The sequence below is a fragment of the Lynx canadensis genome, chromosome A2 (genome assembly GCF_007474595.2).
Source record: "Lynx canadensis isolate LIC74 chromosome A2, mLynCan4.pri.v2, whole genome shotgun sequence".
In the NCBI taxonomy this organism is placed as follows: Eukaryota; Metazoa; Chordata; class Mammalia; order Carnivora; family Felidae; genus Lynx; species Lynx canadensis.
This window is the reverse complement of record NC_044304.2, coordinates 96,717,975-96,790,063: the sequence shown is the minus strand read 5'-3', so window position 1 is coordinate 96,790,063 and position 72,089 is coordinate 96,717,975. Positions and strand designations below refer to the sequence as shown.

Sequence of the window (72,089 nt, the reverse complement as noted above, 5' to 3'; positions counted from 1 at the left end):
GGGTACAGTGCCTGTGAAGAAGAAAATGAGAGACTCACTGAAAGTCTGAGAAGCAAAGTAACTGCTATAAAATCTGTAAGTACGTAACAGATGATATACTTTCCAATTTGTGTCTTTATGTATACATATGTACTTATAAACTATTTGTTGGTATCATATGGAGGAATTCAGTTACCCAAGTTGTGTATAGTTCAGTGAGGTCAAAGTACACTCAAAATTTAAACATGATTTGAATAGAAGATTAAAAGTGTGGCCAAATCAAAACATAATGGTACATTTATTTTTTTTAGCTGTGTGTGTGTGTGTGCGTGTGTGTGTGTGTGTAAATCTACAGTACTATATGTTGTCTGTAGTAATGTCTCAGAGCGGTACATCTTCCACCCCCAAGCAGTTCTTCTCCTGACTTTTGTTCTTCTAGTATACTAAGCTACACATCTCAGTGTTTCTATCTTTGTACATCACGTTAGTCACTGAGTTTTGTGCTTCCTTCTTTCTGTTTCTACTTTTCTCTTCCTGATACTATCCCCTGGTTTTCGTAGGCAAAGTATGGAGAGAGCCTCGTAACCTATTTGTTCCTCATTTTTTGCATGTTCCGCCATCTTTTTGGAGTGTTTGTAAAATTGCATCCTTTGCTCCCAGAAGTCTTCAGTGCCTTCCCATGATGTAAGAATAAAATCCATACTCTGTAGCTTGGTTAAATGGCTCCTTTAGAGATTATCCACAGCTTATCAGACCTTATCTCCTACACTTCTGGAATGTGTATATGTTTTCTGCCAGACAAATTAGAGAATCTCTCATCCTGTGCATGGTGTCACTTGCACTCCCACATCTTTGATCATACTCTCCCTTTACTGGGGAGGTGTCCTTTCCCTCCTTACATTGGCCAAAGCCTTTAATAGTAAAGGCTCCACTTCTCTGCACTCCTTCCTGCAAGCTTTACCTAATTACCACATCAAAAGTAACTCTTTTCCTTGTGAACATAAGACAGTTTGCACCATTTCTACAGCATGTATTGCATAGGAATCTGCATTGGGATTATTTGTATGTAAAAGAAATTTACCAGAATGTAGAGTTTTCTGGTTTTATTTTTATCTTTAACACAGCACCTAAGCATAATTCGTTATCAGTGGTATTGAGTTTAACATGTGTTAAGTAAAAGAATTACAAAAATATGATTTTAACAGTGTATGTAATTGATTCTGTATTACAGTAAACATGCTATAAACTCATAGAGCCTTCAGTAGAAACTCATGTTGCTAAAACTTAATTGGTATTTCATTAGTCTTTGGAAAATACAATTGTGTTCAGCCTGGATACTAATAACATTCTGAAAAGAGTGTTGTTTTCAAAGTCATATTAGATCAAAAAGAGTTGATCTACGAACTAAGTAATACTGTATAATGTTAACAGTTTAGAAAATCAACATTGATAGAGAATTAAGAATTATTTATTTTTAACTCTGACATTGATAATTTAGCTCCTTATTGGAATAAAGCTTTCCCCCCACCCCCCCGGGAAATTTCTTTCCTTGTCATGAATGACAGTTGTAGAAAGTAGTTAGGTGATTTGGGCTATTTGGCTTTATAGTTGCTTTATTATCTCTGGATTGTTAAATTTGGGGAAAAAGCTCATGTTCTGATCTATAGAATTCTAGTGTGATTTTGTGTATCACCCCATATACTTTCCACACAAGAGAAGTTGAGAACAATATTTGCAATGGTTTGCCAAGATTTTCATTTGTTGCTTGTAATTTATCCAAATATCTTGGAAGTGAAGCCTTTAATGAATTTGTCATATAAAGTATTGAATAGGCTTTGGTCTGAATAACAGCCATAATCACTTAAATTGTATTTTTTTAAGGCTCGGCTGAGCCTTAACAATAACTTGTCAATCTTTTTCCAGTTTATTGTCATACTTTAAAGGAAAACTTTTAGAATCTAAATAGGGCACCCCATGACTTAGTTAAGCCTCCTATTCTTGATTTTGGCTCAATTATGATGTCATGGTTCATGAGACCGAGCCCTTCATTGAGACCGAGCCCTGCATTGGGCTTTATGCTGACAGCGCAGAACCTGCTTAGGATTCTCTTTCTCTCTCTCTCTCTCTCTGTCCCTCCCCTGCTCATTCTCTTTCTCTCAAATGAACATTTTTAAAAAAGAATCTGAATAAATAACTAGTTTAGGCATATATTCAAGGTAATGTCCCATGTAGATTTGAATTGATAATATAGGTACTTATATATATATCTCTTAAAATGTAAAGAAGAAAATATACATATAAATGCTGTTGTATGAATAATATAAAGAGAGGAAGAAAAAAGCATGCAAGGATAAGAGAACCAGAGAGAAGTGTGTACCAAAATTAAAAGATGGAATTGAATATTAAAATGAAATCAAAATGAAGAGCAGGGAGACAATATCCATAGTTGGGAAACAGTAGAAATTCTAAATTTATTTTCCTTTAATGTCAGTGGAAAAATTATCAGAAAAAACTATATGTAGTTTATAGTTTTAAAAGACAGTTTTGAGAAAATGTGTATGCTTAGAATGGCATTTTACTCTATAACACTTAAATGCCATTATGTGAGTAATAATGCATGTGTCTTTTTTTTTTTTTAATAGCTTTCCATTGAAATAGGCCATGAGGTTAAACATCAAAATAAATTATTAGCTGAAATGGTAAGTGGTTGTGACTTTAAATGTAAGAAAGTTGATCTAATATTCTCAAATTTAGTCTGTTAATCAGGAATAATATCATTTTAACTCTTACCCATTTTGAAATTAATCTAGAGATCATAAGTTCTGGATTCCGGCCTATTTGTATCTCATTGCTTTGAAATAACTAATAGGTTTATTCATTCTTGCATTTTTCATCTTCCCTAACACACTGTGAGTAGGAGGAGGAGGTGGAAGCCATTGTATTTTTAATCTTATGTTTAAAACACTGTTAAAGACTCAGGAAAAATGACTGTTTTGAGTGTTCTTGGAGATCTCAATGGATACTGACTACCAAGTAATCAAAAAGCACTTCATATCCATCCAATTGATTGTCTTTCATGTAATGTGAGCCTATTTCTATTTGATCTCCTAAGGATCACTTCTGAACAAATCAATAAGATTTGAACATAGTAACATCCCAGAGCCTTTTATCTCTCCAGTCTAAGGGAGCTCAGCAACATATACCTTTCTTTGTAGAACCTCTTTCCGTTCTTTAATATTTATTTCGAATGTCAAATTTCTCTAGACCTTCCCTAGTTTCTCCACTTGCTTCTAAAATTGTGTTATTCCGAAATGAATATGTCATTGAAAGCAATGTTCTTATGGAGGTTGCACATTCAAATCACTGGGGAACTTTCTGTAAGTGTTTATGCTAGTTCTCAACCTAAATAGAATTTTAGGGGGAGGGACCTACATATATGTATTTTGGAAAAAGAAGTGCCCCAGGTGATTGTGATACATAACCCTGGTGAAGAGCTATAGATCTAAAGTGCTTGAACTACATAGAGCCCGAACTGTGCAAATGCTGTCATTCTGCTGGGGCCTTTACATCTTAGGATACTGAGATTTCTGTGAAAGTGCAGTATTTCTAATCTACACCTAGTCCTCTCATCTTTAGGACTTTTCCAGTTTCCAACTATGTTTTAATATGGTAGTTTTCCCCATCCATATTTGGAGTCTTAACCACAATTTCCTGCCTTTACATGATATTCTCTTAACTTTTAATAAACTCTGCTGTACTTCAAAGTCAGCTATCTGAATTAAAGAATCTTAAAAGTAAAGTACCTTTAACTGCTAACCATATTAAACTTTAGATGAATTATCGTACTGAATTACTGAAAGCAACCAACCATTTGCCCTTTGAGAGCAATGCCCCAACAAAAACTGAGAATCAAACACCTGTATGATAGTAGACAAACTACTTACCTTTATTATTAGTGTCTTAATTCACACAATTGGAAAAAGACCTAAATAGTTTGGGATTTTGAATTACTCTGATGCTGAAAGAAATGTTTATTCAGTGAAAGAGCTTTTTATTCATTGAGAGAATTACTCTATTTTGCACAGAGTAATCAGGCTTGATTACCCAAGTTATAAACAGGCTCCTGAATTGATTAAACACTAAAAATTTCATTAAAAATGTATTCTAAGGACAGTATATTCAATTACTTAAATGTGCATATGTACAATATTAGAATCTAACTATTTTGTTTTCCCTTTCTCCTCATAGGATTCACAGTTTGATTCTACAACTGGATTTCTAGGTAAAACTATGGGAAAACTGAAGATTTTATCTAGAGGGAGCCAGACAAAGCTGTTGTGCTATATGATGCTGTTTTCATTGTTTGTCTTTTTTGTCATTTATTGGATTATTAAACTGAGGTGATGCAAGTAAGTGTGAGTTTGGGATTTGTTCCAACTTAACTGTTTGGAGTACCATTTTGGTAAAAAATCAGCATCAAAACATTCCTAATTTTCAAATATTAAGACTTTTTCCATTGACGATTACAGAATTGTGCTTGTTTTATAAATCACATTAGGTAATACAGTACTCTTTGAATACTGTTTCTTAATGATTAATTTTTTGCCCCTATTTTCAGGGGTACTGAGATGGGCTGAAGTCAGTCTGGCCCTAAGAATTTTTTTTCCTGTTGTTTGCCATCAGATTAAATAGCCGTATAATACTCTGTTGTTAGCATAAATGTGGGTTTATGTTCCCGTGAAGAAACTTAGTGGGAGAATAACAGAATGCCTGGAGAGCCTGATGTTGAGCTCTTGAGGTAGTGAACAAGTTTGTGATTGAATGCTATATGTCTTTTCCCAAGTTGTCATCAACCCTGATAATGTATTCCCCTTTCTTCCTTCATTTGGTTAAAAGTATAGGCTGATTTCCTCTTACCTAAGTTTTCCTCAAAATTTTTGATGATACGACTTCTTGTTCTCCTCTGCCCAAGGACCTCATCTTTTACTAAAGCTTGTTATTTTGGCATATTTCTTGTAGGGCCCAAAACAAATGTATACTAGTCTAGTTGTTTTTTGTTAACTTTATACATACCATTGACTTGGCTTATAATAATTTTATGATTTTAGCTGCTTAGGTAGGCCATTTGGTTATAATTTGTGATAGAATAATGTGAAGCTAAAGTAATTGCTAAGCTCCGAGTGGAAATAAAATTAACTGCCTCTGCTTTATTATGTGTTCAAAATAGATATTGAAAGTACTCAGGCATTGAATTTGGGGTTAAGAGTATTGCTTTAATCCAGTATGTTTGTTTGTGGAAAGGAAAACAAAGATGGATAGAAAGAAATATTAAAATGTTCTTAAATACTCTATTGCTACTGTTTGGGATTTGCCCATTGATGGGCTCTAAAAATAAAATTTTTAATGAAATATATTGTCTTTGTTGCCTCTTTGTTCAAGTGTTTTTGTTTTTTTGTTGTTGTTGTTGTTGTTGTTTTTACATAGAATCTGAGACATGGTCCTGAAAACAGATCCCAAACAAAATCAGGAAAAGTTAATATATTTGTATTATTTCAGAATTTGCTTCAAACAAATGACATAAATCATGACTTCGGTTTGAAAAATCTTTCTTTGTATTTTCAGTTGTAAGTCTATTATCTTTGATTTTGCTGAGTGTGCAATCCTTTTTGCTCATCCTTAATCACCTATCAATTCAGGTCCTGTCTTTGGCTGTGTTTATCATCAGGCCTCTACTGGACAGGTGGAAACACCAGAACTGAGAGGGGTTAAGTGACTTTTCATATAAGAGGCCGGAGGACTTATGATGTGATATATAAGGGACTCTGGTTTGAGTTAGATGACCTGAGTTCAGATCACCATTCCTTAACTTGCTCAGTCCCTGTTTGGGACTGTTTCTTCATTCTTCATTCACCTATTTCCTAGGATTGTTGTGAGAGGTAAATAATTTATTGAAAATACATGACACATAATAAATGTTAGTTCTCCCTATTGTTAACAGACACATCAGATATTTTACAAGACAACATGTTGGTGTCAGGCTTTGAGATGATGCTGTGACTTCCAAGTGGACATCCCTATCAGAGATTGATTCAGTTTTGAAGAATTATTTAACTGTGTACTCTGTGCCAACTGTGTGACATCAGAGCTCAGAGAAGACTCAAAAATCATTGTCAATAATTAAAATTGCAAAAGGAAGAACAGAAGGCCAAAGAAAAATGACTAGAAGATGGAAACAAGAGAACCAACAATGGGAATAAATGAAATATCAAAGCCTTGGGAAAACCAGTGATGGCAACTGGGGGATGGATTTCAAGATTAAGGTTTGGCTGTTATATGACAGTATTTGTAAAGTATTAAAACACTATTTAAATGTTAGATATTATCAAGGAGGTGGGGATTTCAGGAAATGGGGTTTGGGGGCGATGTAAAAGTGATTCTCATCACTGCACTGTCCATTTCTTATCTTACAATTCTTTCTAAAAACTGCCTAAAACAGGTTGGCTGAGATTCCTGGCAGGCAGCAGACTTCTCTGGAAGGGCCTGTCCCTGCCCCCTCAGAGATTCTTCTGGCAGCACCATTTCTTCCTTTTGTTTGGAAACCCCTAGCAAAAAGTACTCCCAGAAATAAAATTGGGGGAACACCTCAAATATGGAAAAGTTTTAGCCCTTCATAATCCTTCACAAGCCCATTGCTAACTCTATAGTACTTTATTGCTATAGGTGTCTGGGAAGTTGATAACAATTCAGGCAAAATATTCACATAGTTTTTATTCAGACAGTGTAAGACTTTCAGATATTTGGGTGGTGGGTGACACACTATATATTCTATATTTTAAAGGGTGGAGAAAATTGAGGAAGCAATTTATAAAAATCCCAAATGTCCACATTTTTCTGCCAAGTATCTAGTCACCTCATTTCAGTATGAGTTGGTCCTCGGAAATATGTTAACACATTTGCACAGAAAAGAAAGTACTACTTACCTGCACCATCCCCTTTGGATACAAGGTGTAGGTCTCTACAATGAGGAGAGGGAGAATTACACATATTATTGATAGAATTTAAATTGGCATGCAAATTCTTGGATACTACTGGAACAGAGAATAGTCGTTAAATCTAAAATATGCACCATCTTAAACATCAGAATTCTGGAGAAAACCCAGCACCTGCATCCATAGAAACCTGGTTCTATAAAATAAACTAGTTGTCCTATTTTTTCAATGCTCTTAAATTTCAAATTATATGTACTGAATTTGCTTCCTTGTAGAGAAAGTGGGAAAGGCGCTTGATAATTTAGGTTCATTCAGTTAGTAAATAACTTCATCAGGCTATACTGATGAATAACCTTTGACTAAATATTTACTGGGAAGCAGAATAGCACCAGAGCTAAGACTGAGAGCTATGAGGTCACACTGGCTGAACATAAATCCTGGTTCCCACTCATAAGTTTGGGTGGATGACCTCTCCACCTCAGGTACTCTCTTTGTAAAACAGGAAGAAAAATTGTATATAGGTAGTGGTAACACAGCATTACTGTGCTAATTAAGTGATATTACTTGTAAAGAAATTAGAATGGGTTCCTGGGACTCAGTGGTAGATGTTGCCTTTGTGGTCGGACGCTTAGAAATCTAATCGGTCACACTCACCCACATGTTGCTGAAAAAATTTCTCCCCGCTGCCTGGCCTCCCCGCCCCGCCATCCTGCTACAGAAGGAAGCCGCTGTCTTTCCTCTTCTAGTGAGGGGTCCCCACTTTCTGGAAGTTAGTTCAATTAGGTTTCTTTGCAGCCTCAGCAATCTGATGGAATTAAAAAAAAAAATTTAACGTTCATTCATTTTTTGATAGAGACAGAGTGTGAGTGGGGGAGGGACAGAGAGAGAGGGAGACGCATTATCTGAAGAAGGCTCCAGGCTCTGAACTATCAGCACAGAGCCCGACGCAGGGCTCGAACCCACGGACCGTGAGATCATGACCTGAGCCAAAGTTGGACGCTTAGCCCACTGAGCCACCTAGACACCCCTGATGGAATTAAAAAAAAAAAATCTATGATATTTTAGTGTATCTATCTTATTTACATTATTAGAATGAAAGCAACAGGGTTCAGCTTTGGAAGCAGAAGTCTGAAGAGAGAAACTTAGAAAGTTGTCTACCTGGAGAGGTTTGATGAAACAATTGATAAACATTCTATTTCCTTTTACTTTCTCTACAGTTATATTTTTTAATTCTATTTTGAAACTTACTTAACTGTATGAGGTACAGGGCACAAATGATTTTCTTTTTTTTTTTTTTTAATTTTTTTTAAATGTTTATTTTTGAGAGAGACAGAGTGTGAGCAGGGGAGGGGCAGAGAGAGGGAGACACAGAATCCGAAGCCTCAGCAGAGAGCCTGATGTGGGGCTCGAACTCACAAACCTCAAGATCATGACCTGGGCCAAAGTCAGACACTTAACAGACTGAGCCCCACAAATGATTTTCTTTTTCATTTACAAAGTGCCAACTAGTTATTCTCACAGTAAATATTGGATAACATTTTCTTGCTCTTACATATAGGGTCTTTTGCTGGGGTATTTATTTTGTTCTATTCAGTTTTCTATTCTTGTACCAGTAACACTATTTTAATTATTGGACTTTCGTAGTATTTTCATAGTTAATAGATACCTATTCATTCTTTCTGATGAACTTCATTATACTTTGATGATATTTTAATAAAGCAGAGTGGATTTTTATGAGAACCACGTTAATCTTTTATAATATTCTCTGAAGAAAATCTCCAAAATGTTTCCCTAACTGGAAAGTTGGATTCTGACTCCAAGCAAATTTCTCATTTCATTTCATTACATATTAATATTTAATGGTATAGCCCCAGAAACCAGCTTTCTGGGGCTGGGAAGGGTAGGAGGGTGATTTATAGTAATTTTTTATTTCTTTGGTGTAAATATTCCCACCACACTTGATTTCAGTCTACCAATGTGACATCACTGAACACAGTTGTGAAAATATCTGCACAATTGGCTCTCATGAGCTGGTACAAGGTACTGTAGCATACCACTGGCTATATTGATGACAAATATTCTTTTAAAAGATGTATAAGTTACTTGTTTTTTAGATGAGGACATCTCACTTAAATTTTAATAGAAAACAAAATTAGGCAACATAAAGTTAAATTGATAAATTAACTTGAGAATAGTATTTTTCAAAGACAGTGGACTCTTAGAAGATCATTTGTGCATTTTGCATGTCAACATTTTCTTAATTGGTATGCGTAAATTCATGCTACATTTATGGACCTTCCATCCTTTGATAGTTCAAGTTCTGTATATGAATCGTATACAAAAAGGGTAGGTGATTATTGTCATTCTCCATGCTTTTCCCTGCAATTCGATATTCAAACAGAGTGCAAGGGTCGCTCTGTATATTTAAAAAAGGTTTTTCTCTTTAGAAAAGTATTGGCTTCTGGGGCGCCTGGGTGGCTCAGTTGGTTGAGCGACCAACTTCGGCTCTGGTCATGCTCTCACAGCTCGTGGGTTCAAGCCCCGTGTCAGGATCTGTGCTGACAGCTCAGAGCCTGGAGCCTACTTCAGATTCTATGTCTCCCTCTGTCTCTACCCCTCCCCTGCTCACACTCTGTGTCTCTCTGTCTCTCAATAATAAATAAACGTTAAACAAAATTTTCTTTAAATAAAAAAAAAGAAAAGTATTGGCTTCTAAAGTTTATCTTAGCTGAAGAGTTCAACTCACTGGGTCTCACCTTTTTGGAAGAATTTTTCACAAGCCTTTGAAGGACTACCATATAAACTGAAGAGACTTGCAAAGTGCCAGGACCAGGTCTTAAAATAATCTTTCCTTACTTTTCAAGATGAACAGAAAGATAGAAAAACACAATATGTTTTAATAAAAACATTATCCACAAACTACATGTGAGATTCTAAAATTCACATAAGCTTAATAATTTATAACTTTAATAGCTACAAATATAACCATATTACCCATTGTAAATGTAAGTATTCTACAAAGTTTCTATGATGTTTATAAAGAAAAATAAATGTTTATTGGTTTTTTTTTTAGTAATTAAGTCAACTTTGCTAAATTCAACAAGGGTCTAATATTATGTAATTCTATAAAAAATTGTTCCTACCATGCTTTTTCAAAGATCCACAATCATGGTGTGATTCACATTAAAGCAGACAGCTGAATCTGACTTTCTCAGTACTTAATAGCTTCTCTCATGACCACAGTGAATTTGGAAATAACAAAAAAAACCCATACCTGGAAAAAAAAAAGGCTCACATAAAGCAGATTTTAATAAACAGTGAAAAACTTTGTTAGGTCATCAATTTATATTTTAAAAGAATATTTATAATTATTCCTTTCTCAACTTTCTTATTAATGAATAGTCCTAAAAACCAATAACTTATTAAGCTTTCTGCATTATTCAATAATGCATTGGCTTTAAACGTATATTCTTTACTTTCAAGGAAACTGGAGCATAAGTGTTATGTGAGATAAACTGTACGCAGAAAAGTTATTGGAATAAAATGCTTTAGTCTGCTTATAGACAGATTTAATGTTTAGCATTTTAAAGCCTCCTTTTAAAGTATTGTAATTTCACATTTATGTATATTTATTTAATATATTACTTAAACATTATTTAAACAAAATTAAAGGTAAGTTGGGTTTGTGCAGGCGCGTGCGCGCACGCACACACACACACACACACACACGCACACCCGTTTTCCAGGGAGAATAAATATGTTCCAGTGATTTTTGTTAAAGATGTCCATACTACCAGATTAAAATTCCTTCAGTGATTAATGGATTATCTTCCAGGTTATTGCTCAAAAGACAAGAAAATTTCTTTTTTTTATCTTTAAGACAAGAAAATTTCTGGGGTTGCTTGGGTGACTTAGTCGGTTAAGCGGCCAACTTTGGGCATAATCTCACAGTTCGTGGGTTCGAACCCTGCCTCGGGTTCTGTGCTGACAGTTCAGAGTCTGGAGCCTGCTTCAGATTCTGTGTCTCCCTCTCTCTCTGCCCCTCCCCTGCTCTCGCTCTCTCTCAAATAATTAAACATTAAAAATAATTTTAAAGACAAGAAAATTTCCGAATGGTGTGTGCTAGTCGGCTCCCTTGGATTCTCTTTACTTTTTCTGGATTTACTTCTCACGATTAAATAATTTAAATTTAATTTTAAGCTATTTCTCAGATAGTTTCTAGAATTCATAGAGAGAGCTATTTAAGTGGGATCAATGCGGATAGAGAACATTCTTATTGATTACACACTGTTTCATCTTCAAAACTTCCACAAAATTACTTTTGAAGGCTCAGCAGAAACAGCATGAGGGCATTGGCATATTTAAGACTCTGGCAGAAAACTAGAAAAGCACAAAAATTTTCTTTGCACTCCCAATCAGGGTCACACAGAGCAAGTGGCAACACCAGACTCCTTACTGTGAACTTCTTTGCAGGTGAGATAAGACAACTTGCTTAACACAAAATTGTTTAATGCAAAGTTTAATTTATCTGCTTTCGTACATGTAGTATATCTGCATCTGCCTGTTGGGCTAATGGTTAGCCAACTGCCTTCAAGGGAGTTGCTTAAGTCCTTTGTACTTTCATACATCCAAGATTAACCACTAGGAAATTCTCATGTAATAGGGCTTAATATAAGCTAAATATTTGTAAACAAGTGAGAAGGAAAGAAGAATATATATTTTCTCTCTCTACATAAAATTTATTCTATATATATTTATTTTATATACATATTTATGCATGACTGTCAATTTTTGTTCTAGTACTTACTTAGAGCTATTGTAAATACATTGCTCTGGTACCACCTAGTATTTAAAACTCATTTCTTCCTTACCAATGAGAAACTTTTTAACAACTGTTACCTCTTCAAAAACTATCTGTGGCATCTGGTGACTATATATCCCATATACCCAGTTTTACTACATTTTTTAGAGATATGAATTTCTCATAATAAAAGAACATGAAAATTATTCATGGAAAAGGACATTTTAACTATCAAAACTAAGGTATTTTTGTTGTATTAAGAAATATTTGGTATCTACCAATATAAGAGATCTTATATTAAACACCTGTGCCTTCCCTAGACCCCATGGCACAAGAGTAAATTCCAAGAAGCATTTGATGAATAAATTAACCAGAGAACATATCCTTCTTATTATCTCTCACTAAAATTCCAGTGCCGATACCATAGAAAATCCTTAATAAAAATGTGTGACTTGGGACACCTGGGTGGTTCGGTCAGTTGAGCAACCGCCTCTTGGCTCTGGCTCATGTCATGATCTCATGGTTTGCGGGATCCAGCTCTGTGATGGGCTGTACACTGAGAGAGCACGGAGCCTGCTTGGGATTCCGTCTCCCCCCTCTCTCTGCCCCTCCTCTTCTCACACTCTTTCTCTCAAAATAAATAAATAAACAAAAAATTTTTGTGGCTTGATTAATACTATGCCAAGTTCAGTTACTAGCTGAGCTTCATTGAATATTGGAGCCACAATAGTATACCCATTAAGTTAATTAGGGGCCAAAAAATGTTGCTAATTTCACATTTTTCTCATGGCTTTCCCTTTTATAAAGTTGAGGGAGCATGAGTTAAAATCAGATGCTCCCCTACAGGGTCAAGAACAGATGCCACTTTATCAGGCACAAGTGGCACAAGAGTGGAGGAAAGCTATTTCATATTCCTCCTCTCCTATAACTATTCATACTTTAAAACATAAGAGGTTTATGAGCATATTGGACCCAAGTTGATCAGGTTAGCAGGGCCTTCCATTCCCAAAAAAACCTAGAGTAAAAAAAATGTTTATTTTGAGAGAGAGAGAGAGAGAAAGAGAACAAGCATGCATGCAGGCATGCATGAGTAGGGAAGGGGCAGAGAGAGAGAGAGAGGGAGGGAGGGAGGGAGGGAGTGAGAGAGAGAGAGAGAGAGAGGGAGAGAGAGAGAGAGAGAGAGAGGGAGGGAGAGAGGGAGGGGGGGGGGGAGAGAGAGAGAGAGAGAGAGAGAATCCCAAGCAGCCCTCACGTTGTCAGCTCAGAGCCCAGTGTGGGGCTCAATCCCATGAACCATGAGACCATGACCTGAGCTGAAATCAAGAGTTGGAGACTTAACTGACTAAGCCACTCAGGTACCCCATAACCTAGACTTTTTTTCCTTCTGTTTCTATTCCTAAGTAATTGGAACTGACTCCTGTCCTTAGTGAAAAAGTCTGCATTTTGTACAAAGTCCTAACAAGATGTGTAACACATTTAGTCAGCAATGTAAGTGGCAGCTTCTCACTAGGAGTTGTCATTGGCACACAGACCAAGGACTTATTCAGGTCAAGGAGTGGGACAGTACATCACCACTGCAGGCAGATAGGCCCATCCAGTCAGTCTAACATTCCTGGTGGTCCACGTTTTGCTGCCATGGATGATACACTGTATAGTCATCACATTTTTTTTAAGTAGGCTTCATGTCCAATGCAGAGCCCAACGTGGGGCTCCAACTCATGACCTTGAGATCAATGCCTAAGCTGAGATCAAGAGCTGGACACTTAACCTACTGAGCCACTTAGGCATTCCTAGTCATCACCTTTCTTTACATGTCACCTTGATACCTACTGAAAAGGGGAATCAGAGGAAATACAAGTTTTATTTTATATCTTTCAGATCAGACAGTCCATTCTCATTCATGAAAGGCAAGTGATAAATATTAGCAACTTAGAAACTCAGCTCTTTAGGTCTACCATGGATTTTCAGACCTATAATTTTCTGGCAGGTTCACAGTACTATATAATTTTGAACTGGAAATGAGACACTATCTAATTCCAACACATCATTTCATAAATGCAAGGTTCTGGTCAGCATATTTTCACAGGTAAAACTGAAAGAAAACTGAGGATCGATTGAGACAAGAGTGTACATGTAGGTAGAATAACAAAGACAAACAGATTTGTCTTGCTGGTCTGGCTACTTATTTCTCATTATCAAATTTCTGATCATTAGCTTAGCCAACAAAATAGCAGAATTGGTAAGAATATTGGTGTTAGGGGAACAGAAGAAAGATAAATCATTAAATTCACACATCACAGGAGTACCACTGTGGTTCATCACAAACAGCACGATCACCAGCTCTAAAACGTTCTAGGTCCTGGATATATAAGGAGAAAAGAGAAAAAAAAAAGGGAAATCTGCAGATGGCCGAACGTGATTGAACAGACTATTTAGAATGCAGCACAGAAAGACAACAAGTAGAAACTGAAAGTGAAATAAAGATACGCAAAATGAGAACTCCAGTTTGTATCGAATATTCCCAAGGGAAAAAAATGGAAGAAAAGGAAATGGGGAAAAGTTTTAAGAGATAATGAATGAAATTCTCTGATATGCCACCCTATGATGCAAGCAGACTCATAAAGGAAAGAGAAGAACAAGAAATCCCACAGCTATGTGTACCACATTAAAAATGCAAAACATGGGGCACCTGGGTGGCTCAATGGGTTGAGCTGCTGCAGACTTTAGCTCAGGTCATGAGGTCGCGGTTCATGAGTTCGAGCCCTGCCTCAGGCTCTGTGCTGACAGCTGGAAGCCTGGAGCCTGCTTTGGATTCGGTGTCTCCCTCTCTCTCTGCCCCTCCCCCTCTCGCACTCTGTCTCCAGCTCAAAAATAAATAAAAATATTTTTAAGAAATTAAAATGCAAAACACTAAAGATGAGGAAAAGCCATCTTAAATGTATTTCTTCAATAAGAGGAATAATGAACATAGAAGCAAAGAGATGAACATAAGAGTGACACTTGAAAGGTAACAAGAGTACCCGATTTATTTGGTCATATTCTTTCAAATGTGAACTGTCCCTTGCCTTATTTTCAGGGCTTTGAGACCAATAAAAATGGGGGAACAATGGCTTATGAAATGAAACCACTCTAATCGACAGAACTCCATAATAGAGCCTAAAGTAGCAGCACTCCAGACTTAAAGGTTAGGACTAATGGGAATGAGGGGAGTGGTCAGAGAGGAACTTAAATTTATTCCCCAAACTCATATAATTATGTCACACCTGCTAATGCATGAGGAGATGGTATGGCCTCAAATGTGCTGTTCCTTTTAAAAGCCTTGTGCCCACTGGTATAAGAAAAAGTATCCTTACAGACAGTGATAAACACAGCCGGAGAGTCAAATCTGGGAAAACACATAGGATGATGGTAGTTTAAGAAGACTTATTCCACTCACTTGTAACATCAGATCGTATACCAGCTTCACTAAGACCAAGAGAAGTGGTGAAACCCTCTGGCAACAGAGGGAAAAAGTCACTGCTGTGTAAGCTCTTGGCTCCCATGCCTGAGGTTAAGAGGTCAAAGGAGCACTGGATTAAAACTGGCCATACTTATTGGCAAAGTAAATGATCAGTTCTATCAGAATCGGAGCTGTTTGTTGTCAGCCCTGGCCAATTCCCAGTGTCCGGGTGCTCAATAAATATTTACCAAGTGAATGAATTGAAGTAATCTGAAACACAAAGGAAGGTATAACTTTAATACGCAACTTAAATCCCTCTGAAATACATCATACTCTCTGAAGGTAAATTTAAAAAATAAACAGAATCTAGCTACTGGTTTTCTGTGCAATCATATTTAAAAGAGGACAGAGTTATAAAAATTTTAGATAATGGTAAATTGAGTTTACTAATTTATGACTTGACATGTAAGGGAAAATTCTACTATTTTCAGGCCACACAAACATATTTTTAAATGAAAATATTTATAAAGCACTTTTCAGTTGGTTGTATATCCTTGCCATTACATAGAAAAATGACAGAGCAAGGCTTGTGTGGCGGATGTTGGTTGTTTTTACGTACCCAGCTCCCGGGCACCCCTGCCTATTATGGGGCAATCTCTGTATGAGTGTTGCTTCCCACCCCGGAAGCCAAAGGGGCTGGGGACTCTCTTCCTGCTCTCCTGGTAGTCTGGGTGTAGGCTCATTGGGTATTTCCAACCAGGGCTTCCAAAGATGCAGGGACCTGAAAAACCACTAATGACAGAAGCCAGCAGCATCAGCTATGCAGCAGAGCTAGACGCAGAGTCCAGTGGCAGCAGCCTCGAGTGTCCCATGTTGAACAGTCTGGCAGAGACACCGAAAACAAGAGCCTTGTTGTCCACTAGCGGCAGTACCAGTGACAACCACCAGGAGTGCTCATCAGTCATGACTAGTTAGGCTTCCTGCTCTTTGGCCAACCTTCGTTTCCCCGTGTCAGTTTTCTGTTCTTGATCCCCCAACTTCCGGAATGATTATGTGGACAACTTGAAAACAGCTTCATTTTCTCTTCAAGTTAGCCAAAACCATTTTCTTGACATAAAACTCTGACTGATACACCTTGCCATTCGTGATACAACTTCATGTGAGATAGTAATGTGTAATATTACTAAGAGAAAACACACAAAATGAGTCCATCGTCCTTTACTTTACACATCTGCACCTGAACTTGGAGAAGAAAAAGTTCTATGAATTGTGGGCTGAATTAATTAATTTGTTAAGAAGAAGTATTTCTAATCTGTCTTGGCATTACATAAACTGCTATCTATGCAGACGGCAATGCAGACCATAATAGCCGCAGATGACTTTTTATATTTGGCTCAAAATCTGACTATGCTGCATCACACACTTTGTCTTTCAGACAATGCATCCTTATTACAAAGACATGCTTCATTTTTAACTAGGTAACTTACCTCTTGGGAATGTGATATTGATGATGTTTTTGTCTATACACTGATGTAACTTTCCTATGACTCATAGGTAGCAGCTGATCAGGGACACGTTGATGCTAATTCATCATCTAAACATCCTTCTGGGTCATACATAAACATAAAACAGACTAACTTGTATACACTAAAGTAATTTCAAGGGCTTCATCACATCGTCATAGCTTTAGAGGAAGAAAACTAGATGCTATTCCAAATAGTCTCTCTTTTCTGGAGGAGACGAAAAAAGAAAAAGGAATTATATACATAGATGTATGTATTCTACTGCAGAAAATCTAATTCTACCTATATCCACAATTGCACTTAAATTTCCCTTCACTCATTAATTCGGGGACTTTTTCTGTTAAGAGAAATTTAAACTTTAATAATGAAAAAAGAATAAAAAACATTCCCAATCTTAAATGGGAGGAAGATGCAGTAAAATAAATGTAAAAATATTGGTCATGATTCCTAATGGCAACACAATGGGATTCTTATGATAAAGAAGATTTTTTGTACCACAAACTATTAAGTCCAATAGTTTATTTTTGAGGGGAGGGAACATGGGAAAGTGCTATCCCTCAATAGTCTTCTACTAACCAGGATAATGTAAAATGATGACTTCTACTGTTTTTCAAAGAAAGACAGAAAGAGAGAAAGAGAGGGAGAGAGGGGGAGGGGAAGAGAGAGAGAGAGAGAGAGGGAGAAAGGAAGGGAGGGAGGAAGAAAGAAAGAAAGAAAAGTTTTACTACTTGTGGATTCTCAGTCCATCTTTACAAATTTGTGGTTCTGGGTACTAAAAAAGAAGGGGATATGTCATTTTCTTAATTAAGGAAGAATTCATTGTTCATTGGCCCTAATACTCTATCTAAAGAACAAATGGGCTCTTTCCTTTGACTTCTTCCTACGTGCCATTCAGCAGTTACTAAACTTCTACACAATTTCTATTCATGCAACTGCCTTATCTAGTTATTTGGAACTATTTTAAGTTACTTATGTGTAACTATTTTACAATCACAATTTTTATTTTATTTTTCTTATGTTTATTTATTCTTGAGAGCGAGAGTGACAGAGAGCAAGCAGGAGGAGGGGCAGAGAGAGAGGGAGACACAGAATCCGAAGCAGGCTCCAGGCTCTGAGCTGTCAGCACAGAGCCCATCTTGGGCTAGAAATCACCGACTGCAAAATCATAACCTGGGGCGAAGTCAGAAGCTTAACCGACTGAGCCATCCAGGAACCCCTATAATCACAATTAAAATAAATAATAATTTGCAACCAAAAATAACTAGTACATATCTGTTTAGGAGAGAAGGGGACTATGGCTTGTATCAAAATGTTTTGAATGCGTAGGTGAATGTTTTCAAATTCAATAGTATCCGGTGAAGCTCATTATCTGATAAATGGCTTCTTAAAGTTGAGAGCTATAAAATATATAGGAGACTGATGTAACTTTTTAACACATATGATAAATATTAACAACTACTTAATAAGTAGAATATCAACATTAAAAATTCATGAGTCTGGGGCGCCTGGGTGGCTCAGTCAGTTAAGCATCTGACTTCGGCTCTGGTCATGATCTTGTGGTTCGTGAGTTGGAGAGCCCCGCATGGGGCTCTCTGCTGTCAGCCCAGAGCCTGCCTTGGATCCTGTCTCCTCTCTCTGCCCCTCCCCTGTATATGCTCTCTCTCACTCTCTCTCTCTCAAAAAAAACACAAAAAACAAAACAAAACGAAAAAAACTTTGTAAGTCTATTATAGCCACATAAACTGCATAAAAATGTATGACATTAAGAAAAATTAAAGCCATGATAAATTTCTATTCCACAAGAATTAAAGTAGTTAATTTAAAATTATTATTTCTAATACCTACTTCCTTCTATTATCACAAGAAATAGCAAAATAATACTTTTTAAAATAAATGTTGTGAAAGAGATTTTAGTGGCAATGTGGTCCATTTAAAAATGGAACTTTAAATGTGTATATTTTTATAAAAATGATAAAACTAAGAGATCATCATAAGAATTGAACTGCCTAAGATCACAGTAGTAGGTGGGGTCAAAGTGGAAAGTAGGCCAGGTTCCCTTTAAATCAAGTGTGTTTGCTTACATCACTACCTAGACTCCAACTCAGCCATGTTTGCTTGTCAATCACTTTTGTCATGAGAACGTTACTGAAAAGAAATAGAGTTAACAGCAAGTTTGTTTGTTTTAAAGTATCTAAAGGGACATGTAGCATTCTGTTCATATTTCACTGGCAAAGCTCATCTCATGACCACCCAAACCACGGAAGGCAGAAGAGAAATCTTCCTATGTGCCTAGAAGTAAAGGGAAATATTTGGTGAGCAGCATTTTTTTTTATATATACACACACACACATATATATATATATATATATATATATATATATCAGCTATTCCTTTGAGCTTTGCAAGGAAAATATTCACTTCATTACACATTCACTGAATAATGAATATTCATATATCTGTGAAAATGCTACCAGAAGACAGAAGGCTAATGAAATTTGATATCTGATTATACCTATCTGCTTCATGAAATATATTACTAAGCAGATTTTTAAGTGGATAACATGCAAAAACCTAGAATTTAAAACCAGATTTTTAAAACCCCATATTGATTGGAATGTAATTTCTTCAAAATACACTTGTTTATTCATTAGGTAATGCTGCTTTTTCCCTCATTCAGGTTTACCCAATTTAGTAATGAACTCAGTGCAGAAAAACTATGCTATAGGTATTTTTTTTCTGTTTGATTGAAAAACCATTGTGGTTTGAAGGAAGTAACTAGAGAAAGGATAAAATACCCTAGCTGTAGAGGGGCCCTAAACGTCTGAATGGGAATATCAAGATTGCCACTAAAAACACTAAATGTTCTTAGGGGGAAAAATGCTAGAAGCCAATTTAATTACACCTTTATTGTTTAGAATATACGTGCTATGTTAGCCCATTTAAGCATTCATTATTTTTCAGGGGCTGTGCAGCTTATATAAAGTTAATATACAAGAACAATTGCCTTCACAAAGACCAACGATATGACACATTTAAGAATGTAATTTACTCAAAGGTCTTAAAAAGCCAACCAACTGAAGTTTTGATGAGGCAAGAAAAGTTTGAGTCAGAAATACTTAGGTTTACATTTTAGCTTTTCTATTTTTAGCTGTGTGGCTAGTCATGTTTTCTTTGTGGCCCCATTTCCTTTCCTCTGAACTGGGGACACTTTTATCTATATCACAGAACTGTTGCAGGAATCATTCCTTCACTCCTTCTGTGAAATATTTAATAAGCCTCTCCATATGCCATGTGCTTTGCTAGGCATTAAGGTTACAACGAAGCACAAAGCAGGCAAGAGAGAAGCTAAATCCACAGATAAACAAAACAAACATATTTTGATAAAGAAATAAATAAGAGTGAGAGTTACCGAGGAGGCCACTTTAGATGGGGTAGTCAGAGAGGCTTCTCTGAGACCCTGTGATTGGGAGAATGCGGATGAGCTTGGAGGAAAGACCAGCTGAGCAGAGGAAATATCAAGTGCAATGGTGTAGAGGCTGACTCAATAAAAAGCACATACAGAAAATGCAGCACTTAAGCCTCACCAGCCGCCCCCGCCCCAGCCTACTCACACTCTTACCACTACTCTGTCCTTCTGCTTTGCAGACTAACACTTCACTGGAACATGTGCTAACAGTTGTAATGAGTTTCAAAGGAAGCAAATATAATAAGTAAAATAGAAACCAATGAGAGCCTTTGGGGAACTTCACTGTTAGTGTGAATACAATCATTTAAGCCTAAGTGCCTGAGACATTTTCCAAGAGGAGGAAAAAAGTAATCTTGAATACAGTTACCTAAGAATATGTAATCTTGGAACAGGTCATCAATTCTATAACACTCGAATAAAAATGAGACTGGCACTTGCCTTTCTACAATTTAATTAGTAGGTTAATTGTCTGTATTGACTTTCCACCAAAATAAATATTCTAATGATATATTCCTTTTAGTCCAAGTAACATTCAAGTTCAGTTACTGGATCTCAGAGAGTAGTAGCCAAGGTTGCTAAATTACCCAGTATGAACCGAACAAATATATTGCTTCTATCTTTCAGCCTAGAGGCGCCTGGGGAGCTCAGTGGGTTAAGTGTCTGACTTCAGCTCAGGTTATGATCTCGCAGTTCGTGAGTTTGAGTCCAGCGTCTGTGCTGATAGCTCAGAGCTTGGAGTCTGCTTCAGATTCTGTGTCTCCCTCTCTCTCTGCCCCTCACCCACTTGTGCGTGCTCGCTCTCTCTCTCTCTCTCTCTCTCTCTCTCTCTCTCTCTCTCTTTCTATCAAAAATAAACATTTAAAAAATTTAAAAAAAATAAAAGTTTTCAGCTTAATGCCCCTTGAGGGGTTTGTATATTTTACACGTCTTATTAACTTTACTGAAAAATCGCTCTGAGGAAAATAGACAATCACAGACCATCCAAATAAAATCATCTTTCAACAATGCAATAACACAGCTCCATCACTAAGTCCACGCAACATTTTTATCAAGTACTCCTGTCAAGGACCAGGCAATAGTCTCCTGATTCAACATACACAAAATTCAAATGTATGAAGACAAACATGTATTGAAGACCAGAAATATCCCAGACACTATCCTACTTTACACATTAAAGCAGATTCTAAGTCATTGTCAAGGAGAAATGCTTTATTGACTTTGATGCCAAAAACTTTGGGAACAGTGGACTTATCCCATGTTATGACCCTTTAACAAAGATCTGCAGGAAACCAGACTGAAGTATCCAAGTGCCCACTTTTATTAACCACAAATGATTGAAATGAGATAAAACGGGAAACAAAAAAAGCATTGCAAAGCTAAGCTAATTCCTATTGCTTTAAATACAATAAAAATGAAAATTCTTCTTTTACAGTTACCCAGAAAACCATAGTTCAGAGATCTTGCCTACACTCAGCTTGACTAGTAAAGAAATAAAGCTGATAGCATCAAAACATTCTTATGTTTGAATTGTCATTCTACCACTTAATGTGAATATTATATATCTTTATATATATATATATATTTCTGTATGTATACATATATACACATATATGTACACGTACCATGAGTAGATATATTTCTGTATGTATACATATATACATATATATATGTACATGTACCATGAGTAGATTCCTTTCAAATGTATCGTGCTTAGTAAAGCTCTCAAAATAATCCTGTCATATCTTCTTTGCTCCACTTGTGAAAGTGAAGTCTTAACATCCTTTCTTCACAATGTGAAAGATGATCTGGATGGGAGGGGGTAGGAAAGAGCAAGGACAAAAGAGTGATTTGGGTTTTCTATCAAATAATATAAGCCTTCCATTAATCCACTAATTCTCTGCTCAGTTTTTCTGCAGCTCTTCTAAAACTGTATTTTACTTAAACTTTAAACAAATTTTTTGAATAGCTTAGAAACTACGATGTAGATTTTTCACACGGACCCTTCAGGTTCCAAGTACTGATACTAGCAGAAGCCTGTTTCTGCTCATTTCAGCTATTCCTTGGCATTTGTCCAGAAGGAACAGGCTTCCTTTCAGTTCCATCTAGCACAGCCACAGAATTATATAATCACATGTCAAAACAATGACTCGGAGGCACTGTGAAATCCTACAGTGACTTACAAATCATCCAAGAAAGATGTAAGTTGTTTTTTTTTAACAAGTATATTTTGTAGACTCATAATACTTTGAAAATTGAAAATCAATATATGGTGCTATGGTTGAGCATAATATTAAAAGATAGTATCAGGACATTCTTCAACTATTCAAAAGACAATGGCATTTTCCACCCTTGTTCCTTCTATCTGGGATCATTTCAGCTTTCCAGTATGGTAAGAGCCTGCTCATAAACAGAACAAAAAGACAACTGAATGACAATTTAAGTATCTATACAAAGACAGCATTAATTGGCATGTAATCTCTCCTATCGAAAGCTGGGTCACCTTTGCTATTAAAGCTTGCAGATACTTTCTAACACGTGACACAAAAATGCTTGCATTCCTGGGGCGCCTGGGTGGCTCAGTCCATTAAGTGCCCTACTTCGGCCCAGGTCATTATCTCGTAGTTCATGAGTTGGAGCCCCACGTCCAGCTCTGTGCTGACTGCTCAGAATTCTGTGTCTCCCTCTCTCTTTGCCTCTCCTCAATTCACGCTCCATCTCTCTCTCAAAAAATAAACATTGAAAATTTTTTTAAAAAATGTTTGCATTCCCTTTTTCAAATAAAAATGTTAATTTTTTCACAAAGCCACACATAATTTCCTGACCAAAAATAAAAATGATAACCTGCCTTTTCTGAATATACATGCCCCTGTATAGAGATTTTAGAAAACAGAAAAGTGTCAAGGAAAAAATAAAAATCACCTATATTTTCACCTTCCAAAGACAACCGCTCTTAATATTCTGGTACATTTTGTTTTAGTTGTTTCAAGTTTTTGGTTTGAAAGAGTTTTAGACTTCCAGAAACGTAGCAGAAATAGCACAGAGGACGACCTTAAATGCTTCACATAGCTTGGCTTCATGTTAATACCTTGCTCTTAATATGGTTAATAACCATAGTACAATGATCTAAACTAAGAGATCAACATTGGTACAATACTATTCCAATTTTCCTAGTAGTGTCCTTTTTCTGTTCCAGGATCCTCTTTAGGATTTCATGTTGCATTTAGTTGTCCTATTTCTATAATCTCCTTTGACTTGTGTCATGTGCAGAAATTGATACTTCTGAAGAGTACTCATCAGTGATTCTGTAGAATGTCTATCAGTTTGGTTTTGTTTGATGTTTTCTCGTGATCAGATTGAGGTTATGTATTTTTAGCAAGAATACAACAGATACGATGTGTCTCTCAGTACATCATATTAGGGAGTATGTGATGTCGACATATCCCATCATGGATTACGTTAACTTTGATCACTTTGTAAAAGTTGTGCCTGCCAGGTTTCTCCACTCTAAAGATATTATTTTCCACTTTGTAGTTAATACATATTTTGGAAGAGGTACTTTCAAATGCAAATGTTGCCTTTCTCCTCAAACTTTCACCCACTAATTTTAGTAACCATCAGTGGATCCTGCCTGCAATAATTTGCTGGTATTCTAATGGTGATTCTCTGTTTCCTTCATTACTTTCTCATTTATTAATTGGTCTACTTTTCTAAGGAAGAGGTCTCTCTCTCTCTCTCTCTCTCTCTCTCTCCACACACACACACACACACACACACACACACACACCCATTTGGGGTTCTTCCTACATCCTGATTGACTTAAAAAAACATTTTACATACTGTACAATCCATTCTTCTGTTTTGTTTTCTTTTTAATTTTTTTTAACGTTTATTTATTTTTGAGACAGAGAGAGACAGAGCATGAACGGGGGAGGTCAGAGAGAGGGAGACACAGAATCTGAAACAGGCTCTAGGCTCTGAGCTGTCAGCACAGAGCCCGACGCGGGGCTCGAACTCACGGACCGCGAAATCATGACCTGAGCCAAAGTCGGCCGCTTAACCGACTGAGCCACACAGGAGCCCCTTCTGTTTTGTTTTCAAGTAGCTTTAATGCATCTTAGAACAAAGCTCAAGAATGTTTATGGAATACAAATTGTCATTCTTTGTGGTGCAGAACTCTGTGACTTTTGACAAATGCTTAGAGTCCTGTATCTACCACCATAGTCACGATACAGAATACACAGGTACCCTCAACCCTCAGCCTCCAGAAACAATTGAGAAGTTTGTGGCAATCACCAGAGCAGTCTTGCTGAAAACAAACAAGTAAGCAAACAAATAGCATCTCCCTGTTCACTGCTCTTGCTTTTCAGTCTCCCCATCACAGGGCTCAAATGCCAGGTACTGAGGTGTGCCTGGGAAGTCTGAAGACTGCCTTCATCTCTCTGTGTCCTTACTCTTACTGCTGAATTCCTCACAGTCACGTCACCAGCTGTTTACAATGGGTGGTTTTATACGCATAGGAAATCACTCTCTTGCTGCGCCCACTTCCCTCACAGGCCAGGTCCAGTAATCAAGACTGAAAATCTATTTTGCTAAAATGGCTTACCCTGAGCTAGTTCTGGTATGATGGGAATGAGGTGCTCCTTTGTAGTTCAGAGAGCTACAGGGTGCTGAAGCCCCCAGAACCTCACTAGAGACAATGGGAAGTTTGAGCTTTCGTCATCAGGCAGCGTTGCAGGGACCATCAGTGGACAGGATCCAAGAAGGACTTGCTTAAGCCTGCTGACCAGCACGGGAGGCCTTCTGAAACGGCAGGCTTCGGGACAGCAGTGACACTGTGGAGTCTCTAAGAACCCTGGATGCTCTTGTTCCTAGTATGGACAGTCTTTCCGCTCGCATGTGAAGAAGTTTGGAAATCTGTGGCAGCTGTGACTACAAGCAGCCCAGAACTTTTGGGATATCTGTGAACTATACTTCAGGTATCTCCACAAACAAATGGTTCATTGATCCTTGAGAGCTAAATGAAGACAATCTCCAATTTTCCTGCTCTCCTTTGTATTCCTGGTACTCTTTAATTTCAGAGCCAACTTTTCTGTTTTGAAGTTGAAAAGGCTGAAGAACTTAGCCAGTTTACAGCTTCAAGAAATAAATGAAATGGAGAAGGTAGTAAGGCTGTCTAGAGGCAGTACAATAATAGAGAGCCTTCCCACTGAAATGTACAATTGCCTTTAAAAAATTGTTAAGGGCAGATGGGAGAAGAAAAAAGATAAGGATGATTCTGTCTGCCCACTTTTTTTTCTAAGGCAAGGGCTGAAGATTTTTCAAGTAAAATAGGAATATTCAATTTTACCTCCATGTAGGGATTCTTATTTTAGTCTAGTACGAAATGGTTTTCTACCCATCTGAAAACTCTCTTCTCAGCCAGACATCAGATTGGAGCTGGAGGTGCAAGCAGGGCTGGGACAGAAAAAGCACACACGCTGAATCAATCAGCCAGGGTTTGAATCAGCCTTTCCTCAATCACCAGCTAAGTGACTTTAAGGAAGTCACTTAATCCCTCTGTCTCTCTATTTTCCTATCTGAAAAGCAACACCTACCTCACAGGTCGTTACTATTATCAAACAAAAATTTTGTGCCAAAATGCCTGGCACATAATAGGTTTTCTAGAAATGTTAATTGAACCAGAAAACAACTGGTTATATGTGGTTCAACATACTTTACCTGTAAGGCAACTCCAGTGACAGCATTTCACATGCATAATGGTTTTGTTCCCTGGCTTCCTGGCACTGTGGTGGACATTATAACTCAGGAGAAACAAACTTCATCTCGGATGGCAGCTTGCACTCTATAGCTGACACTTAACAGTCAATCACATATGAATAGAAAATACGCTAATGTCTATGGCAGAATTATGACCAAAGACTTGATGTAGACTGTCATTCTCTGGGTAGGAAAGAATACAACAGGAGCCTGATGCCTCAGATGCATGTTCTATTTTAAGAAAACAAAGCCTCCTTCAGGAACTTTCTCAAGATTACTTTTTTTTTTTTTTAATCCCAATTGGACTTTTCTTTTTAATTGCAACTGCTGAAAAGAGCTGCAAAATATAAAAAAGCATTTTTCTGCCCCTTTAAAAGTAAGCTGACTTGTGGGGCACCTGAGTGACTCGGTTGGCTAAGCATCTGACTCTTGGTTTCTGCTCAGGTCATGATCTCAGGATTGGTGAGATCAAGCCCCGCATCAGGCTCTGTGCTGACAGGGCAGAACCTGCTTGAGATTCTCTCTCTCCCCTCTCTCTGCCTCTCCCAGGTTCTCTCTCTCTTTCTCTCTCTCTCTCAAAATATATAAATATACATTTAAAAAAATGTTAGCTGACTTCCTGGAAAGTTACTGTTTAATTAAAACTTTCTCAGTTAAATCTCATTAGCAACAAACCCACATCATTAATAAAATTTCCTATTTGTTGCCTTAACTGAACTAGAGTAACTATTTAATTTATTATCTAGACTAAAACGCTTTTGGGAATAAAAGTGGAACTATTCTGGGTCCATAAAGCATATTTAGAGATGGTTTTGGGAAAATCTGGACAGAGGGTTACTCTAATTTTCCAGAAAGGTTAACTAGCCTGATCACCAATATCTAAGAGGACTGATGCACACACCTGTGCTGTGGATGCAAGTGATGCTGCTTGGATTCAGCAGAAACATTCTATGATTCTTTTTCTCCTTGAATTGGAAGATTGGCACATAATTGTCATTTTAGCATTAACTGTTATTCTAAGAAAAATGCTCTATACCTAAATTGTCCCCAGATTTCAAAGCAGGAGTAGATTTCTTATATTGATGGCCTGGACTTTGATTTACTGTTAATGCATTAGAGACAGTATGCCAATTTTGTGATTATTAGATTTGAACCTATCATATGGCACCCTCCTCCCATGTGAAGGGACACATTATTTTCAACAGATCTGAGAATAATACATGGTTATAAGACAAATGTGGGCTTTTGAATAATGTGTGAAGGGAAACAGGAGTGCCTATGTATATATTATATTCTTAGATATTTCTGTTTAAATATTACACTATACACAGTATATACTTGAGTCTATTAGGTTTATTAGTTAGGTACAGTGGGAGTTGTCTTGATATTATGCAATATTCTTTCTGCCAAATAATCTGCTTAATAACATAATAACACAAACATCCTCAGTAATTGTTATGATATGTAACTCAGTTATTTAAAATGTTTTGCTAATGGCATCTCCCCTTTTCCAGGAATCCGACAAGGCCTATTTATTCTATTCTATCTATGTCCTGCCTTTTTCAAGCTTTTTATGTTCACTTTGAAAATTCACCACTTAGCTCTATCTTCTAGTTAGTATAAAACTGGAGACACCAAAATATTTAAAGAAAAAAAAAAAAAAGGAATGATTGCAGTTTAAAACCCTCATTAATACATTTTTTTTGTCAAAAGCCAGATACTATATAATATTTAACACGTTCATCCCCAGTTACATTTGTAAATTCCTTTTACTCTTCTTTTTTATAGGATTCATTCATTTCCTAATGCAAGTGGTGTTGTGAGCTCTGCTCTATGTGCTGAGCACTATCATCCTCGGGAAGATGACAAACAAAGTGACTAAGACGTGCACTCTCTCAAGGGGCTCACTAACCAATTTTTGTTATTTTAGAATAAGGTGACAGGGTAAGGATTATGACTGTATATTTGTATTATATGGGCTTAGGGTTCAGAAAAAAATGTGCAGAATATGTAAATTCTAAACTTCTCTCAAAGTCTAGCTATTTAAAAGGTCAAAAAAAAGTGTTTTCTTCTCAAGTGCTAATAGAGACGAGGGACATCTGCCAAGCAAAGAGCTTCAACTTGATCATGTGTTCGTTAGCTTCTCCACACGCTGTCATTCAGACAAGAGGAGACCCTTACTGAACATTCTGGGCGTTGTCAGGCTGAATGAGTGCATTTCCCAAAGGGGAAGTCCCATTTTCCACTGATATTTAATTATGTCCTTTCTTTTTTTCTCTGTTAAACAAAGGTCTTGATAAATGGTCTTTGCAAAAGCTACCTATTTACCCCCTTCGTGAATGCTAGATTATACAAAACTGCATTTCAGAGCAAAACACCTTTAAATGCAAATGCTCTTGTATAACACCAATTTTGTATAAGAGATTGATTATGAATTTAGTTATTTTATTAACAAAGAACCAATGACTGAGCATGGTTAGTAATTTATACTTCCTCTATGAACACAAAAAAAACTGTCAAAATTCATCAAATTAATAAATATTTGGGTAATGATGACTTATCCAAGGTTGATTTAAAATAAAATATATTAAATTTCCTACAGGTCGATGTTGAAAGTCAAAGCTAAATTCAGAGAAGTTGACTAGACATTTAAAATCATCATAAACCAAGTACAAATAGAACGAACTGTCATTTCCAAAATTATAAAGCGTCAAGATCAGAGAGAAGCAATATGAAAAATAAGCATGTAAAGAAGTAAAATAACCACAAAAATAAAATATAGGAAGATATGTTGTGTGAGATTCCAGTAACTGATATAAACTGAAGGAAGCAGAAAAATACCTCCATGAAGTTAGCATATCCTCAGGTGATTGTCTTGAATGTCATGGGTTGGGTTTTTTCTGCTTCCCAGACAAAGACAGGTCATAAACACATCTTGATCCAAGGAGCAAAGTGGCCTAGCATCTATGTCTCCTTCCTGGTCACTCCTATCCATCCACATTATAACAGACAAATTCATGAGCTTACTTGTTACATTGACAGTTGGAAAGTCACTACCAAGTTACGGTAATTTACAAGGGAGGGTGCATTCTATGGCAGAGCGAGGACTTCAGGGAAGACAGAGCCTTCCTACAGCCATTCAATGTTGGAGTCCCTTGTTACCAAATAATCACACACTTCTCCTGTCTGAGTTCTGAACAAATTGAGAAGTGGGCTCGAGAGTCAGATAGTGATCAAACTATCTACTGAAATTTCATTAAAGCTGGATTAGAGCATTCCCTTGGACCCAAGAACAAAAATATGCCTCTAATTCTTTCTCCTCTGCACTCCAAGCTATTCACCCTGTCAGGGGCAATGAAATTGGACAGAAGGGCAGGCTTTCCTCTCACCAGGAAAGAGGGACATGTGAGGTTCCTAAGGTGAGCTGAGGAGAGGAATAGAGGGACAAAATGACAGAAAGATAGGTGACCCATGAGCTGGGTATTTTGCACCTTAACTTTCCTAACATGAACCACTCGTTAGATAAATCACCTTCTTAGAAAAAAGGAGCTATTTCTATCTTATCCTTCACAGAAAGCTGAAGTCACTGGTGAATGGATAAGGAAGAATGTGAGAAGAAAAGATGGGAAACTTTATAGAGGTTGAGAAAAAAAATGCCGATCCTCTAAACCAAATGCAGTAAGAAACAAAAACCTCTTCAATTACATTTGTCTGGGTTGTACTTACTTTCTCTGACTCTCTTTATATATACATACTCTGACTACACACACACTCTCTCCCTCTCTCTCTCAACCACTTATTCTGATACAAAATCATATCTGGCTTCTCATTATTACTTAAATGTTTCACATGTGTGTCTTCTTTCCCCAACTACAGATTATAAATTCCAAAAGGAAGATAGAGTCATGCAGCAAAAGCACACGGGCCTTAGGTTCCCCAAGAGTCGGGTGCAAATTCCAGTTCTGCAATTTGCTTGGTACATGATCTTGGATGAGTTGCTTAACTCTTCAGAGGCAAAATCTTGTCTATTAAATGCACCTAACTCCTAGGACTGCTATGGAGCATACAAACAATAATGCATATAAAACATTGACTGAATGTGCTTTAGTCATGCTGACACTTGTATTTTTCTCCTACAGAAGGCATTTGTTATCTCTTTTGAATTCTGCACATTGTCCAAAGTGGCAAATGATTTAATGGCTATTAAGCTCCCATTGCCCTGCCTTGGGAGCCACTACTGAGCAGATACTACTTTGGTATGTATGGTTTTAGAATACTTGTAGATTTTTAGTGCTTGAATATTCTAGTCTGGTAAATTAGAAATAATCTGCTTTTCCATTTAGATGTATTTTGTAAAACTATGCCAGCACATTTGCAGTGAGTTGTTTCTAAGAACAATTGAAGGCTTGTTACAAAGGGTACAACGTTTCAGTATATAAGATGAATATATTATAGTAGAACATGGTGACTATAGTTAACAATATTGTACTGTATACTTGAAATTTGCTAAGAGGGTAGATTTTAAGTCTCTCATCACACACACACACACACACACACACACACACACACACACACACACCGTAACTATGGATACATTAGCTTCTTTGTGGTAAGCATTTCACAACGTAAATGTTTATCAAAACATAAAGCAGTACACATTCAGTATATGCAATTTTCATCAGTTGTAACTCAATAAAGCTAAAAAAATATATTTAATTATGTTCACCAATATTTATAGATTTGGTGAACCACCAAGAGAGTTATGCTACATTTAATTTGAAGTGGAGGTGGTGGGAGTTGTATGGAGTAAATAGATTATAACTAAACTGAAATGTATACAAATTTAATGTGTTCAATATTAGGTCAAGAAAACAGGAAGATCAAATGAAATGGCATTTTACTGTCTCATGTAAAGCAAACAACCTTCTATTTATATGCTCTGGTCAGTATGTGTCAAATTAGTTTCTCCCAGGAGTAAATTTGTTTATCCTTCATGGGCCAAGAAATGTTCAATGGAAATGCTCGTTAGCAGTTTTCTTTTCTTTTCTTCTTCTTTTTTTTTAATGTTTATTTATTTTTGAGAGAGAGAGAGAGAGAGAAAGAGAGAGAGAGAGAATGAATGAGCAGGGGAGGGCTGGGGAGAGAGGGAGACACAGAATCTGAAACAGTCTCCAGGCTCTGAGCTGTCAGCACAGAGTCCCTGCCATGGGCTCAAACTTTTGAACTGTGAGATCATGATCTGAGCTGAATTCTGACGCTTAACTGAGTGAGCCACCCAGGCACCCCAGTAGTTTGGTTTTTCAAATATTCATGGAATGCTGTGGTAATTTTAGGGAGGTTTCACAAGTAGGACTAGATTCTATTCTTTCTGGTGGTTTATGTGATAAATTCTGTGGAATGAAATATACTAATCTAAACAATACAGCTCTTAACCATCTATGAATAATAGCATTTTTGGTACTCAAATGCAAAAGAACTCGTTAGAGATTGTTAAAGATCTGTAAACAAAACAGAAATTTTGAGTTATGAAAAGACTTTCTAATGCAAAATTCAATTCTGTTTTTAAAAAAAGATGTAAAGTCTAGTTTCAGTTTCTCCTAAATATGATTTAGAAATATAATTTCCAAATAAGAAAAGCTTCCCATGTCATCGCTCCTGCTCCTACCACCATTACCAATACTTTTGCACATACATGTTTTAAATGTAAGCGAAACCCCATGAAGCTGAAAGCTAATAGTAGATGGAATGGAAAGAGTGACATGAAGGTTCAACTTGCACACCCGTGACTGCCCCCTAAATAGCCCTCCTTTTCACTTCTGCATCAGTTGCAAGGTGCAGCACACTTCTGGAGGACCCACTCTGCCTTCCATCACTTCACATCCAGACAGCATACATGAAATCAGGTACCAGTCCACATTTACAACCTGTGTAATTTTTCAGAGAAGTTTTCTTTACACTTAAGGAAACTTAGAGCATTTTTCTAGGGTGAGTCCTGACTTGATTTGTGAAAGACAGGATTTGTTTTGTTTCAAAACGGAGAAATTGTATGCGTTGAACTACCTAAGGGATGTTAAGATATATTTATTCTTAATTTGGTGGCGCAGATTCATGCCCCCTCCCCCCTTCATTTACAGGGGCGCAAACCTGGCAGCCATGTTGATATTGAAGAACTGAGTGTCTTAGCTGTTGATGACCAGGACTAAAGTCAACGAGTAACCCCAGTTAAATCAATTGGATTATTTCTCAGTGTGCTACAATGAGGGCAGTCTCTCCTTCCCCCCTCTTCCTCCTCCCTCATCTCTTCCCTCCCTTCCTCCCCCCTCCTCCCCTACACACACACACACACACACACACACACACACACACACACTTTTTCTCTAGCTGGAACCATGATCCACAGAACAATTTCCACCCCTCAGATGGAAAAGCAGCAGGGAGGGCGAAAAACAACAAAAAACAGCAGAATGGGGGAAAATGTGAGAGAGACAGTCTGGAGGACATCTTAGCGCTCGGTTTTAGTCCTTATCTGTCTTTGGCATTCTTAGGACATTTCGTTTAATGATTTTCTTTTTAGCTCAAGCTATTTCAAGTTTCTTTCTCTCACTTGTAATTAAAACAGTCCCAATTAGTACAATCTCCCACTCATACCCACTGGCACAAGATAACATGGACTGGTTGCCAGTATTTTGCTCATACTCGAAGACTGGTATACATAACTGTAGTGTCCCCAGAGAACTCCAGATGATATCTCTGTGAGTAAATGAACAAAACGGAGGCTCTGTCATTTGCCTACTGCTTCAACTTTCTTAGGAGTCTCTGTGGCAGTACTAGGTCCTTTGGGCCTGCTCTGTTCTGCAGTCAGCTCAGGCTTGGCTCATTTATCAAAACTGTCTGGTTTTCTGTTCCCTGCCTGGCCAAAGTTATTCTTGCTACATTGGCTAGAGGAAGGTGGAAAGGACCTAATGGGCAGAAAATTAGGAAAAGTTGAAAAGTGTGGAGAATGGGAGATGTAAGGAAAACAAATGATAAAAGAGAAGGAAAGCCAAACAGCCAGAGACAGGGGGCTTGGTCAGAAATAAGGGAAAATAGGTGGACATGATAAGAAAGGGGAGTGAAATCAACAAAAGGAGAGAATAACGCAAAAGACTGCATTAGTAAATGGTAATGGCATTTTTGTTGTTCTATCTTCTTCCAGTCCCACTTTTTCCTGATTTTCAGTGAAAAGATGTTATTCCTTAATGGTTCTTTAATCTCAGCAGGTGTTCAAACCTCCTGTACCTTCTGTACCTCCTGTAAATATGGCCACCCTATACTTGCTCTCTAGGTTATGATTCTCAGCCCGGGTTGATCATTGGGAAATATTTAAAAATACTGATGCCTGGGCTCCACATCAGACCACATATATCAGAATCTCTGATAGTATAACTCAGCATTGATATCTTATAATTTATTATTTATTTTTTAATATTTATTTATTTTTGAGAGGGGGAGGGGCAAAGAAAGAGGGAGACAGAATCCGAAGCAGATTCCAGGTTCTGAGCTGTCAGCACAGAGCCTGATGCGGGGCTCAAACTCACAGACTGTGAGATCATGACCTGAGCTGAAGTTGGCCTCTTAACAGACTGAGCCACCCAGGTGCCCCCAGCATTGATATTTTAAAGAGCTGCCCAGTGGAGTTGAAGTCTTCTCACTTTCTACTTCCTCTGATCAGAGCTTATGATAAAAGCTCTTTTATTATGCCTCAAATTTCTTCATAGCTGTAGTATGTCACTTCCCTTCTTCTCTAAGATCTTACAAGTAAATTATCACATATCCTTTCCCAGATAACTCCTCTATTTGTACTCCTGATTCCATCATCTGCTCTTTGCTACACTAATTTGCTATTGTTACTTCTCTTTCTCATTTCAACTTCTATCTTTTCTGAACCTAAAAACTGCCTCAAACAACTTTTTGTTAAGGAATCTTCCCTTTCCCATACTTCCTCTTCTGGTATCAGCTCATTATCTTCACCATCTTTCCAGATTTTTTTTTTTAATTTTTTAATGTTTATTTATTTTTGAGACAGAGAGAGACAGAGCATGAACGGGGGAGGGGCAGAGAGAGAGGGAGACACAGAATCTGAAACAGGCTCCAGGCTCTGAGCTGTCAGCACAGAGCAAGACACGGGGCTCAAACTCACGGACCGTGAGATCATGACCTGAGCCGAAGTCGGACACTTAACCAACTGAGCCACCCAGGCGCCCCACCATCTTTCCAGATTCTTAAATAGTGTTTTTATGTTTCATGTTTCAGTTAGGTTTCATGTAACAACTCCAGTGGCACCATTCAAAGGCCACTGGTGACTCCCTGGTGCCCAGATCCTGTGCTTTTTTTCAGTCCTCATTCAGCCCCATCTCCATGCCCCATTTGAGAGTGCTTGTTCCTCAAGTCCTCCCGATGCTCTGATCTATCACTCCTGCTTTTGGTTAAGATGTTCCATCTGCCTCCCTATATCAGTCCCCCAAAATCTCACTCACCTTTAAATTTTTTAAGTTTATTTATATATTTTGAGAGAGGGAGAGAGGGAGAGAGCAAGCAGGGGAGGGGCAGAGAGAGAGGGAGAGAGAGAATCCCAAGCAAGCTCTGCACCATCAGTGTGGAGCCTGATGCAGGGTTTCAACTCATGAAACATGATCTGAGCTGAAACCAAGAGCTGGATGCATTACTGACTGAGCCACCCAGGCACAGTTTTTTTTTTTTCCTAATTTTTCTTAAAGTTTATTATTTTTTTTAAATTTTTTTTAACGTTTATTTATTTTTGAGACAGAGAGAGACAGAGCATGAACAGGGGAGGGCCAGAAAGAGAGGGAGGCACAGAATCCAAAACAGGCTCCAGGATCTAAGCTGTCAGCACAGAGCCTGACGTGGGGCTCGAGCTCACGGACCACGAGATCATGACCTGAGCCGAAGTCGGACGCCCAACCGACTGAGCCACCCAGGCACCCCTTAAAGTTTATTATTTTAAGAGAGAGAGAGAGAGCAAGTGGGGGGAGGGGCAGAGAGGGAGAGGGAGAGAGTTGCCCACCTTTAAACCTCATTTCAAACTTTCCTCCATCCATAAAGATTTTATGTCATTGAATTCTTACATCATAGAATTATGCTCTACCACTGTTAACAGGAATCCTTCCCATTATAATCAATCATTTTTGGTGTTTTTTTAATCTTTTAATTTTTTAAATTAAAAAAAATTGTTAATGTTTATTTACTTTTGAGAGAGAGAGAGAGAGAGAGAGAGAGAGAGAGAGAGAGAACGTGCACATGAGCCAGGGAGGGGCAGAGAGAGACAGAGACACAGAATCCGAAGAGGCTCCAGGCTCTGAGCTGTCAGCATAGAGCCCTAGATGGGGCTTGAAATCACAGATCAGGAGATCATGACCTGAACCGAAATCAAGAGTCGGATGCTTAACCGACTGAGCTACCCAGGAGCATTTTAGGTTTTTAAATGCTACCCTTAACAAAACATATCTATTTTTTGGCAATAAAACTTTAAAATTTTTTCTCAAAGAAGTACCAACAAGTCTAAGGGGGGGTACTATTTGGATGTGCGGAGTAAAGAAGGCCTAAGGGCCAAGGTTGGTTTCCAGGTGTCTGACTTGAGCAAATGACCTCTGATAAAGAACATGTTAAAGGAGTGAAGGACAAAAACTATTACATTATAGAGCAGAGCATGCTGTATGCAAGCTGTCTGTGGGCTGCTGGTACAGACTCATAAGTAGGACAAAGACACACATTTTTGTTGGAGCTGGGGCTATGGAAGTAAATCTATTTCTCTATTAAAAGCATTTAGAGTAAGAAGGGGTCAAAGACAGAAGCCTGCAGACACAAATATTTGAGAATCAAACAAAGGAAGAGATTCCAGCTTCCTGTTTAAGTAATACGCATAGAATGGATACAATCAAATACTTTGAAATATTTGATACCAAGTAGGTACATTACAACTTTCAGCGTATTTATCCTGTACACAAAACAAGGTACTGCACCATAAAAGGAAAGTAAATCAGTCTAGCAGGAACTGTGTCTCCATGAACTCATTCTAGTTTTTAATCACTCCCCCCACACACACACCCTTCCACCCCCACCAAATCTTTGCTTGTGGTTCTGCCTGTGACACTTCAAGTTTTCTGTGTCTTGCAACAGATGCTAGTATTTCCAGAGTATGTGGTCTTGTCTGTTAGAACAGCTCTTGTCCCTAGAAACACCTAGTGATGGCAAGTGCCTGGACCCTAAAGTACCCACTGAAAATGTGGTCACAAGTTTGCTAGATGATTTTTACAAGCTAACAACTACAGCAACTGTTACAGAAAAACATGTAAGAAGAGACCAAGTGAAGCATCAAATAACGCATCTGATCAAATATGATTGCATCTTCTTAGTTTTAAAGACTTCTTTGATATTTTGTTACCATAATCAGCCTCATCCCTAACATTTTGGAACATCATGTGTGCTAAGTGCCTTTACTCCTTCTAACAACTCAGTTATGATCATCTTAAAAAGCAGAAACTGAGGGTTAGGACAAATTGCCCAAGGTCACATTTTTTAAAAGAATTGTGGGGTATTTTTTAGTTTATTTATTTATTCTGTGAAAGAGAGAGAGAGAGAGAGAGACAGAGAGAGACAGAGAGAGAGAGACAGAGAGAGACAGAGAGAGACTGAGACCATGACGGGGAGGAGGGGCAGAGAGAGAGGGAGAGAGAAAGAATCCCAACCAGGCTGTATGCTGTCAGCATGGAGCCTGATGCGGGGCTCGAATCCACAAACCATGAGATCATGACCTGAGCCAAAACCAAAAGGAGTTGATGCTTAACCAACTGAACCACCCAGGCGCCCCAGATCACATAATTATTAAATGTTGATGATCACCATCACGTGTAAATGTAACCCAAGAGCTCCATCATCACAACTACTGTAACATCCCCTCTTGTGCTACCACCAGAACTTGAGACTTACTAAAAGCTGTCTTAACCAACCTCCACCTAACAAGTGGACGAATTGATACTCTCCATTTCCTTAACAGCACAAGCTGATACCCTACGCATGCTGCACATGACCAGGATGTCCCTGCACTTCTGCTCCAGCAGGTGAACCCGTGCACTCACCCAGACGCAGTTTGTCTTTATTTTCATACCTGCTTATGCCATTTTTACATTTCATTTTAATTCTGTGACTTAATTTAACATTACATGAATCAGTGGTATAGAAGGGTTAAAGAAAGGAGGTTGCTGTTTAATGAAAACAAAGCCGAAAAAATTTACAAATAATTTTGAAGAAGATGAATTGTTTAAAAAAGGATGAATATGAATTGTTTAATACTTCTATTAAATTAGGAATGGGTAAGATGTTATAAAATTTCTAAAATTTCATTCAACATTCAAATTGCTTTGCAAGTCTGTAAACACAAACACTTGCTTCGTTTTTCATAAAAGCCAGAATGGGGCACTAAGCATTGCATATGGTTGTGGTTTATGAGGAAAAAAAAGTAGGCACTCCATTCAGTAGAAACACATTCAAAGCAAGTATCTTGGCACTACATCAAATGAACATACCTTTGTAAGTTTTAAATTTACATATAATATTCAGAGACTATATGTACCTTTGTGTGTATGTGTGTGTGTATGTGTGTGAATGTGTGTGACTTACAGTTTAATCAACCGTTTTGATTACCTGACCAACTGCTGGTCCTTTTACATCAGAGAGCAGGACTTTTTTAATTTATTTTTTTTATTTTTATTTTTAACTTTATTCATTTTTGAGAGAGACACAGAATGAATGGGGGAGGGCAAAGAGAGAGGGAGACATAGAATTCAAAGCAGGCTCCAGGCTCTGAGCAGTCAGCACAGAGCCCAATGTGGGGCTTGAACTCACCAACTGTGAGATCAGGACCTGAGCCAAAGTCGGACACTTAACTGACTGAGCCACCCAGGAGCTCCAGAGAGCAGGATGTCTACCAAATATCTAATACCACACTTTTCACAATGTATTGTTTGCTAACACGTTTGTCTTCTTACTAGCTTGTGAATTCCTTGATTATAGCATTAGCAGTCTCCCAATTATTATATATATCTTTGAAATGTATCTTTTTTTATATTTTGAGAGAGAGACAGAGAAAGAGAGAGAAAGAGAGAACATGAACAGGGGTGAGGCAGAGAAAGGGAGAGAGAGAATTCCAAGCAGGCTCCAGACTGACAGCGTGGAGCCTAATGCATGGCTTAAACTCACACACCATGAATTCATGACCTGAGCAGAAACCAAGAGTCGGTCACTTAACCGACTGAGCCACCCAGGTGCCCCTGAAATATATCTTTGTACTAAATATTTTAATAAAAATAAGCCTATTGAAAACTTGCAGTAGCACAAAGATAAAACCAAACTTTTGTAATCTTGATCCAAGGAAACTTAGGCATTCAGTTAGCACATTCTATACCTACATTCCAAGAACTGTTATAAACATTACCTAAAACACATTTGCCCTTGCCCTTTTTAAATCATATTTTTCATATATCTTGGAATGGTAAGTAATTAGTTTAATCCAACTCCCTCCTCCATTTAAAATTCTTCTTAGGTGATACAGGGAAGGGATCTAGTATTTATTATATACCTATGATGTGGTAAAAATGGGTTAGGTACTTTACATGACATTTAATTGTTATAGCAACCCTGCGTGGCAGAAATTATTACACTCATTTTACGGATGAGAAAACTAAAACTCCAAGGAGAGAAGTATTGTTCAGTGTTACATAGAAAATGAGGATTCAAATACAAGTTTGCCTAATTCCAGATTCTATGGTCGTTCTGATGCACTGTGGTATTTGTCACCAAGGAATAATTATATAATGTGGGTAAATAGCAATAAGAACTTGAAGGGAATAGATTTTTGTACAACCTGCTTATTATTTAGTTTGTTTGTTTATCGTGTAAAGGATCTCGTGCTGTTTTTTAAATAAGCCTCTAAAGGGTAAAGATTTAATAAGGAATGATTTACTTATTCTGAGACTAGAAGTATCTCCATCCACAAATGGTATGATTGTGTAATCCATGTCTAAGAAAAGAACTAGATTAGGTAGATAGACAGGGAGAGGAAGGGAAGGAAGGAAGGAGAGAAAGGAGGAAGGAAGGAATTTGCAGGCCATTTATAATGGATCTATAATATGCATACAAACATATACACATACATACATATGTAAATATATACATTTCAACTTACGTTGCTATTTTTCTAGATCAAATAGTTTGAACAAGAAAATATACATTATATTTAAATGTTAGCACATGTATGTCTCTGTAAATTCTTCACCTGCAACTCTTTTTAAGTATTTGCTACAACATTACATAAAATTCATAGAAATTTGTGCAAATATATATCTGTGATTTCCCACTATTACAGCATGCCAGAAACTCTGTCTCTTCCTCTGTGTCCCACTGGGTGCACACAATTTTGTTTTCAACAAAAGTGCCATGTCCTAACCATGCAATGCTGACAGTCCATAAAATAACTTGTGTTGCTAAGCAGCCCATCTTCTAGCATCTCAGCAGTTCTCTTTATCTTTTATGTAACTCTGTCAAACCATTGTGAAAACAACCAATAGCAGGTTCCTGGTTACACATTTGTATGTGTGTAAGAGGGAGAGAACATTCAGGCTTAGAATAAACTCTGCCTCTCTCCATGTTTTTCAAGCCAACTACACATTTAAATCTTCATCCTTGTTTCTTTAATAAGGAGAAGGAGGACTTCTTCCTTTCCATTGTAAAAGTTCTTATCATAGAAGTTCCCCTTTGAGAGTAGGTCTAAATATTAGGGATATCTGGTTTTTTGCCCTGCTCCAATATGCATATTCTATTAGTAACTGAATAACAAAAACATATTTTGGAAGGGTAAAGTTACAAACCCTTCGGGAGGAAAATGAGTTGTATAATGAAAATGCTACCAGGCACTTAACTAAAGCAGCTCTGGCAGGGACAATTATAATATAATTTATCACCAGAAAGCACACTTAGATGCAGAATACATAATCATCTTATCAGTAAGCTGAGAGCAATGGCAAAACTCATTTGAATTAAGAACCAAAAATGTAAGTCTCAAGGAAATTATAAGGTGTCAAGCAATCAGTAAAATTGAGATGAACGCTAACAGTCTTTTAAGAGGTATATTTAATTTCCGGGGGAATGGAAGTTTGTAACTATACAAAGGGTTAAAAATGTACTGTAAGTTTAGGAGTAAGAATGGCTTGTGGGGGATGTAGATGTACTTGAAATGGATTAAAATATTCTACTTTTCTTTTAGAGAACTATATACTTAGGTATTATAACTATAAAAATGTTTTTCTAGTGTGTCAACCATGCTCAAATAAAAGAATTTTAAAAAATAAAATTATTTCCATTACTGAGAGCCTAAAAGTACATCATTCAGAAACTAAACTGCATTGAATGCATAGCATTTAGGTATTCTCTGCTATAGTTCCAATTTTGTGTTGTTTTTAGGGGACTCTGTGTTGTGTATAAACCACCATTATGCTCTTTTAGACTCAATCTATCCACAGTCACCTGCACTAAAGATGTCATATCTGGCACACTTAAATAGCACTTTGTCCTTTTCAACCATTTTCACCTGTGCTTTTGCAAGAAAACTGCCCCAGGTAGGTGAGAAAAGAACAGTATTTTTTGTCCCATCCATTCTCTGGGGAGAACTTAATAATAAATGCCCTGGCCCCGGGTTTTCCCACCTCGGCTTGGATGCAGCCTTGTGAACTAGGGGTCCCTGTGGGCACAACATGACCAAGTCTGCTCCTTTTCCTGTTTCTCTGCAATGCTGTCAAGCCAGGATGCAACTTCCAAAAGGAACTATTCTAAGAAATAACAGAAAAGTAAACAAAGAAAATGCAAAACCATACAATTAAAATACATTGGAAAGCAGCAGAGTCCAGTCTAGGATATCTAAAGACTACAAAGAAGCAGTTGCAGCAAAGGCATGAGATGTAAGCTTAACCCGTCTTGATTTCGAGTTAGTTTTGCCTTATACTGGATGTGTGTAATTGGCTCTGATGTGTAATCTGTGCACCCTCAATTTTTGTTTCAATTTACTTGTTTTAATGTGTAAAATGCGATTAGTAACTCTGACTTTATAGGGCTGTTATAGAATTAACACTATGGATGCTAACTTTTCTGTCAACTCGTAACTGTGATCAAATGTAAAGCATTTTTTATCCTCTTGAAGCAGTTTTGATTAGGAAAACCATGCTATACACAATTACAGTTGGTGCTGCCCTTCAGGGATGTACAGCTTCTTTATTGTTAGTTTAGAACTCCCAAGTAGATTCAATCATACTACTCTCTGTGACCTCTCCAGTGAGTGTTGCTTTGTGTCTGAGAACCTGACCATGACCCACATGTAATAAATTAAAAAAACAAAAAAAATTTACCTGGTCCAGCAGCCTTGTACCTTCTACAAGCACACTCCACCCCAAGATCTTGCCCCTACCCTCTCTGTCCAATTTTGAATTTCTCTCCTAGGTGAGACTTTAGTGTTTACTTCATTTGGACAGCGCTGTTATCAGACTCATACGTAATCTACCGAAGCCACTCCCTCCCTGGTTTAAGTTTTCCAGTTCTATACACAACTGAAAACCTCTTCCTTGCCCTTCTCCCATTCTTCCTGTAAGGGGATGTTCTTGTTAAATGAGTGTCATTTCCCAGTATTGCAATATCATATACATTTAAAAAGAATCCTATGCATAGGATTTTTTGCATTGCCTTAGATCCTTCCTGTGAAAAAAGCTAGGCATATCAGTCCCCACACAAATCACTGCCATGACCAACTCAAAGCATCATTTAGGGCATGAGGAATTTCTGAGTGAGACACCCTCACCCTCACCCCAGGCTTTGCCTAAGACTGAGACAGAGCAGGAGAACTTAGGAACATCTTGCTTTAAATACAAGGCAGTGATGGCCTACCTCACGGGGATAGATGGCAAACGTCTATTGGCCTTGCAGATAGAGACCCTCAATAAGGTGCAATAAATTAAGGCCTTTTTTGTGTGTCTGGGGGTGGAAGAGAACCTGCGATGATTCTCCAGCACTCCCTATCTTACACTAAATATGTCCTTTACACACAATGACCAGCATTCAATTAAAAAAGATAAACAGACATGAAAAAAAACAAGAAAATACATCAGCAGGATAAACAGTCAATAAACAAAAACCCAGGCACGGCACAGATGTAAAACTGATCAGACTGGGACTTTAAAATAACTATTACTTTGGACCACCCCCAGCAGTATCCCATCAATAGCTCCCTAGCTACTCCAACACTGCTTCTCAAAGAACACCTGGGAGACCACCAGCGGCAAGCATCTCCTGGGAGCTGATTTGGAAATACATATTTGGGGCTCACCCTGTACCTACAGAATCTGGGAAGGGGGCTCAGAAATCTGTGTTTTCACAAGCCTCCAGGTGGCTGTTATGTGTTCTAAAACTTATGAACCACTCTACTAAAGACATTGAATTCACCACCATAAGTAAACACAAGACTGAAAAGAGCTGTGCCACACAAACATTTTCAGAAAATAAAGGAAGGTGGAACGATTTTGACTCATTTTGGGAGGTCAGCATAACCTTGATATCACCGGGATAGAAAACTCTAGACCAATAACACTCATGAACTCATATATTTAAATTTTAACAAAACATTAGATAAATTAATCTAACAATACATTTAAAAAAAGATAACACATCATGACCAATGAGATTTATTCCAGGAATGCCAAGTTGGACTGACAATAGAAAATCAACCATGCAGTTCATACTAACAAAATAAAAGAGAAATAGTATACGATCCATTTAATAGATGCAGAGAAAGCATTTGACAAAACTCAACACCCATTAATGTTAAGAATTTCCCATCAAGGTGGGAGTAGAAGAAAAAGTCCTAAATCTGATCAAAGGAGTCTACAAAAACCAACAGCTAATTTCTACTTAAATGTGGAACATTATGCATAAAGTTTTCAGAACAGTGCCTGGTACAAAGTAAGCACTAAAAAGGATTTGAAAAAAAAAAAAAAAACTGCACAAATTTTTAATTTGTCTTTACAGATATGCTACAAGTAACCACATGTTGTGAAAATTTATGATATAATATTAACTTTTATCCTGGCAGAAAGTACATGTTCAACAGATGTTCTTTTATATTTTCCCATGGATCTCTACATTTTTAAAGAAATTTTATTTGCACTTAGTTTTGAAATTTAATGATGTTATGAATACTTCAGTACAGGAAATGAGAGATTTTGAGTCATAAAATTAATTTTAAGTACTTTTAATTTTAAATAGTCTTTCTCTCTAAAAAATGGATAATGCCTTCGTATTTTCAGACTAAAAATCTTTGCAGCAAAAATACAAGTTTTTGATGGTGTGCATGTGTGTGTTTCTGAGAGAGAGTAAGGGTGTATGTATTTGACCTGTCTGCACATCGGGATCCCTTTTTATCTTTTTTAATGTTATGTGTCCATCTGAATGAGACCTGGGCTTTGCTTACAGCACCACATATCACCAAAGCACATACATTCTGATGTGGCTCAGTGCTCCCAACTGGACCTCTGTGTTCCCATAATATTTCCCAATACAGACCCTAAAAATCAAAAATCCATTTAGAGAAGTACAATATTTCTCTACCTCTCTTCAGGTTTTGGAAGGATAAGAGGTGTTCTTCCTTAAAAATCTGCCTTAAGAGATATGAACTACTCCTAAGTCCTTAATTCAAGCTCTCTGGACTCCTATTCTCTCGTCAGAAAGAAAAGCACCCACCTTTATCTATAATAATTCATATCCTCAGTACAGCCCTGTGATATGATACTAATATTATCCTCATTTTATAGATAAGGACATTGAGTCAAAGTGAGATCTTGCAATTTAAAGTGCTATAACTAGTTAAATGGAAGAGCTAAGTTTTGAACCCAGGTGGACCAGCTCTGGACTCCCAGCTCTTTTGTTTTTCCTTTTTCTTTTTTTAATTTTTTAATGTTTATTTACTTTTTTGAGAGAGAGAGAGCACGCGCACATAAGCGGGGGAGGGGCAGAGAGCGAGGGAGACCCAGAATCCGAAGCTGGCTCCAGGCTCTGAGCTGTCAGCACAGAGCCTGATGTGGGCTGGAACCCCTAAACCATGAGATCATGACCTGAACCAATGTCAGACGCTGAACTGAGTCACCCAGGCGCCCCTGGATTCCCAGCTCTTAAACAATGTATATACTGCAACTCATATTAGTCATTTGCTTAATGCCGTCATTAAACTGTAGGATTCATAAAGCCAGCCAACTAATTACCTTGCTCACAGGGCTTAGCACATAGATTTCTAAGAATTAGATGTTGAATGAATGAACACTTTCAGGTAGCTATTCTTATCCCTGATTTATAAATGAGGAAACAGAGATTAAAGAAAGCAAAATTATCTACTCAGAATTAAGCAAATAGTACATCCAGAATTGAACCTGGATCACTGGCTGTGAATATTTTTTTCATTCCTCTTAAAGGACACCATACTAACTCTTCTTTAGATATCTGGCATCTCCAGAAAATTAATAGACAGCAAAAAAACACTAGAGAGAATTTGGCCTTGTGAGAGATAATATATGAAATCACTTTGGTCATGAGGCCTTTATAAAAGGAAGTACTCAACATCACCTACTGGTGATGACAATGGCCTTGAGGTACCTGATGATGATGGTGATGAGGAGGAGGAGGAGGAGGAGGATTCCTATGATGAAGAATTAGTCTTCATCAAGAATCCAATGTTCTACTCCTGTGACATAATATTGTTTTTCAGGCATAAAATATGCACACTTTGATGTGTTCTGTAAAATAGATGTGCTATTTAATGGTCAGACATTATCTGGGCAAGTAAAAAATTCACACAATTTGGTAATAAAACATCAGATATTGATTCAGTACTGTCATTAAGATAACACTGCACAATCTAGGTCACAGTTGTTTATTAAAAAAAAAAAATTTTTAAGCGTTTTACTTTTCTAACTGCATATTTGACACTATATAAAATGTGTTTCAGCAGGAAAATGGTAGGGTTCCCTGGGTGGCCCAGTCAGCTGAGCATCAGACTTTGGTTCCGGTCATGATCTCACAGTTCATGAGTTCGAGCCCTGCATCAGGCTCTGTGCTGACAGTGTAGAGCCTGGAGCCTGCTTCGGATTCTGTGTCTCCTTTTCTCTGCCCCTTCCCTGCTCACGCTGTCTCTCTCTCTGTGTCTTAAAAATAAATAAACATTAAAAAACAAAACAAAAAACAGGAAAATGGCAAAATAAATGTAAGTTAAGGTAGACTGGACTGAAAGATATCAATACAATCACAATAAAAAATATAAAAGAGATAAATCAGATTTGCCTGTATTCTCTACAGATTCAGAGGGGAAAATGGAAAAATTCACATTTTAGCAGATAAGTAATTATTAGTGTTAATCACAGCAGCCTTCTTACCAATAGCAACAAAATCAGAAAGCCATTGTCTTAACAGTGATGCTCAGTGTAGTTCTAGCCTGCTACATACAATTGTTTTCTTAAAGAAGGAAACTAAAAAGTAACTGTAAGAGCAGCAGTTTGCTACCATTCAGGGTCAGCTGCAGGCATAGCCACAGGGTCTGTCCCCGTAAATAATGGTCTGTTGCTGTCCAGACAAGCTGGTGAGTCATTCTCAGACTTGCCCTCTGGATACAATCGTAATTACTGGAAAATTTCACAATTTTCTGCCTCATGATGTGAATAATAAGAAAGCACAAATGTATGTTTAATGACCAAATAAAACATTTGTTTGGTTGGCTTGAGTGACCTGATCTAATGCTTCAATCTTTTGATCGATAAAAGACTAACACCTTCCACGAACTCTTAAAGTAGCAAGAAAAGGAAATGGTATCAGTAAGATATGTGTTGACAACAAGCTGCAAATAAAAAACAAACTAAAGCGTATTGTCCTTACTTGTATGCCCTCTTTTCTTCCTCACTTCCCTCATTCATTCGTTCAGCAAACATCTTTGGAGCACCTATCATGAGCAACGCCGAGTGTGGCCATGTGTTCTATGCCGCCAGCACACTTCAGAAAGAAGGACATCACATGGAAATACAGCAGGGTATGGTAGATAACACCCAAACAACCACGGTAAGTGAGGCTGGATCTTCATCCAGAACTTCTAGCTGAGGTGATGAGATAAGGTTTCTGAGACCTCTCTGAGACCCTTAGCCAATCCAATGAGAACTCCTTTTTAAAAAATACACTAGTGGGGCGCCTGGGTGGCGCAGTCGGTTAAGCGTCCGACTTTAGCCAGGTCACCATCTCGCGGTCCGTGAGTTCGAGCCCCGCGTCAGGCTCTGGGCTGATGGCTCAGAGGCTGGAGCCTGTTTCCGATTCTGTGTCTCCCTCTCTCTCTGCCCCTCGCCCGTTCATGCTCTGTCTCTCTCTGTCCCAAAATAAATAAAAAACGTTGAAAAAAAAATAAAAAATACACTAGCCTTCTGTTTTTCTTTACCTTCCTCTTAACCAGAATGTGTGTATTCCATCATCCAACATTTCAGTAACACTCTTGGTCTCACTCTAAATGTCTGTATTTTCTTCCATTTTGATCTCATCAGCTTTGCAAAATACCAGTCCTAGATAAACCCACCTACTGATGGCCTCTTTCTTGTATTCTTTGTTGGCATTCCAATAACTTTTTTTTTTTCATATTACTCTGCCGTCACTTTACTCAGGGGTGACTCTTTTAAACTTTTTCTATTCTCCTGAAACTTTCATCTCTGCCACTTCCCACTTCTTCCTTGGTGTCAGCATGTGACATCACCTACTATCTCAGAGGGAAAATAGATGCGATCAGTCAGTCATTTCTTCCCAACACATTCCTTCCCTCTTCATCCATTTGCACTCTCTCTCTTTTTTTTTTTTTTTTTTTTTTTTTTTTTTTCAACGTTTATCCATTATTGGGACAGAGAGAGACAGAGCATGAACGGGGGAGGGGCAGAGAGAGAGGGAGACACAGAATCGGAAACAGGCTCCAGGCTCTGAGCCATCAGCCCAGAGCCTGACGCGGGGCTCGAACTCGCGGACCGCGAGATCGTGACCTGGCTGAAGTCGGACGCTTAACCGACTGCGCCACCCAGGCGCCCCGCACTCTCTCTCTTTTTTGCAGGAGAGGACTTGGTCCTGTTCCCTGTAAAATCAAAATCTCCCAGGTGTGATTTGTAGCCTATCATCTCGCACCTGCTTAGAAACTTCAGTCAATCAAATATTTTTTTCGCTCTCTGCGAGATTTTCTAGTTTTATCTTTAAACCTGAATATTTTCAATCGCTTTTAAGTTCTCTCAAGCCTCCCCTAAAGAAAAAATAAAAATGTTTACCTGATCCTTCATTCCCCTTCAACTACAACAAACTTCTCAAAAACACTGTGCATATTTTACTGTTTCTAATTCTTTATTTCCTGTATGCTCTTTCTCTTCTACCCAGGAGGTAATATTTGGCTGTTCTCCAGGCCAGGCTCAGGCTCCCTTCTGCTTTTACTTATTTCTCTAAGCAATTCCATGGTTTTAATTAGTGTCCATGTCTCTATGGGACATAAATCTTGTGTACCTCCTAAGATGTCCCTCAACTGCTTCCTTATTCTTTATTTCTCAGCACCCCACCTAGACCTGGGCATAGCTCTCCTGCAGGGTTGTTTAATTTGGGTGTTACAGGCTGAGTAGACGTTTACAAGGCAGAGCATAGCAGTAGAGAAAATTATCCCAGATATTGAAAATGGCAAAACAAGGGCAAAATTCATAAGAATAAAAGATCAAGGTGAATTTTGGAATCAGGAAGTAACCTGCTTGAATGAGCACAAGCTTTACAAATAAGTTGAGCCTGGTCATGGAGGCAGAGAGGCACCCAGGCCCCACCCAAAAAATAACAGCAATCCCATGAAGGGTTTCAACAAGGGATAAATGGTATCAAAACAGTGCTTTAAGGTGACAAACCTTAGGCCCTCATGCAAGGTGGCTCTATGGAAAGAGACAATAGAAACTAGAACACAAAGTTGGAATATAACTATTTGAGACTTTCTGTTTTTGGGGGGATAAAGACCTGATTCAAGATGGCAATGAGAACTGGAAGAAAGAATGGGCCAGAAAACACCGTGAAAGATGGCAACTAAATTTGATGTGCAGGATATGCAGCAGATGAAAATCCAGGCTAAAAAGTCTTGTGAAGGTTGAAAGTCATTGGAAAAAGAGACTCACTCTTTAACGTTCAGAAGGGGATTTGAATATGTGAAACTAACATCTAGGAAAGAAGCCTGGGGTGTTCATATTTATTTAAAAGTCACACTCAAAGAGGTGATAGCTGACTTCTCTAAGTTGAGTTTTCCAAAGGTAGAGGTAGAAAAAGGAAAGAGAAGAAGGTGGAGGAGAAGACCTTAGAAGGCATATAAAATGTTAAGGAAGGAAATGAGGAAGAATAAGCAAAGAAGAAATTTAATTTGTGCAGGGCCAGAGAAGCGAAGGAAAGGAAGCATGTCAAGAATGTTCTGAGACACCGAGGGGGAGAGAAAAGCACTTGGCAAGTTCTGAGTGTTTTTAATCCTTGCAAAGGATTAAGAAGAGTTTGATGAAAACAGCTCAGTCTTTGAAGAAACGTTGCGGTTAAAAGGAAAAAAAAAAAGTTCCGTTAGTTTAAGGAGGAAGTAGAATTGCTGAAAAGTTGATATTCTTGCCTATTTTAGGCTAAGGAAAATCTGACAGCACATTTATACAGTGTGGAAAGACAATTATTGGAGAGAGGAGACATAATATAGTAAAGAAACAATGAAGTGAAAAACAGTTTGGAGGGTGGAAGAAACAAAAGGAATGTAAGAAACAGGGAAAGATAAGTTCCAGAAAAAAGGAAGGACGCCTTGTCCTTCCAACCATTGCTGCAAATAGATCAGTTGTGAGGACCTGAGAATGATGTGCTCAGAAGTCTATTCAAAATGGATGAGATAAAGTTTTAAGGCACTGTTGGAAAAGGAAGATAAGGGAGGAATCGGATCGTCCGCAGTTATTCATCTCCTAAAATGGCTACGTACCAAATAGGAGAGAGGGGCTGCCAAGATAGTTGTCCAGCATTCCTTCTGAAAAGTGATTAATGATAAGTTTTGCCCAAATAATTGTTGTATCTGTTATATTTAGAAAAGTCTAAACCTGAGAAAGCAAATAGGTTTAATCTGTCATGTCAACTCCAGTTGATCAGCAGGCCGGCAATGCCATTGAAACGGACTATGAGGCCTGTTCTAGCTCAGTGGGAGGGTACCCTGTGATTGATCAGCCATGTCTACTTTGGGCCAAGCATAGAGGGTTGATGTATTTGCTAACTCTGGAACCATAACTATAAGCTATTTAGCCCAATTTTCTGATATACAGATCAGAAGCAAGACAGCATTTAGATATTCAGCACAGGCTTATATCAAAGTGGAAATGTCAGGGGCACCTGGGTGGTTCAGTTGGTTAAGTGTCAAACTTCAGCTCAGGTCATGATCTCACAGTTTGTGGGGTTAAGCCCTGCATCAGGCTCTGTGCTGACAGCTCAGAGCCTGGAGCCTCCTTCAGATTCTGTCTGTCTGTCTGTCTGTCTCTCTCTCTCTGTCTCTGACCCTCCCCTGCTCATGCTCTGTGTCTCAAAAATAAATAAATATTAAAAAAAAAACATTTTAAAAGTGGAAATATCAGGCAAAGCCATCCTACTTTAAGATTTCTTAGCTGAAAGATTTGGACTTTGGAACCCAAGTTTTGAAACGTGCAGAGTCCAAGCAGAAATGTCAGACCCCACTCATTTCTCTAAGCTGTTTTCAGATTTCACGTTTGCTCCTTCCTTCCAAGTTCATGTGGGACTGGTGCAGAAACACATTTGGACTTTACATTTCGAAAAGTATGACCAAAGTTTGTAGCACTACCCAGGATTGGTTGTCTGCTTTTTTCCCCCCAGTAAAAATAAACAGTGTTCTAGATTGAAATAGTTTCCAAAATGTACTCTTTTTAGTAGGATGAAGAGAACGAGAGAGAGAGAGAGAGAGAGAGAGAGAGAGAGAGAGAGAATATGGCAGGGAGGGTGGAGAGCAATAGCATCTCTATACATAGAGAAGTCTCTACAGATGAGGCAGGGTAGGTGGGGTCGCCATGGTAAAACATGTTCTATAGTGTCAGTCCCTATCAAAGATGCAAATGTCCATCAGTGGACCTCGGAAGAAGGGTGTGGTTGGGTGCCTGTAGTCCTCTTCATTTGCTTCAATGCCTTAATTTAAACTGGATATAGAAATTAGTTCTAGAAAAGAAAAATCGGAAGGTCCATCATTTCAGTAAAGATGTTTTACTAAGATACAAATATTGATGTATTTCTTGAGTATAATTAACTTTTTGATTAATGTTGTTGAAACTAATTTCTATATTTAATAGTTGCATCCTTGTTTCTATACTTGTGTTATAAAATTCCTCTGCTATTATGTAGTGCATTGTTCATGTGAAGCTGTTTTTAAAGGAAACACAGCTCTGTCTTGATAAATATCAGGAAACTACCAGATGTTTCCTACTGTCTAAGCCAAGCCAGTCAACAGTATGATCATGCTTTCACTGACATAATTGTGAACTATATACCACCCACAGCGCCTCTCTAATAAGAGTCCACTGCTTTAGCACCCAGCAAAATGTACAATTTAAAAAGTTAGAAAAATAAATAAAACAAAACAAAAATGAGGAACATCATTCTAGTATTATTATTTTACCTTTCATACAAAAGAAAATGCAGGAGCCATATTTGAATTCTTAATCCAAAAAAGGAATATGAGGAATATCCCTCTAATATTATTATTTTACCTTTCTTATAAAAGAAGATGCACGGGTCATATTTGAATTCTTAATCCAAAAAAGGAATAGACTTGCTTTCTAATATCATGTAACACTTCCATAAATAGAATTTATATTTTTTTTCTCTACTGAAAGTGGAAAATTACTAAAGAGATCAGACAGAGGAAAAGTTAACATGTTAAGAATAATATATTAAGAAAGGCGAATGGCCAAGCAAGTTTCTTATCTGAATAACCCAGAGCTAGTTGTAGTGCCCTTGCTGAGCCTGCATTCTAATGCTGAGGCCACCTGCACAGGGGTGAGGTGGGGAGGGAAGACAGGTTTTCAGACTGAGTAAATGGCATCTGCAACAATTGGGATACAGAAAAGCTTAAGGCTTGCTTAGCTATCAGCCAGCAGTCCCCTGGATAGGTATATACAGAAGAACAATGGAAGGACATAATCAATTAAAAATGTTTGGTGTAGAACCTTGAAGCCAGGCTGAGTAGTTTGTACCTACATCATTAAGCAGGCAAAATAAGGTTATGGGAGGTTTCTGAAAGAAGAAGCATATTATAGGATTTCTGGGGACACTCTTAATGGAGAGGGGTAAAGAGAAAAGTGTGAAGGGCAGAGGTCATGGCATGTTTGTGTATAAGAGGCTGGAAAGAGTGGTTATCATACAGGATGGAGAAGCTCCAAGAGGCAGAAGCAGGCAGAGGAGCATGGTGGGTGAAGTTTTGAAGTCAAAGGAAGAAAGGGCTTTGAGTAGAAAGCAGCTTCCCATGATACAGAAGGTCATGAGTGAAGGAAAACTTAAATGCACTGGATTTGACAGAGAGTCATGTGAAGAAAGTGGGTAGTGAGAATGGAGGTGGGATTGCAAGATTTCAAAGAATGAGAAGTTAGTAAGGGGTGGAGTGAGGGAAACAATATAGGCAATGCTCTCAACAGTGGAAATTGAATGACAGCATGGAGGGTATTGCTCACACAGGAAGCAGGAACGAGGGAAAGTTTCTCTTTTTGTTTTAGTATTACAATTGTTGTTTTTATCATTGATTTGGGGCAAGTTACATTTTTAGGCAGAAAAGAGGAAACCAATCAAGGGTGAGAATTAGAAAATATAAAGGAGACAGCATAACTTGTGGTCTTATATCCCAGGAGATCCAGGGATTTAAGAGCTCAAAAAGATAGTCTTAGTTTAAAAAAAAAAAAAAAAAAAAAAGGAAAATGCTTGCTTCCCTATCAGAAAAGAGAGGGACCAATAAAGAAAGATGACCATTCTCCTGTAGGAAGGAGAAAAAGTAGGAAGAGTGTACATGTGATACATTTTCTACTGAGTAAGAGGGTAGGGCACCTGCCAGCAAGATGGCGGGCTGAAGCAAGGCTGGACTCTTGAAGAAAAGAGAGAAAGTTGGTAACTGATGCGGTGGAGAATTCAAATAGCAAGTAAAAGAATCCCAGTGCAGCAAAGGGCCTAGCCAAGGTTAGTCAGGTTTTCTCTATACCTAGTCAATACCCTGGAAGCTGAAGAAACTCCAGACTATGATGGTAGAGAGACTGATCTTCATTAGAAATTAACTGGAATTTGGAAGTGAATCAAAGCAGTGAATAGAGGATGTGGAGGAGATATGTTGGAGGACGGAATAGCAAGGCTTGGAGAAAGGACAGCAGGAAGACAGTACCAGAGACAGCAGACATTCAACTTGAGGTTGTTTCCTTTTTTATCTTGTAACTTCCTCTTCACTTTAAGTAGTGAATAGTATTTGCTACATACAAAAATGCCTTGTAAGAAGAGTTGTGGGGAAATAAAGAGAATACTCAGAGAACAGCATGGCAGCAGGAAATAAAATGCCAGTGGGCAGGGGCGGGGGGTAGGTGGGGTAGAATTCAGAACCAGAGGTGTCCTTGAGAAAGTAAGTCTCAGGAATTCACATCCATGGGCCCTGGCTTCCCACAAGACTTGCCACAGGAGAGCTGAGTGAGTTTTATCAAGCTTTTAAAGGATGGTGTGAAATTACCTGACATTGGAGTGATCCAAGTATGGTGTTAAAACGGCTGACTCCCCAGGCCAGGCTGGATGGAGGCAAAGAGACTCAGAATGTGGAGAAAATTGGGGAAATTTGGGGGGCTATTAGAGGGGGATGTGGACAAGCACCCAGATTTATATAAAGGAAAGGGAGGAATGAAGGCCTAGAAAACTCACAAGGTTGGGATTGAAGGTGAAAGAATTTTCAGTGACACCAGTGCACGCAGAGGTAAAGGGGAACAGAAGATAATAGAAACGAAGTGGTGGCTGCAATACCGAAGCACAAGGACAATGCTGGTATTTTGATATTTAAGCTGGTGATTTATCATAAAGCAGGATGTGGTTGTCATCATATTCTATATTCTGCCCGAGGTGCTGCTTCCCCTGAAAGAGGGTCAGGGTCCAGGCCTGAGGTGCCTTTGACCTTCTGGCTCAGATGATTGATGAAAAAAATCCTGGTTTAAATAAATCATCTAAGAGCACCAGGGGTCAGGCCCCTGACAATTTACCAGGCTTAGAATAAGAAGAGGAAGAGAGTGAAGTGCATCAGTAATCAGCCTGCAGTGACGGCCTGGGAATTACATGAGGTGGTGACCCCCCACCCTCCATTACTCTCTTCTACTCCCATAGCCCCCTGCCACACACTCCCCTGATCTCCCTGTTGTCCCTCCCCTCCACCCACAATTTTCAAGATCCTGTTATGGATCCCAGAAAGTGCAGAAGAAACTGGCTTTGGGAGAACTACAAATGATTAAAACATAAGATTCACAATGCATTGGTAACCTGGGAAATCAGAATTAAAATAAGAACATTATCTTTTAGATAGTTTCAAAGGGGAGAAGGGAGCTCAGAATATTTTCTGTGGTAGCAAAAAGCATATATATCATGAGAGAATGTAGCACAAAGAAATATTTCACAAAATTAGCATAATTGTTTGATTAAGGACCTCACTCACCCAACATCAAAAACATTACCAGCATCCCAGAAACTCCCTTCCATCACCTTTCAGTCACACATACACCTAAGAGCAACCACAATCTTGGTTTCTTATACCACAGGTTAGTTTTACCTTAGAAAAATTCACTGCCAAAAAGCAGAAAGGAGAAGACATGCACATTTCTCATCATTAAAGAAACACAAATCAAAACTACACACACAAAAAAGTAAAAAGTTCACTGTCATTTTGTTCACATTTTTCATATTCTCTGGGCATAGCTCAAGACAGAAATTATGAATATCTCAAATTGGTGATATGCCAACAAAAATATTAGTATTTTAATACATTAAAGTAACGCAGTACAATGGAATAGTGGGATGTGCAAAACTAGTATTGTAATCACTTGGGTTAAGGAAATGAGAACCTCCAAGTTTGAAGTGTTAAAAGGGACCTCATCTTAGGAGTTGACAGATTAGGGAGAAGGATGGAATCAAACTCTCTGATGTGATCAAGGAAGAAGCAAGGATGGTAGGTAACTAACTGCATTCAAGAAGAGAGGATGGTGACATCAGGCAGTCTGAACTTCAAACATCAATAGATGAAGGCCATGAGGTGGTGGTTAGGGTGAGGATATGGCAATGGAGGCCCCCAAGTCATGAAGGGAAATGAATAGAAGAAGGAGCAGTCTCTTGGACTAATTGCGATAATAGGAAAAGCTAATGGAAGGAGATAATTGGGAACATGGGTCAGTCTGATGACTATGGAATGGGAGGTAGATGGGGCACAGAGGAGGGTACACAGGGCTTGTGCTCCAAGTCTCCTGGAGGTTCTCAATATAGTGAGACAGTACCTGTTCTCAACTAAAGGGTCCACACAACCTCTTTCATATGGGTTATGTAGGCAATCTCCTTCTTAAGGAAGGATCCTGTTTTAGTTTTTGGTTTTTTTATTAACACTTTTGAGATTAAAATAGACTGATAAAATAAAATAAAATAAAATAAAATAAAATAAAATAAAATAAAATAAAATAAAATAAAATAAAAAAGACTGACTTACCATCAGTAAGGAGATATGTTGAGGATATATACACAATATATTAAATTAATTTCAGAAGGCTGACTCCTGAAACTCATTTCACATATATTCATGCATACTATAGGTTAAGAGCTTTTGGTTTAAGAAAAAGTATGTTTGAAGAAATAGCTCATCAACTGAGGATATTTATTTAAACAAAGGAAAGTCAAAGTCCTGATTTAGATGTATAACCTTTGGAAACCCCTTGACCTCGGGGGCTTAATTTTGTCATCTCTAGGATGAAAATAAATCATAGGGTCTTTAGGTGTTCTGAGACTGCCAATTTCAGTGTTGGAGGGGAGTGTGGGGTGTTTCCCACACAACACCAAGCAATTCTTGGAAATCATCTGGAAGTGTTGGAATTCAACTCAATTCTGACACTGTCTACCTGAGACAGCATCAGATCCCACAGGTTAAGGGTTCAGTGCTATAAGACTGGCCCCCTCCCACTTCAAGCACTAGCTACAAGTCCAGATTGTTACCTATACTTCTGACTGGCTATAAATTAGAGGTTCCTATGTCCTCCTCCTTGGGTTTGACTAATCTGCTACAGAGGCTCACAGAACTCAGAGAAGCATTACTTAATAGATAACCGACTTATTATAAAAGGATACAACTCAGGTACAGCCAGGTGGAAGAGATACATACAGCTTCCATGTTCTCTCCCATTCCCTAAATCTCCACTTAGACACCCAATCTAGAAGCTCTCCAAACCCTGTCCTTTTAATTTTTTTTTTTTTTTTTTTTTTTTTTACGAAGGTTTCATTATATAGGCACTATGGAATCATTGGCTTTTGGCAATTGATCCAACCTCTGGCCCCTCCCTTCTCCCCTCTCCTGAGGGCAGGGGGTAGGACTAAAAGTTCCAACCCTCTGATCACCTGGCTGGTTCTCCTGGCAACCAGTCCCATCCTTAGGTGTTTTCTAAAAGTCACCTCATTAACATAGCAATAGACACCTTTGTTGCTCTCATCACATAGGAAATTTGAAGGGTTAAGAGCTCTGTGAAACAGGAGGAAGACCAAATATATATTTATTCATAAATCACAATATCCCGCCAGGTTTAATACTTACACTGTGTACCTCTCAGGATCAAATGAAATAATGTGATGATGCACGAAACATATCAAAAGACCATACAAATGGAAGTCACTATTAGTGGTACACTTATTTATTACTTGTTGGTCTATTCATCCCAAGAATCTAGCTTTTCCTAGAATATCAACTACATGAGGAGCAGGAAAACATCTTTCTTCCTCCCACTGGTGAGTAAATGGGTGAATCTCCTCGTCCATGCCCTGAAATCAGGACTGGAAAAAGAAATTCAATTAAATATATTTCAAATGGAGGAAATAAATTTCAAAAGGGAGATTTCTTCTAGATTCTTTAAGTGGCCCAAATTATTAATTAGATGGTTAGAATAGTCTTTTTGACTTTAGATTTCAGTGCATTATGATTTTTTAAATTACGTTTACTTATTTTTGAGAGAGAGACAGAATGAGTAGAGGAGGGGCAGAGAGAGAGTGGGACAGAGGATCTGAAGTGGGCTTTGTGCTCATGTGGGGCTGATGTGGGGCTTGAACCCACAAATCATGAGATCATGACCTGATCTGAAGTCAGAAGCTTAACTGACCAAGCCACCCAGGAGCCCCTAGATTTCAGTGCATTATAAATTATACCAACAGGAATTATACAGTGCCTGATACACGAGATTCTAACCCAATACCTTCTATCTTTTATCCTCATTCATTTTCACCCTCTGTTTATTAAGGGTTGACTATGCCAGGTACTAAGGGGAATACAGAAGATGTGTGTGATGCAGACATATACCCTTGATCCCCAAGCAAAGATGAGACACTCTCTCCTTTCCTTTCTGAGTCTCTCAGACACCCTGTACCTGCTCTCTCTCTCTTCAATAAATTTCAATAAACTCTGCTCCCACTTCGTCACTGCTCATGTTTGATTTCTATCCTGCATGAAGCCAAGGACTCTCTTGGCTTGTCCTGCGAGATCCCCTCTGGGTCTTTGGACCTGGCGGGCCTGCATCACTAGTATAAATCTTATAGGGTCCTCGTGAGGATAAAACAGGTTAATGTGAACAAGGCCCCTGGCACAAAGTCAGATAAACTCAATAAATGTCAACAAATATCAGGGATAGGCACAGGAATAGGAAGAAGCCTCTGAATAAGGAGACTACAGACCGGATACTTTCATTGTGGTTTTGCTGCACTAATTTGCAGCACAACACTTATAAATTTCACTGACCTATGGCTTCCACAGCTTGTAAACTAGAAGGACATAGTCCTCAGGACCCCTTTCATTTCTGATACCAATTACAAGTTCTGGGGTACCCCAGACAACTCTTAGAGTCAGTAATTTGCTAGAAGGACTGACAGAACTCATTGAGAGCTGTTATATTCATAGCTGCAGTTCATCACAGCTGAAAGAGTCAGATTAAAATCAGCCAAGGGAGGTGATGCATGGAGCAGAGTCCAGGAAAGTTCCAAAGATGGAGTTTCCAGTTGCCCTCCCCAAACGGAATCATGGACAACACCTTTCTCTCTCAGAAACAATGTGCAACAATATGCATAGGATATTGCCCAGCAGGGAAACTCACCAAAGCCTTGGTATCCAGAGTTTTTACTGGGGCCCCACAGTCAACTATCCACATGCTTGGTCTGAGTCTCCAGCCTCCTGAGAGATCAAGCTGATACCACAAGACTCCAAGACTCACTATAAGTCACATTATTATATTTCCTGGCATGGTCCAAAGTCCCCAAGTAAACAAAGACACTCCTATCGGCTAGGACATTCAAAGGGCTTAGAGATCACCTGGAAGGGGGGGGGGGGGGGGGGGGGGACATGAGAGGTAGGGAAAACCCATGCCTCAATTTGGTCAAGGTTAAAGTCTTTACTATATACTATCAAAAACTGAACTTTCAGCTCTAACAACCTAGACTAACAGTTTTCAAACTTTTATCAACTGGAACCTACAAAAAGAAATGAATTTTTGCATGTCGACCTGAACACATATGTTTCAAAAGATAAATACTTACCCTTTCACGATATAGAATGTAGGCTGATATGTTATTTGTTTTATTTTATTTTACTTTATTTTTTACTAAATTATTGGTAACATTCCACTAAATTGATCATGACATGAAACACTGATCTAGAACAGAGTCCTGTGGGCCAAATCCAGCCCACTGCTTATTTGTATAAAAATAGTTTTATTGAAACATAGCCACACTCTTTTGATTATCTACTTTATTGTGTGTGGCTGCTTCCATATTGGAGTAGTTGCCACAGAGATAGTATAGCTTGTAAAGGCTAGTATACTTACCATGAGGCCAATAAAAGAAAAAGTTTGACAACCTTCCATCTAGTGTACCAATATGACTTATGACCTCAGGAAAATGCATTTATACTATTGCCTTATGGCCCTCTTAATATGTGACAAATACATAACCTTGCATCCAGTTTTTAGTTTATACAAATACATGATAATGACACAAAGTTTAGAGTACAGGCTCTCAAGTAAATTTTGTGAAGGAAAGTCTCTAACCATTGCTTTGAAAATGTCCTTCTAAATAGGATAACATTATCACGTATTTTCAGAGTTAGCTACCAACGCAATGGATGCACGAAGACTGTAAGCTCATGATTTGTGTGCCCTCAAACTTGTGACTGTGTTACTCACTAATCAAAAAGTATTTGCAAACTCTTTCCCTTCCAGATAAATCGCACTCTTTCAACTACAACAAAGTATGAGGAATTATGTGAGAAACTTCAGGCATAATAAAAGGAATCAGAAGCCTCAGAAACACTGGTCAGGATTAAAGAGAAGGAGTTCAACTTTAGTAAGAGAAGTCTTATGCCAAGAAAAAAATTCTAACACAGACAAATACCCAAAGAAGTATCAGTAGAACCCTCTAAAGTCCAGATTCAAGCAGAATGTTCAGAAGAATTAAAACAAGTGCAAATCTGGGAGGTGACTATAAATTAAACAGCAAACCGAATTCTCTGGATTTCTCTCTGATCACAGCCATCTAAGATAGAACATTAGGAAAAGACTAGAAAGAAACACAGTCTGCCAGAGGATGAGCAAGGAGTGGCATGATATTTTTAGTTTCTGAAATATTGGCAGGATTGGCTTATAATAGCCCTTACCCTCAACCAGACTGGCTGGTCAGTTGCTGGGAATAAATCTTATGACTTCTCAGAGGTTGGCTCCATTGAAAATGAGTCCTTCTGCATGAAGAGGTCATCAGATTGCAGGAGGCTTTTCTATTCTGTAACATAAGATGAAAAGGGCATAATCAGAACCTCAGTCTCCCACTTCCTAGAAATTGTTGTTTTTATAAACTGAGTTAGTTAAATTAATTTTCAAGAGGCTGCTCATTTTCTCATGCAGTTTGGATTTGCCACAGTAGCTATGAGGATTTGTCAAGTTACTGACACTCTCTCAAATTCATTTTGCTACTTCTCCTCTCACAATAGATTTCTAATCCACCCCTTCCTAATGTTTTGAATTACTAAGTGTGTGCCATGACTATCCCACGTTTTGCCTTATCATCGGAACCTTCTAGCTTTTATTCTAACAAAGTGTCTTTTCCCACGTATCCCTAGGTTATTCCTATTGGCTTCCTGTTGCCCCAGGTCAAGGCCAAGATCCTCACTCAATGTGTTGGATAGATTGTAAACTGCCCCTAACTTTCTACCCTTCCTTGTATCTACACCCGTTGCCATATGATTTTGCAGCTCTTACACTCAAGAGGGAGCTTCTATTTTTCTTCCCTTTGATTCTGGTTTGGCCTTGTGTCTTCCTTCACTGAATGCAGGGAAGTGATGGTGTGCTAGTTCTTTTTCTAGGCCTTAAGATACCTTTTATACTTCCACTTTTCTCAGAACTCTGCCACGCTATGAGAGCAAGTCCAGGAAAGTCTGTTAAAGGATGAAAGGCATATAACCCAGTCACCAACTTTGCCCTAGCCAACTCCCAGCTAACTAGTTAGCTCTCAGCTCATCCGTTGGGTGACTACAGATGAATCAATCAAGCTAGCTGTGATCAAGAGAACAAGGCCCTTATAAACTGACTGGTAGACTCATAAGCAATAATAAATATATTGTCTCATTTATTATTTATTCTATTATTTATTTACATTTTATTTATTTTTATTTTATTTTACTTTACTTTACTTTACTTTACTTTACTTTACTTTATTTTATTTTATTTTATTTTATTTTAGAGAGAGCATGAATAGGAGATAGGGACAGAGGGAGAGATAGAGAGACTCTCAAGCAGGCCTGATGAGGCACTCGATCCCACAACCCTGGCATCATGACCTGAGCCAAAATCAAGAGTCAGACATTCAACTGACTGAACTACCCAGGCACCCCGTTAATATATTGTTTTCAGGCATTGAATTTGGGTAATCTATTACCCACAATAACGGAAAAAGCATTTCAAAGACTTTTTTTTCTTTTTTACCGAAGATAGCATGTCCAATTAACTATAGATTCCTTCTGCTTTTGATTTATACATTTGACAAATGCTTTTAATCTGCTAAGTTACACCCAATAAGTGAAATTTCTCTTAGTTTAATACTTTACAAATTATTTTCCTTCATTTAAGGTATTGTGCCTCATCCATGAAATGTTCCCCCAAAAGGTAGAAAATGTCCTAGTCTTACTGTAATCATTCACTTATTATCCCTTTTTTCTCACTTAATCCATTTACACTTTGTACATAAATTGATTTAATTAATTGGACTTGATAAATGTCACTACCACTTGTTTCGACTGCCAATTCCTAGAATGCAGAAAAAATATTGGCTGAACTTGTCCAAGAGTGTCATGTTTATAGGCCCTTAACCCATTTGTTGAATCAAATTAAAACAAACTATTTTTAAATGTCTAAATTATTCACTCTCCCAGTTGAAAAATCCAAACGTTAATAAATATTAATTTATTCTACCTTATATCTTTTATATTAACGTATGTAAATAAGACTCAGCTGAAACCCCAATTGCTTGTGATCTTTGAAAGATGAATTAAAACAAAAAAAGAAAAAAAGGCAAGTCTCAGTATTCACAGTTAAAGAGCACCCACATCCATGTTGTGGTGTTCCTTGCTAACGCATAAATTCAGTTATAAAGATGAAACATTTACCACCAACGGCCTTTGAACTGTTCTTAAGTAATCAGTGACCTATGTTAATATTTACTGTAGTTTTTAGACTATGTTTTCAAAGTATTTAATATATGTTTAAATGTTTCTCTCCTCTCTTCATTTTTCACTTTTAGATTGGGACACATACAGGTTTCAATACTATTTCAAAACACTCAATAAGCCAAGACCAACTCTCTTTCTCTCCTTCCATATGCTACACCAAACAGAGCTACAAGTTTGAATGAATACACTACTTCTGCAGGATAAATATTTTTTTTTTACATATTTATAGTTCATCTGAATACTTCCACATGGGATTTGAAGATATTTACTGATAAATGCTGATCAATATGAAAACATGAGAACCTTTTATGCATTCAAACAGCTCTACTCATAGCATAGAGAATCCAGCCTAACAATTCCCAAACCAACTCTGGTTAACTGGGTCATCAACATGGTGTCTCAGGCTGGCAGGAAGAAGAGGATGAGATGACATAAGCTAAAGCCTGTAGCTAACTTTATTAAAGAAAACATCCAAGTTTTTTCAGAGATTGAGTTTGATCACTTCTTAGAAAATATTCTTCACCAGGGCGCCTGAGTGGCTGAGTCAGTTAAACGTCCGACTTCAGCTCAGGTCATGATCTCGCGGTCCGTGAGTTCGAGCCCCACGTCGGGCTCTGTGCTGACAGCTCAGAGCCTGGAGCCTGTTTCAGATTCTGTGTCTCCCTCTCTCTGACCCTCCCCCGTTAATGCTCTGTCTCTGTCTCAAAAATAAATAAACATTAAAAAAAAAAAGAAAATATTCTTCAGTACCTGAACGCAATTCTCTAGGGCTGTGATTCAATAATTTTGGTCCTTACCGAAAGTAAGTCCTTACAGAGTCTGATTTCTTTCTTCTAGATACTCTACCGTAATTTATATAGCCTCTATCAGATAGATTCCAGTACTAAACTGAGAGATTACATTAATCAGCAAATGAGCAAATGCTATTTGGTATATAATTTGAGTTTATCACTGTTATAAAAATTTAGGGTGTGATACGATTTTTACTAAGAAAGCAAAATTCACCCACTTGGTACAGGTTAAAATTTTTATGTTAGGCTGTGATTACAGGAAACCAACCAACCTGCCCAACCACCAACCAGCCAACCAGTAAAAGCAACTGAAATAAGCTACTGTAAAATGCTATGTCATACATCAGGGCTAAATATTTCTGAGGTGATAGGAGCTGGCTCTACACGTACCAAAAACCACTTCAGAAAATGGTTGAGCTAATAGTTCTTCTCATTCTGCACATATATATTGGCTTGTGTAAGAGAGGCAGTACTGCATATTGTTTAAGGCACAGTCTGTGTTGCCAGTTACCAGTTACAATGGCTCTATGACTTTGTGTAAATCATTTTCCCTATATATAAGGTACTTGTGAGGATCAAAAGACATAATCTATGTAAAAAGGCTTACTCCAGTGTCCAAAAAATATTAAGCATTTCATTTGTGTAAGCTATCATCATCGTTATGCCATCATCAGCGTTATCAGTAAAAAGTAGAAAAAAACACTTTCCTGTTATCCTAACCTATACATCATAATATACTCTGTAATTTCCGCCTACGTCTGATTAATTATAATTTCTGTAAATCCCATGATGTTAAGGACTTTGTCTAATTCACCACTATATCCCTTGGGCCTAAACCAATACCTGGCACATAGAGCTCCAAATATTTTTGGTTTTTAATAAATAAATGCATACATTTTTATATATGCCAATGTGAATTATTTTTCATGACTGGTAGTTTTACAAAGATCTTTCCTTCCATTTTAAGTGTAATTTTTGCACAATTACTTTAAGGTCAATTTCTGAAATTTATAAACCACCTGTTTTAATCCCCCTTTCCTATTTTCCTGTCCAATGAAGTTAGGTACTCTTTAATGTCAGGTTTAAAAAGGAGGTCATCACTTAATGTATGTGTGAACTCAAAGGAAAAGGAAGAAATGGCATTAATGAGTCTCTACATTCTCCTAGTGCCGGTGGATGGTTTTTTATGGTCTGTGGATTCATCTCCTCAGACTGAATGTAGCCCAGATGGAAAAGGTGCTGATGATGCCCTGGTCTTCCCTGGTCAGGACAGCCTGATACACAGAGCAGGGTATCAGGGTTCATTCTAGCAGGAGATACCCCACAGTACTTTCCTTCCATGACCATCCCTCTCCTCCCTATTAAATGAGAAATACCTTCTGATTAGTCCCTGCTCTCCTAGACTGTTACAAGTAGGGGCTTATTTTTCATTGATTATCATCCTTCTAAGACTCATTTATAATGAATATAACAGACTATAATAACTATTATTATTAATATTTTTGTCTTATCAGGATAAGCTGAATAGATCAAAATATACTATTAGATCATGTTAACTATACAAACTTATTTCTGATTCATAGGACATTAATATCAAAATACACTTACTCACCAAATCCTAAACATAGTAAGTATAAAACTTGCTTCCATTTGTTATTTTTAAATTAATTTTACTTTTTAAAGTAGATAACACATTTACAGGGTACAAAAATCAAAACTTTATAAAATTACTATTGGTTTCCTGTATAACCTTAAAATGTTCCTTCAAACAAATAAAAGCAGATAAAAATGGGTACATGAAAAGATGCTCAACATCACTAACCATCAAGGAAATACAAATGAAAACTATAACGAGATATCACCTTGTACCTGTGAAAACGGCTTTCATCAGAAAGACAAGAAATAACAAGTGCTGGTGAGGATGTGGAGTGGGGAACACTTGTGCACTGTTGGTGGGAATGCAAATCGGTGCAGCCACTACAAAAAACAATAACTCAAAAAACTCAAAAAACTGAAACTAGAACTACCATATGATCCAACAATTCCACTGCTGAGTATTTATCTGAAGAAAATGAAAACACTAATTTGAAAAGACGTCTGTACCCCCATGCTCATTGAAGCATTATTTACAATAGCCAAGATATGGAAACAATCTAAGTGTCCATTGATGGACAAATGGATAAAAATGTATTATAATTAGATGAAATATCTATACAAAATGGAGTATTATTCAGCTATAACAAAAGAAGGAAATCTTGCCATTGCAACAACATGGATGGACCTTGAGGGCATTATGCTAAGTGAAGTCAGTCAGACAGAGAAAGACAAATACTATATATAATCTTACTTTTTTATGGACTAAAAACAACAACAACAACACCCAAGCTTACAGATACAGAGGTAGTTGTAAGAGGCGGGGGCTGGGGTCATTGAAATGGGTGAACGTGGTCAAAAGGCACGTGAAATCACACTATAAAAATACAGGAAATCAAGGAAATGCAAATTTAGAAAATATCGAGACACCAGTTTGCATCCAACATGTAAAATAATCCATCTTAAAATATCATGTACTAGTGAGCTTGTAATGTAGATTCTGCCTAGAAATAGGAAAACCAATTTTGCTAATTTAATGAGTTCATAGAACCTGAGTCTCAATACCCAAAGCATAGTCACTATTTAATCAGATACCAAATGATTAACACAACTATATACTTGCAAGAAATTGAACCCATGATTTAAATTCTACTTAACACATTCCCACTCACTAAAGGTTACTTTTATAATAAACCCAAATATATAGTTGCTATATTTTTCATTTTCTTCCTAATGCAAGCTAATAAGTTTTTAGCAGTTGAACACTTGAAAATCAAGAGGATTTCATTATACTTCTACATGTTTGCTGAATTACTATGATGAAACAGTAAGAAAAAAAGAACAGAATTAGGTTTAGTGGAAACATCTATAAGATTGGAGATTTATTAAGGAACAACCAAAAGTGGGCTAAGCTGTCATCTGGCTGAAAGTACATGAAAAGTCAAGGCTAGGACTTGGAGGTGTACATAAATGGATAGCCTTCTAATGCACAATCCTCAAGAAGTTACAGGATAAATGTGTTGATCTGGCCCTCCATGAAGGAAGCAGGCGATCTGATCTGACCAAGAACAAGAACAGATGCTTGTTTCCTCATGCAACACAAGAAAACCCCATGACTTGAGAGAAATGAATGGCTCATTAAAGTCAGACTTCCTAAGCCCCAAACCATTAAAATCTCAGGCCACTTTAAATGTGAAATGACATTCCAATACTAATTGTTCTTTGGCTGTTGGAAAAATTATGCCTTTACTGTTCTTAAATCTCATCTTGGAGTAGATCATGCTTTGGGCTAAAATTATCCCTGGGTTCTCAGTAATCCCAAATGGCATCAACACTTGGAAAACAGAAGGAAACTGAAGGAAATAGTCCCTGCTCTTGGTTTGCTGTAACCTGCTCTTCCAAAAGGCTGGGGCATCCTGTTCCCTCTCAGAGAAGGAAAGAAAAGAAATTTTAGAGCGAGGAGGTTGCTATGCTTTAGGAAGCTGCTAGAGGTCACAGATGCCTCTCTGGTTTGATAAGGTATGGGTCTAGGCAAGAGAAAAAAATTAGTCAAGGAGAAACCTGGGCTTCTGGTGTCACATTTAAAATTGCAAGGCAAGGTAATAACTAAGCCCATTTGAATGGAACTAACCTGTAAGGGTTGTGCTGGTCTTTCTTTTGGCTGAAACCTTGAGCAATTTCCATTCAACAGAATGGGGGTGGGGGGAAATGCTCAAAGAAGAAAGGTCCCTTTCTTTGAGGTCAGTGCTACGGGTGCCTTCATAAAGTACTTGAGTGGGTCATGTACCTTGGTGCATTGCACCCAGGGGTTAAAACTATAGCAGCTACCATCCTTCCACGAAATGTTAAGCCATGGACCAGAGAAGGTTATTTGCAACACCTATCACTGACAAAAGCTGAATGGTCAAACTATGTGAAGAATGCCTACAGATTGATGAGAAGTCAAAGCTAATTTTAGAAAGGGAAAAAGACTACCTGGTCCCTTTGGAGGAGAAGAAAAGGCGGTATGGTTGGCCTGGGCTTGCTGGAAAAGGCTGGTTAGAGTAGGTGCAGAGCCAAGTGTCCATGCCAATGCCACAGAGCTGGAGTGTCGCCATACCCAGGACCTGCAGATCTTGTGGGAGATGCAGCTCCCCAAGGAGGGACATACCAGTGCTGCCCTTCTGGGTATTTCTCCAGCACCCCAAACCTGGCCCTTTCCCAAGGCCACTATTGCAGCAACACTTTGAACAAGATCTGTCTGATGATAAACCTGGGAAGCACTAAAGTGGCTCCTGACTCAGAGACTCCAGCTCCTGTCAATGTTAGGAATTCTACTCACTCCGTTCCCTAAGAGTTACAATTAGGTAAAAAACATCCCAGAAGTCAGAATTCAGCACTGTAAACCAACCGAGATTTGAAGTAGAGAGAGCTGGATTGGAGACCTGATCAAATCATCTAAACTTTTGATACATGTCCCAAGCACGTGACTGGTTAAGGGGAAAAACATAAAAGTAAATGCAAAAAAACAAACACAAAAACAAAACAAAGAAAACTAAAACACTTTTTAAATCACCAACAGGCACTTTCCAGAGATAAAAACTTTATTTAAGGCATCAAGCAATACACTGAAAAGAGGTGAGTCACGCACAAGTAATGTCCTTATTTCCATAATTGTATGTTTGATACTCTCTGCCCTCTTGAAAAGGGTGTGTAGTTAGCAAAGATGAGAAACAGTTTTTATACATAATCATATCAATAGAAGTGTTTAAGAAAGTCTTTAAATTTTGTTTTTCTTTCTTTGAAAAGAATTTTGGTTTTATTTCAGAAAACCAAAACAAGCTAGTTCTTCTACTCAGGATGAAATTTCTCTCCAGTTATTTATGAAATAATACAGCTGCCTTTCTCTTTAAAAGGATTCTTGTCTTCTGGAATTCCTTTCACAAGAGGATCCTCTCCAGAACGTTCTTCAATATAGTTCTTTATTTCTTCGGAACATTTAGACACCTTAAGAAGAAAAAAAAAAAAAGAATGAATTAGGTCAAGATCATCTACACTTTAGTGAAATTAATTTAATTGAGTACAGCCAGCACTTTAAAAAATGAAATAATACGAAAATATTAGCACAAAGCATGTGTAATACATATGCTACATATGAATGACACAATCTAAAATACCTTTCTTACTATGGTGAGGGCCAAAAAGTTTGAAAGTCACCGTATTAAACAGATCATCCCCACCAATTTCTATCCATTGTGCCTCATATGACTTCCTGCCACTGCTAAAATACAATTATGGTGTATCCATAATATTTTAGGAACTGAAACATACCCCATTTTCAATTTCCCATGCTAATGAACAGGTGCAGTAATAGATAATCCCCAAATGTTTTGGGCTGCATCCTGCCAAAATTCTCACTTACTATGGGCGTGTGCCATGTTCTGCAATTTTACAAAATGATGGAAACACTGGAGAAGGCCTGATGCTGGGAAGGTTCAGGTTGCCTATTCATACCATTTGTGTCTCTGTTCAGAATCCCTTCCCACTGCTGGAGGGCAATGATCATAGCAACAGATTTATCTGAGGTTTATTAGGCTTATCTGAGACTCTTGTGTTTATGTAATTAGTTGAAACTTTTCCTACAAAGGAGAAAGGATTGAATACTTTCCTCAGAAACTCTATCCTTTAGAAACAGGTTGTATGAATGAGTTTAAAAAAGAAAAAGGAATAAAAAGGCAAGGAAAAGAAGGACTAGTGTCTTAGTGAAGATCTGCATTATGAATAAGAAATTGGAAGTAAAAATTACAGAAGCTCTAGCAAATTCTAATATAGACTTCTTAACCCTAAGAAACTGTTCCCATTAAGTTTATAATCTAGATTAGCAATCTTCAAATTGTTTCGATGGTAAACACTAAAACACGTTTGCATAATTATCCCCAAATGCATATAATTATAAATAATATGTAATCATTTACTTATAAATAAGCACAGATGCTACTGTGTTAATACATAATGCATAATTATAAAACATAAACTGGAAACTGTCAAATGATGAGGCTTAAAATCTAACCAAAAGTAGAAATTGTAATATCTTGCTCCCATACCCCAAAGATTCTTTGCACACAATGTAAAGACCACTGTTCTAAAAAATTAAAACCAGCTGATGTAGTTATATGACTTAAAATGTGGAGAAATAACCATCTATTCAAGTGCCACCCTCTCAGGTGACAATTGCTTTTATTTGTTGTTGACATTTATAGTGCATGCATTTTATGTAAATTGTCAGAAGTACAGATACAAGTATTTATAACCTGGGGTCTGTCTCCCCAGAGCTATTTGTGGATAAGATTAGAGTTCCCCCAAATTGTGTCTTTCTTACAGAGGCTTCTTCATTAAGTTTCCGAAGAGATCTGCAGCCTCTGAAAGTGAATAATTACTCCTCTGAGCATTTCCTTCCACGATCAAGAAGATAGGTTTGAACAATTAGCTGGAGCCAGAATTCAGCCTGTGAATTTTGTGTCCTTGGCCTGAGCAGAGCACACAGCTCAGACATGAACAATTTATTGACAGAATAATGAACTGGGCATCAGAACACATGTGTATCAGTAAGTGCTCTATTATTATCTCTGAGGTCTTAAATAAGAAGGTGGTTAGCCTCCTTGGGATTCAGTTTTTTATCCTTAAAAGTGAAAGCACAGAAGGATCTCTAAGAACCATAATGTTTGTATAGCACTAATACTCTATAATTCAAAGTGTCTGATAACATATGTTTGAGTATTATTATTAGGATTTAGACACCTCTCCTTGTATCCCCTAAGGCTATCCCTCATGTTTTCTTCGCCCTCGGCATACACTTGGAGTTGGAAAACAGATCCAGCAGGGTGTGTCCTAAAGAGTGGAGGTGGGGAGCTGCCAGGGAGGAACAGGGTAATAATGAATGATACCTTTAATTTCCACACAGTCAGCTGCACCCAGGCTCCTGCCCGATTTCTAATTTGAAGCTTAAAATACCTAGAAGACATTTGTCTCTTTTTCTCCTGTAAATTCTGCACACTCTGTTACTAGGATATTACAACTTTGTACAATGCTTTACTTCAGTATATGCAACTCTGTTTAATATGTAACCTCTACGAAGCAATGTGTGAAAAAAATCTAAGCGGCCAACACATACTGCACTATGCCATCCACAAAATGGGTCCCTTAAAGTTTCAAGAAATTACCCTATTGTTTGGGTCTTATAACTTTGTTTTTTTCCTTTAAACACAGCAGTATTTTTAAAGCTACAAAAACTTTGAACAAGGATAGAAATAACTTTGCACCCCAAAATCTAGGAAGCATAGGGATTTGGAGATGAAAGGTTAAATTTGAGAAAAGAAATGAACAAAGAGTAAAACTCAAAACACCTGCATCTTCCAATTATCACTCAAAATGTTCATCCTGAGTAACAGGACTGTGTCATGAATAGATTTACTATAAGTAGAGCAGGAAAGCAAGTGAGCATATTTACCATACCTGCTTAATTTCCATTTTTTCCTTAATTTTTTCTAGTATTAAACCATAGAAAAATGAAATTAATTTATTTTTATTTTTATTTTTTGCTGGGGAGAAAGGATTAGAGCATTTCCTTTAAAAAAATATTTATCCTAAAACCTATTCCCGGACTACAGGTTGCCTGATTGAGGAAAAAAGGAAGAAATGCATGCTCATAATACCAGTAAGAAATTGAAGTAAAATTTACAAAATCTCCAACAAATTTCAGTGGAGACTTCTGAACACCGAGGCATATGTTCTCACTAAATTTGTAATCCACTTTAGTGGTCTCTAAGATTTTTAATCATGATCACTAAAAAGAGTTTTCAAATGCACATCAGTATATGTATTATTACTTACTTATATATAAGTGTAAAAATGCTGTATTCGTTCATTGTGCGTACTTCTAAAACAAAGTGGAAATATAAAGGGATGAGAGTTACAAACAAATAAAAATAGGAATTGTAAGGTTTTGTTTCCAAGCCTCAGTGAACTGTTCATTGCATATCTCTGGAGAGGCCTCCTGAAATTCAAAACTATGTAATTCAAATTACCTAAATTGTGATGAATTAAATAGTGATAAAACAAAAACACCTTTAAATACCAGTCTTTCCCTTAATGAAAAAGATCAAGGAATGAAATAGCCATCTGCCTTCTTCCTACAATTTGAGTTTTTAAAACCAACTGTCTAACAGCGGGCAGAATTTTTTTGTCCATGGTCCCCCATTCTAGGCTCAGATGCTCTGACAGTTGGCTTTGAATTAACTCATGGGATCCTTGCGCTCTCCTTTCCCTCTTGTGATTTTCCCACATCAACTGGCAGTTGCCAGGTACAACCAAAGCCCCACTTCAAGAGACGCTGGTGGGGGGGGCGGGGAGGAGTGAGAAACCAAAGAACAAAAAAGCTGTACTGTTTTACTGTAACAAACCAGGCAAAACCACCCTTGGTTCATTTCAGAGAAGGGAATAATATTCTGGGACAATTTACCTGTTGCCTCTGCAATTTCACTTCTTTGCGCAGTTGCTCAACTTCCATCTTCAGCTTTTCCTTTTCTGGCAAATCTTCGATGTGAAGGGCCGGCATTTTCAGCCCAGAGCTGGGCCGGAGGACTGCTCTGCAAGTGGAGTGGCTGGAAGTGCGGCGAACCAGGGCGCGTCCCCAAGTAACTGTGGTGCCCGCGCACCCCGCCCTCCGGCTCAGGACGGGACCGCCTCCCCGAGGTGGCCCCCAGAGCCCTGAGCGCTCAGCTGTCCCCGGGTCTTCTCCACTTGCTGGCCCTGCCCAGCGCCCTAGGATCTCTCTAGGGCTCCCACGACCCCGGGTGGCCGGGCCCTGCGAGCCCGGGGACGGTAGAGTTGGGAAGGAGCCTGAGAAGCTCGCTGCTGCGGGATCTCAGGGCGGGATGCTGGCTCTCTGCCGGCTCCCGAGTCGGCCACGCCCGCGCGGGACCGGCCAGGGCTGCCGCCCGAGGGTTGGGGCTGCACTAACCCACTTTCCTGGAGAAACAACTGTAAAGTTTTACTTTTTGTTCCTTTTTTGTTTTGTTTTGTTTTCCGTTTCCAAGTCACATCCGGGTTTTGTTTGTGAAGCAAGAAAAGGAGGACACTACCCTGCAGGAAATAACGACCCTTCACCTCTCCAAGAGTTTCAAAAATATACAGCATGTTCCTTTTCCCCAGTTAATCTACATGTGTACTGTGGGAAATGTGAACGCTTAAGAAAAGGCCCAAGAGGAAAGTGAAACTGACCTGTAATCTCAGAAACACCCACCACGTCTGTTGAATGACCCAGTCGGTTGCGTGCCTGATACATATTTACATATTGGGGGACCAAGGAGTCATTGGGATGTGAATATTGTTTACAACTTGCAGGACCATTTTCTGGCAATCGTCTGCATCCTCCACAGCAGAGTTTTTGTTCTTTCTTTAGCGGAATGTTTTGTAATGATTTAGTGGACACACGGATGATACTAGAGAAGACAGAAACAGCAGTCTTAAAGTTCTTACCAGAGGGGCGCCTGGGTGGCGCAGTCGGTTAAGCGTCCGACTTCAGCCAGGTCACGATCTCGCGGTCCGCGAGTTCGAGCCCCGCGTCAGGCTCTGGGCTGATGGCTCAGAGCCTGGAGCCTGTTTCCGATTCTGTGTCTCCCTCTCTCTCTGCCCCTCCCCCGTTCATGCTCTGTCTCTCTCTGTCCCAAAAATAAATAAACGTTGAAAAAAAAATTAAAAAAAAAAAAAAAAAAGTTCTTACCAGAAAGTATTTCTCCACTCCCTATCAACCAAGGATTGGGTGACTGTTGACACCATGGGTCTTGAATTCCTGGCTCCAGCACCTTTCTGGACATAGGCAGTAGATTCACTAAGTATTGGTTTCTCCACTATCTGCAAAGCAGTATTCATCTTGCTGCCAGGAAAAGTGTCTGCTATGACAAATGCTTACCTGCAATGTAAGGTTTCCCTTGACTATAAACTAAAGCCTTCTTAATGATGGTCAACAGACTAGAAGAAAAATAAAGCATTAAGGGTAGGAAACCTTCCCAAGCAGTCAGATATTTCTCTTTTTGGAGATATTACCTCCTGCCTACAGAGCCAGATTCAAGAG

General features: G+C 38.1%; 2 protein-coding genes and 1 long non-coding RNA gene across 3 annotated transcripts in view; 2 read left to right on the top strand and 1 right to left on the bottom strand.

Moving 5' to 3' along the window:
- Positions 1-4,833, top strand: part of BET1 (Bet1 golgi vesicular membrane trafficking protein) — an 8,933-nt gene extending 4,100 nt beyond the window's left edge. Inside the window, exons 2-4 of the mRNA XM_030307965.2 lie at positions 1-75; positions 2,622-2,678; positions 4,228-4,833. The exon at positions 1-75 is cut by the window's left edge and continues 50 nt beyond it. Of these exons, the coding sequence (XP_030163825.1) occupies positions 1-75; positions 2,622-2,678; positions 4,228-4,383 (288 nt within the window). The 3' untranslated portion in view covers positions 4,384-4,833. The remainder of the gene's footprint in view (positions 76-2,621; positions 2,679-4,227) is intronic.
- Positions 4,834-22,356: 17,523 nt separating this feature from the next.
- On the top strand, positions 22,357-47,313 carry LOC115508911. The gene is made up of 4 exons (XR_003967162.1): positions 22,357-22,395; positions 30,094-30,210; positions 46,011-46,144; positions 47,166-47,313. It is a non-coding gene; the product is annotated as an uncharacterized LOC115508911 (long non-coding RNA).
- Positions 47,314-66,543: 19,230 nt separating this feature from the next.
- On the bottom strand, positions 66,544-70,701 carry GNG11 (G protein subunit gamma 11). The gene is made up of 2 exons (XM_030307963.1): positions 70,476-70,701; positions 66,544-66,964 (listed from the first exon to the last, which is right to left on the bottom strand). Exons 1-2 carry the CDS (start codon positions 70,569-70,571, stop codon positions 66,839-66,841), a joined length of 222 nt encoding a protein of 73 aa, XP_030163823.1. The 5' UTR covers positions 70,572-70,701; the 3' UTR covers positions 66,544-66,838.
- Between the last annotated feature and the right edge of the window lie 1,388 nt (positions 70,702-72,089).

Bases quoted from the DNA above. Each gene is read 5' to 3' on its own strand.
- GNG11 (XM_030307963.1), bottom strand. From the start codon at position 70,571: ATGCCGGCCCTTCACATCGAAGATTTGCCAGAAAAGGAAAAGCTGAAG. The intron at 66,965-70,475 runs GTAAATTGTCCC...TTTCTTCTTAAG, and splicing joins TGAAATTGCAGAGGCAACAG to GTGTCTAAATGTTCCGAAGA.